Source organism: Zea mays, chromosome 2 (assembly GCF_902167145.1).
Source record: "Zea mays cultivar B73 chromosome 2, Zm-B73-REFERENCE-NAM-5.0, whole genome shotgun sequence".
Classification (NCBI taxonomy): domain Eukaryota; kingdom Viridiplantae; phylum Streptophyta; class Magnoliopsida; order Poales; family Poaceae; genus Zea; species Zea mays.
Window position 1 is genome coordinate 78,189,434 of NC_050097.1, and position 72,089 is coordinate 78,261,522.

Below are 72,089 nucleotides of genomic sequence, written 5' to 3' on the forward strand. Positions count from 1 at the left end.
GTTGCCTTGTTCTTAACTCGTAGCATTTGAGAACAAGTGACCAACAATAAGCTTTAGATTGAGTGTTAAATTTTGCTTCGACTTTTTTCACTTTATCCACCAAAGAAAGCAGGATTTTATCTTTTTCCACGGCTTCATTCCTCAGCTTAATAACTTATGACCGAAGGTTGCTGAGGGCTATCATGCAGCTTTCATCTTCAGCATTCTTTTGCACTCTCAAAGCGTTGTTAAGAATTAAGCCCTGCAAAAAGATAGAATCAGCACGAGTATACAAGACAAGATAATCTATTTTAAGTTCATCACTTTTGTACCTTTAGACTGTTGTATGCTAGGTTGTCTGCAATTTCATCTTTTGACAAAGCGGAGAGGCCAGCTTCGAGCTTCGGAAATCCCATATTTTTGGCCATCTCCCGGCAGAAGGATATTTTTTTATTGTCCGGGAGACATTATAGGAAATCATCTTCGTCAGTGCCGTTGAACACTAAGGTCCCCTTTGGGTATTTCAGTTCCCGGGCATAGTGTTTGGCTTCTGCAATTTCTCATTCAGATAGTCTTTTTCCCGAAGCATGTCGAATAATAAAGTCAAGATCTTCGGACGGTGCTTCAGGAGCAGAAGATTTAGCTTTTTCGACAACATCCTTCTCCATAGCCATGCCAACATCTGGAGATTCTTGCTCAGTCCTATCCTCAGTTGCGGCAGGCTCCATCTCAGTAGGCACTGAGGGCCCAGCTTCGGTTTCAGCGTGACTTATAGCAGCTTCGGCAATTTTCTTTGCAGGGGCAGGGGTTAATGCCCTTGTTGTCTCCATGACAGCGTCTAGCACGCTAGCCATTGTCCTCCTCTTGGGAGTTATTGCAGGAGCTCTTTTTATCTTCAGCAATCCTGACTCCGCTAGGGGGCTCAAGATTTTTGGCAGCTCTACCTTTTCCCCTAGCTTTGGCTCTTTGGCCGTCACTTCTTTGGCCTCGGCACCAAGTTTCAACGTTTTTGCTAGCCTGATTGCAGGAACCATCGGCAATTTAGATAGGTCTTCCCTGGGAATGGTAGGAGCAGGTTGTTCTGCTTCGGCAATGGAAGATGTCCCTTCACCCAGCTTCGGCAATGTGGCCGTCTCAATGTATCTCGGCCGGTGCGTCAAGACCTTGATATTTTTGCCCTTCGGCACAACATAGATGGCCGAAGCGGCGGTTTTCCTCTTCTTTCCCTGCTTTCGCGAGGGATAGCAATAATCAGGGTATATGAAACTAATCACGTCAAAAAGTCTGTTCAACCTTTTCTTGCCTCGACCTCCGAAGGCTGAGGTCAAAGCATCATCTCCGGCTCTAGTGTAAGCCCCAAGCAATTCATCGCTAGTTGCCTCAATACTGCTCAACCATTCATCATTTGGCTCATCAAACTCGCCTCTATATCTGAAGGTATACTTTAGATAGACAAGGCCACCCTGACTAGACCCGACAGCAGCTTCCTTCGGCATCTCCCACTCATTCACGAGCGGCCATACTCTGTAGGCGATGTGTTCTTGAACCAGGTCTCTTGTACCAATAAAAGTGCACACTATGTTGAAGCTTCTCTGGCATGCCTCTATATCATTCCCAAGAGCAGTGGCTGGCCTCCTGATGCCGAAGCGAGACTAGATGGGATGTTGAATAATTCCTCTTATATCTTCCCTGTCATTTAAATTATTCTCAACATAAAACCATTCTTCCATCTAGGCCCCGGGCCACCTTTTTGGATTGTTGGGACCGGATAACTTACATCGGCGTGGGGCACGAAGCCGTAATAACCAAAATTGTTGTGATATTGCTCCATGACAGTAGCCTTCGTCTCGTACAGCAGCTCATGCATATTGCAGAAGCATTTTGCGCTTGGTTCCATCCCTTGGCTTCTCAAGGCCCAAATAAAAACCCCCATCCTAATAATGGCTTCGGGAGTAATTTGATGCAGGAAAATCTCGAAGGTCTTCAGCACCTCAACCAGAAATTTGCTCAATGGGAACCGAAGCCCAGCCTTCATAAAACTCCTATAAACAACCACCTCATTCCCTTCGGGAGCAGGTGCAGCACTATCTCCTCCAGCTCTCACAATTGAAATATCTCGGAAATATTTCCCTTTCATAGAGTCAATTTGACTATGCTTAATGGATGATTTTCCGAAGATGGTGTGGCTTGGTCGCCAGGGCCGATTTTCCGCATCTTCGTCTTCACTTTCCACATCATACTCATCGCTATTGTTAGAATTTTCAGACAAATCAGCCATTATTTCGTTTGTAATCTTCTATGTGTTTGTTTTTTTCCATAGCTTCGTAAAACCCAGCAAGAGCAGGGTCCACAATCTTCTTCTCCTCAGACATCTTCTCTTTGGACGTATAGCGAACACTTGTGCAAATGCCGAAGCTCACAAAACAAGTGAAATCTGACAGCAAGAAATTTAAAACTCGAGAAAACAACACAAGCAATTGAAATGGCGCAACAGATGCTGTCACTGTGGGTTTATATTTATATGCCTCATGCATTGCAACTTGGCGGGGCCCATTTGTCATTGACTTTCGCTATTCTATCGAAGGGAAAATGTTTTTTCGGACCTTCGGCTAAAGGCCTTCGTTCACGTCGCAGTCTGAATTTGTTAAGATACAAGAACAAATTAATACTGCGAGGGGCTACTGTTGGGGGCCTTCGTCTTTCGAAGGTCCTCAAAAACACGACTAATATGTCTTCCAGTATAGTATACTGTCATAGGAGGCTTCGGCTTTAAAATGAAGGTGTACATAGTATGAAAGGTGCGACCTGGAAGAAGGATGTACCAGTTCCGGAGCTGTGGATGGAGAAGCTTCGGCTTAGCACAAAGACGACGATGGAGAATGAAATCGACTTAAAAGAGAAAAGACTGCTTAGTCCTCGACAACTTACCTTTTAGCTAATAGTAACTGTCAGGGACATGAATGTAATTTTACCTAGGCTGCGTCATGTGCCTATAAATAGATGAACAGTAACACCGTACTGTTCAGCTGACTTGTAATCACCCGCACGTCACCCTCGAACTTTTACCTTCTGTCAAGCCGAAGGTACAAATGTAATTTAATATCATCAATGTCTGTTCATGATTACATAATATTAATATACATGATTTAATGATTTAATATGATTATTCATGGTCTTCCTATGTTTTATACGTCCCTGTCTATATTTTTGTATATTGAAATGATGGTGTGTCCTTTATGACCTTCATGTGAAGATCATTATACCCTAAGAGAAATAATGCTTCGAAGGACGAAGGTCTTTAACCATTAACATTTGTGTTGCCTTGTTCTTAACTCATAGCATTTGAGAACAAGTTACCAACAACCCCAACCTCTCACAATAAGTGATCTAAACAATTCAAATATGGTTTTGGCCCATGTTCTCATTAAATCATAAGAAAGTCTAAAATTGTGCAACAGTAGGCAAATGAATTTTTACCCAACTATTGATGAAGTAGACCACCAGAGAAAAAAATACAAAACCTATTCAAAAATATAAGATAACACCCATTACTCCCTACCCCATGAAAAAGACCATATAATCTAAGAATTTCTACCCCCTCTTCCCTTAAGCAAAAAGTTTCCAAATTCTAGAATGATTGCTCTTGCACAAAGAAGAAGATAGGAAAAATTAGAAATCTGTTGTTTGACATTTTTCAAGTATGGTGGTAGTAGAAAGCACCCCTTTGGCCAAAAACTTTAGGAAATCACAGTAAAATAACCAATAAGTATTAGTGGCTAAAATTTGGTACAAAGTCATGCTATGACACCTAAATGCCAGAAAAATAAGCCTTAGGGAATAATCCATTGTTAGAGGAGAGTTGTAGTTCAAAGCACCCCCTCTGCCTTAAGATTTGATAATTTTGTACAGAGAGAACCCTTAACTTTTTAAGCCCTAATTTTTGAGACAGAGAGTTATACACTAGTGAGAAGCTACTGTAATTTTTACAGAATTGTTGGAAATGTATAAAACTAGATTGTAGTTCAAACCCACCTTAAAACATAAGAGAAAAGGGAAAGAAGAGAGAAATTGGGAAGAATAATGAATCTCACCCCCAATGAATTCAGCTAGTAATTATAATAAAATTTCACTAAAACATAAAAAGGAAATTAGTGGAACACTAAAATAATCTGATCATTTAACCTAACCAAACGTGACCTAAATGGCTAAGTGTACCACCAAAAATTTCCAGTAGTAAGGTTAAGCTTTACCTTATTAATTTAATCATTCACCATCCAATTATAATTGCTAAATTGCATATCATTCCATACATATATCTTACTCATTGCATTCATTAGATTGCAACCTCGCTGACAGAGAGTACATGCTCATTCCCGAGCAAGGAGCTGTCCATGAGGAAGATCAGGAGCCAGCTCCCGAGCCTGCCATAAAGGATCTCCCCACAGCCCCAGCATTTGAAGGCAAGCCCCGGTTTTATGCCTAACCAGTTTATATATGCTACTTTACTACACTTAATGTTTGTAGGCTTGTAATGTGCACTTAAGTGTAGGAGTTGCTTGAAACCCTTAGTTGCATGAACTCAGGATTCATTTCTGAGATGGATACTTGTATGCTAGGTCGAGTAGCTGCTTTGCTAATTAGGATCTCAGTAGAAGTCGAGTGATTTTTCTAGCACTCGCGCGAGGTCAGCAATTGATTGTATTCATCTTGATAACAGGATCTATGATGGTCTATGGACTTGGATCCATGATGGATGCCTTGTCCATGAGACGGGAAAAAGGAACTAATGATTAATGTGTGGATACCTGAGTCAAGCGTTTGAACGTACTAAACACATGTCGGGAAATATGGTAACTGCTAAACCTAGTACCTAAGTGAAGCCGGGCGCGGACTTTCTCCCTCACTTGTCCTGAGACTGGGTCTCCCATGCTAGCTATGGTGGGTACAAGTGCGGTCACTGCACGGCGGCAGCCGGGGTCTCCCATGTAGGAGCATTGTATGCCAAGGCAGTGAGCCCTGGTCGAGAACGAGGAATCGATGGGGACGGTTGATATGTGTGGGGACGGAGTGCCCCTACATGTTGTGTGTTTAGGTTTACCTTGCAAGGTTTAAAAACTCGATTCGAATCGTCTGCTTCTCGCAGCTAATGAGACTGCTTGACCCCTTGTACTGCATTGAGTAAAAAGTGAAATAAGGTTGATTTGAGACAACATGTTGATTGTACTAAATGATCGTTACCATGTGTGCTTTAGAAGGAGCAAACTTAGCTAAAATTTATGATACTAGAATTGGAAAAGCTAAAATTGATTTTAGACTCAGCTAGTGCTTTTGGCAAACCAAACCCCTCAGCCAAACAGCTGCATGGTTTAGAGGTAGAGGAGTAGATTCCTCACACCGGGTAAGTGTAGTTGAGTATTAGTATACTCAGCCTTGCTTGTGGCATAATTTTTGCAGGTACGCTTCAGGATATGGTTGATGGTGTGACTTGGCCTACCACCCTGCCACCGGGTTGGACGGTTGAGTGGGATGCTGCTCCAGCAGGAGAGGAGCAGGAGGAGTAGTGAGCTAGGCCTTGCCCTATTCCTCATCAATCGACGTTATCGACTATCCGCTGCAATTTAAATTATGAATTTGTTTCATTTACTTGAAAAACTTTGATTCATGTAATAACTCCAGTACTTTAACTTGAGGTTTCCTGTTTTATTGTATTTTCTCTATGACTCACCATCGAGTGAGTTAGTGGTATTTGATCCCGGGTAGTGGCTTTATCAGACTAGATCTGAAGGACTGACGGGTTATTCCAATTTAAGTGTGTTGCGGCCTCTAAGGCGTGACTTGGCCACTTAAGCTGAAATAATTTGGGCGATTCTGCCACAGCTGGTATCAGAGCAAATACGACCACAGAGAGAGCAATAAATCGTGAATACCAACTTTTAAAAAATCTAAAACTTGCTTAGAAACCAGTATTGGAATCGTTAGGACTAGAACGCTAGACCTAGGACGAAAGGCCTTAGGAATAGTGGGGAAAAACAGGTGGCTAGTTAAGTAGGCCCTATGGGCAGTCTTAGGATTTCAAGGATGCCCTAAAAAGCACCCTTCTGATTCGGTGAGGAGACGCTCTTTTCAGCATGCATGCATTTTAAAACACGAAAGGATTAGAAATTAAAGGAGTAAATTTTTTATCTAACCCACTTCTTTTTAATCAACCCGAGCACATGATTTTCCTTTCCACTACCATCACCTTTATATCTGCCCCTCTGTCACAGATGACTTCACCCACCCTCGCCAATGGAGGAGACACTCGTTTCAGTTCCGATTTCCTTTCTCATGAGGGTTTTCCTTCCATCTTGTGGGAGGTGCTTAACTCCGCCGATTACCCTATGCCCCCTTTGTACACAATGCAGCTGTACGAGGAGCATCGGGTGCCACGTTGCTGAGTCTGGCTGACTCTGGAGGCTCACCCACTTCAGCCAGGTTGGTGTTCCCTTGACTCCGAGACTATTGGATTCAGGATGGACGACACCACCGAGGCGGTAGCTTTGAAGACCCTGACGACTTTCTGCGGCTACCATCCCCTGGAGATGGTGATGCACCCACTGGGACTCTTCCCCGTTGAGAAGAGGGATGACCCCATGTGGTGCAACCGTGTGAGCCATGTGAAGGACGTGTGGGCTATGTATCCCGACTTAGTTGGGAGGATCACTGTTCAGTGCATGAGCGCATTGTACTGCCTATAGGCCCTGCAGAGCGACGCTATAGCACATCTTGCTAACCTCGCTCAGACCACTAAGCTCACCCTCGACAGTCGAGAGGACTTCGTGGTTGACCTGTCCTCAAAGTTGGTGGAAAAGGACCTACAGGTGGAACGGTTGAACCACCGCATCACCACCTTGGAGCAGCAGGTGGAGATCCGGGACAACACCATTGATGTCCTGGAAAACCAGCTCCACGATGTGTAGTAGGAGCTTGAGGAAGCTAACGACCACCTGGACATGCACCACCTAGAGATGGAGGCCAATGAGACCAGAAGCGAGGGAGAGGAGGCTCCCGAGGAGTTAGGACTAGCCCCTGGTACCAATGTGACTGCCTCCAAGATGCCCCCTTCGCCCGTATCCAGTGTCGCTTCCACTACTCAGGGTTGATGGGTTATTTTGACACATTAGGAGGATAGAAACCCACGTGAGCTTAGTTGGCATCCGATTTTGGACTAGGCTTATGGGTACCTTCCCCTAAATTGATGTAACCCATGGGAACTTTTGCGAACAATGAAGTGATTGTAATCATGTTATCCTCGTTCGAGTTAATGTTAGGTTATGACATTTTCTTTCCATATAATATAAAGCATATTGTTTGGAATTATGAATTGGGATAACAATGGCAAAAATCTTTGTTTCAGATGGGAGCTAGCCTGTGTCGCGGGCAGAACGAGCAAGTTCCCCCGCCACCTCCTTAAGCTCCCACAGTGCAGGAGCTGATGGCTCAGCAGAACGAAATTCTGCGATAGCTCTTGCAGCGCCAGCCCCACCCTCAGCAGCATGGTGGAGGCTAGCCGCAGCGACCTCCGGTCGCGACGACATATCAGGAGTTCCTAAGCATGCAATCACCCTTGTTCACCAAGGCAGAGGATCCACTGGACGCCGACGTGTGGCTACGCTTCGTGGAGTGCAAGTTTCCCCTCCTCACGGGAGACTGCCCCGATGACACGAAGGCTCGCTTCACCGCGCAGCAGCTTCGCGGACCCGCTCGGACATGGTGGGACCATTTCCGTGCCATGCTACCTTCTGGTCATGAAGTTCCATGGGAGGAGTTCAAGACTGCCTTCAGGGGACACCACATTCTAGCTGGGATTCTTGACCGCAAGTTGAATGAGTTCCTGGCACTCAATCAAGGGACCCGTACTATGTTGCAGTATGCTTAGGCCTTCAATGACCTGTGCCAGTACGCGGGGTATCATGCTGACTCTGATGAAAAGAAGAGAGACCGCTTTCACAGGGGTCTCAACACCAAGCTGCGTGAGCGTCTCAACACTGTCCGGGCTTATAGCTTCAATGAGTTGGTCAACCTGGCCATATCACAGGAGGACTGTATTGTAGCTCACCGGGCAGAGAAGAAGAGGAAGGCACCAATGTCAGGACCCTCCGCTCCACCCCAGAGGTTCATGGTTGTTTCCAACAATCAGAGTAGAGGATTCCAACATCAGGCAGGTAGATGGGTGATCAGGCTACCTCAGCAGCAGCAAGCACCCAACCGCTTTCCAGCTCCCGCTCCAAGGAACAATCAACCCCAGCAGCAGCAGTTCCGCCAGGGAAATGGGAACAAGTGCTTCACTTGTGGCAATGTGGGCCATTATGCCAAAAATTGCCCAAGGAATCAGTAGAGGCAGATGCCAGCACCAAATCAAGATAGAGGAAGAAAGCAGAAGGTGCAAGTCAGGCAAGGGAAGCTCAATTTCACTACTCTGGAGGAGTTACCTGAAGGAGCCCCCATCATGACTGGTATCTTTTCAGGTTTTAATCAACCTGCATTAATTCCGTTTGATTCTGGTGCATCTCATAGCTTCATTAGCTAGAAGTTCAGTGCTAAATGTCAACTGCCTTTCTATCATACAAAAGAGTCTTTCATGATAGCAACGCCTGGGGGCAAAATTGCAACAAACCAATTAAATCGAAGTGTGCCTATATCACTGGGAAGTAAGATCTTCAAAACCACACTCCTGATTTTGGGATTAGAGGGTATGGTCATCATTATCGGAGCTGACTGGATGACTCAACATCGAGTGGTGTTGGATGTAGCTGCCAGAGCTCTGGAAATCCGTTCTCCTACCTTTGGAGACCTTTCATTGTATCTACTTAGCCAAGACTCTACTCGATCATGTGCTTTTGCTATGATAGAGTTATCCTTGAAGAAGATTCTAGTGGTGTGTGAGTATGTAGATGTTTTTCCTGGTGAATTGCCAAGAAATGCCACCAGACCGGGATATTGAATTCGCCATCAAGTTGCAACTGGGAACGGCACCTATTTCCAAGAGGCCTTACCGGATGCCACCAGTTGAATTGGCAGAATTGAAGAAACAATTGCAAGAATTGTTGGACAAGGGTTTCATCCGCCCAAGTACTTCGCCTTGGGGATGTCCAGCCTTGTTTGTGAAGAAGAAAGACAAAAGCTTGAGGCTATGTATAGATTACCGCCCACTCAACGCGGTTACTATCAAGAACAAGTATCCTTTGCCTCGTATTGATGTTCTTTTCGATCAATTGGTCAGAGCCAAAGTGTTTTCCAAAATAGACCTTCGCTCCTGCTATCATCAGATCAAGATACAAGCAACTGATATTCCGAAGACTGCCTTCTCAACCAGATATGGGCTGTATGTGTGGCAGAACCGCCTGAATTATTCCAACTTAAGTGCCTAAGTCCCACCTTAAAGGCTAGACCACACTTAAATGGGAATAAAACGTCAGTCCCTTGGATCTAGTCCGATGAGGCCACTAACAGGATCAAGTACCACGTACTCACTCGATGGTGAGGCACAGAGCAAATACAATAAAACATAAAACCATACATTAAGGAGTATTAAATTTATTACAACATCATCGGAGTTTAGCAAAAGCAGTGATCATTGTTCAGAATGCAGCGGAATAAAACTAATGGAAAATAAACGGAGAGATGGGGAATCTTGTCCCATCACTCCTCATGCTCCTCCTCTGCCGAGGTAGGATCCCACTCGACTGTCCAACCCGGTGGCAAGATGGACGACCAAGTCACTCCAGCAACCATGTCCTCTAGAGAACCTGTAAAAAAAAATTATGCCACAAGCAAGGCTGAGTATACTAATACTCAGCTAGACTTACCCGGTGTGAGGAGTCTACTCCTCTACCTCTAGACATGCAGCTATTTAGCTGAGGGGTTTGGTTTGCCAAAAGCACTAGCTGAGTCTAAAATCAAGTTTTAGCTTTTTCAAGTTTTAGTGTGACTCTCTTAAGACTAAATGTGTACCTATCTAATCATACATGGTATCAAACATTTAGCAATCAACAACTTTTGCCAAGTCATCACATTTCCACTTGTTACTCAATGTAGCAGCATGGATCAAGCAGTCTCATTAGCTGCGAGAAGCAGATGATTCGAATTGAGTTTTTATCCTTGCAAGGTAAACCTAAACACACGACATATAGGGGCACTCCGTCCCCACACACATCAACCGTCCCCATCGATTCTCCGCCAGCTGATCAAGGCTCACCGCCTTGGCGTACAATGCCTCATTGACCCCGACTGCCGTCGTGCAGTGACCGCACTTGTACCCACCATAACCGGAATGGGAGACCACATCTCAGGTCACGTGAGGGGTAAAGTCTGCTGCTAGGTTCAATCAGGTACTAGGCTTACCGATTTACCATATTTCTCAGCATGTGCTTAGTACGTTCAAACGCTTGACACACGGTACCACACCTTAATCCTTATTCCAATTTCCGTCTTGTAGACAATGCATCCCCATGGACCGTTGTCCACAGACCATCATCATTCAGATATAAAATGGATACAATCAATCTCTGACCTCGCGCGAGTATCCATCTCAAAAAGGAATCCCTAATTAGTAAAGCAGCTATTCGACCTAACACACTAGTATCCATCTCAAAAAGGAATCCTGAGTCATGCAACTAAAGTTCCAAACAACTCCTACACTTAAGTGCACATTTCAAACCTACAAACAATAAGTGCAGTAAAATAGCATAATAAGTAGGTCATGCATAAAACTGGGGCTTGCCTTCCAAAGCTGGGGCAGGCAGATCCTCGATGCTAGACTCTGGTGCTGGATCCTGGGCTACCTCCTGAGCAACTCCTTGCTCCGGCACGAGGATGTACTCCCCGTCAGCGAGATTACAGTCTATCGAATGCAATGAATAAGATATATGCTTATTAATTACATGATAATTTGTAAAGTTTATGCATGGTAAAATAGTACTAAGTTGAGTGAGACTCTAGGGTTTCCTTTGGGTATACTTAAGGGTTTTAGACTTTCATCTTTGAGATTTTGAAGGAAGTCACACTTTTTAATTATAGTTTTATGCTCCATGAGATATTTAAAAGGGTTTGGTTATACATCATCTAATTCTCCCAACATTTTCTTTTTTTCTTTCCAATGTGCTTCTATTTAAGCATTTTTGAACTATCATGGTTAGTTAACATTTTTCAAAAATGTCATAAAAATTACAGTGGGTAAACCCTTACCTGTGTGGGTTATTCTAGAAGTTTGAAGTTGAAATAAATTTAGATGCTCTTTGTGTAAAATTATCAAAAGTAAGGGGAAAAGGGCACTTTACACTATAGTTCTAATTTAGGTGAGGTCTCTGCACTAAATTTTATTTTTGTCAAGATTCATAGGTGATATTAGGCCTCTGTGTTAAAAATCATAGAAAAGACCTACTGGATATTTAGTTGTGATTTTCTAAAGTTTAATGCCAAAAAGGTACTTATAACTAACTTGTTATTTGAAAAATATCAAACAATAGAACTCATATTTATCCTATATTCATAATAACAAAATATTAGTTATCCCAAGGTTTGGGTGTTTTCCCTTCAGGACTATTTTTCTAGGATTTTTCTAAGTTCTTCTTGTTTTCATAAAATAAAAGGAAATACATTTCTTTTGCACTAACAGAGGGTCTAACAAAATTTTCCAGTGAATTATACTAACTAAGTGAGCTAGCAAAAATGTGGTTGCCCCCTGGTTCTTATTTTAAACTACCTTTTCTATTTTCTTTAACTTTGGGCTAAACTGATTTTAAATGGTAAACCCTTCCTTACTTTTGTGTACTGAGGGGTTTACTATTTTTAAACAGATTAGAGAGGGATTAAGTACTTCTCCGATTTTTCTTAACCCCAGTCTAACAGTGTAACTATTTTTCCCTCTTTTATGTAGCTTTTGGCCAGAACACTATTTAATTCAAAACTTTAAATTCTTCTGCAACACTTAGGGGGTTTTGTATTTTTCCAAAGTATTTCACATTATTCAAAACCTAGCAAAATTGGGTTGACTCAATTTGGTTGAATAAAACTGAAGTTATGAATTTTACAAGCTCTGTTTGTATTTAAATGAGAAATGTTTAAAAGGTTTTCTAGAAGACCAGTTTTCACCGAGGACCCTGGGCTTTTCCTAAGCCAACTCTTTCACTTATACCCCTACGCAACTATTCATCTGAGTCTCTGACAATTCAAAAACCCCCCTGACTTCTTTTCCTTCTTCCCCGAGGTCCCTCCCTCCTTTTGAACAGTACCCGCGGAAGAAAACAGGGCGGCGTGGCTTACCGGCGGCGAGGGAGGTCCGACGAAGGACGGGGTTGGCTCCGGGAAGTCCTTGCGGTCACGGCGAGGTACGGCTTGACGACGGTGATGGCCGGAATCGGCCGGTCCACGTGCGCAGGCGGGCGAGCTCGTCGGCGGCGGGTGCTCCGGCCTATCCACGACGATATAGTTCAATCCAAGGGCATGGAAAGCTTCACGGGGTGCTGAGGAGTCTACCCGTGTAAGGAATTGAAGAAAAGCTCACCGTGGAGCTCGTTCTACGCTCACCGGCGGTCGGGTGAAGTCTGGTGACCTTGATCTGGTGTCTCCGGCGAGGCAGAGCCCGATTCCTCGCTCTAGGAGCTTCACCGAGGCACGCAGAGTCTCTCCCAAGGGTCGAACGGGGCTGGGAAGGGCTCAGTTGGCCGGTCTACAGTGGTGGGTGCTCGGGCGGCCGCTGGCACGCCGTGTGCAGGGCAAACGCCGGTGATCTTGCGCTCCAGCGAGGTCGAGAGCGAGCGGGGGCATACGGTTGAAGCCTTGGCTGGCTTTATAGGCGCGGGCGCGGGTGGGGGCACTGGCTTGGCTTGGCGCGGGGCACGCGGGGTCAGGCGCCGGGCATGCTCTGGCGAGGTCAGGGCGCGTCGAACACGTGGAGGTGTGTTTCTGCCCTTGTTCAAAAGCTTGCTGAGATTGCAAACATGCGAATCTTGGCAAAAATCCTGCGCAAACCTCTTCCTGGCACCTAGGGCTATCTCTTGTATGTGAGTTCCAATGGCAGATATGCCCTAGCTAGGGAGATATGCGGACGCCAAATCTGGGTTGTCTCACTGTTCACCCCGAGACAAAAGTGGTGTCAAATTGTGTCAAACGAATTTGGCTCGGGTTCAAATTTTTCCAGTGGGTTCCTTACGTAGTTTGGCTCCTTTTTGGTATTCAGACTAAGTGGTTTTGGCGCCATTTACTAAGTGAACACGCCTGATCTTTAAACTAGGGTTTATTTTGGACTTAGAGAAGATTAGAGAGCTCTAGTGTGCTTTCTACTTAGGGAATGGATTTGGGGTCTTTAAGGGGCCTTTTTGTAATGATTCCTTTACTGTTTTTGTAGATACATTAGTGTACTTAAATCTTGGTTGAGGATTAGAAACAAGAATTGGCCATTTGATTAGCTTGCCCACTAATCCCTTGCTTGGAAGTCTAGTGTTTTAAGTGTCTAGGGTTTAGCCACCTTTGCCCAAGGTGACAATTGCTCAAAATGTTTGGGTGAAGCTTTTGTCATCTACATTCTTAGCTAAACCATGGTTTCCAAGGTTTTGGGGCTCCCTCTCCTCCACTTAACCACATGAGATAACATGTCATGAGTACAAGTAGGGAGTTAGGGCCTTGGTGACACCTGGGGTGTTACAGCCCTCCCCCCTTAAAGGAATCTCGTCCCGAGATTTGGGTAGGGATCCTTCGGTGGGGCACCAAGAAGGTGTGCTTGGGTGTTGTAGATCCTTTTGTCCAAGTTGTTCTAATTAACTGCCCTTCGAATGTCATTCTCTTTGCAACTTCAGAAGGAAGCCCTTTTTGATTTCCTTCCACAACTTACTCTACTCTTAACAACTAGGTTTTTCTTATATTTAGATTCAAAGGGCAGGTGGGGTGGGGGTTTTGGATTACTGGAAGGGAAATGTGCCTTTGGGCCATTTCTAAGTATTTTGGTGATTGAGTGCCAACACAAGTGGTCATGTGTTAATCTATGCCAAATGATGGACAAAGTGAAAATCAACATAGAGGTATGTTTCTAAGACTTAGTACTTTGTTTTAAGGACTAATGTATTTTGTCTAAGTACTGGAAACAGGAGAAATCAATTTGGAAAAGAGATGGCTTTGTTCAGCCAAAGACAGTTTAGTCTGCGAGCACCGGACTGTCCGGTGGGGCACCGGACAGTGTCCGGTGCGCCAGGCTGGCTCTGGCGAACTGGCTGCTCTCGGGTTTCGTCGGCGGCGTACGGCTATAAATCACCGGACTGTCCAGTGAGCCAACGGTCGGCCGAGCCAACGGTCGGCCGCGCAATCCGCGCGTGACGCGTGGCCGGGCCAACGGTCTGAAGGGGGCACCGGACTGTCCGGTGCGCCAACGGCTCCAAATCGCCAACGGTCGGCTGCGCCAAAACAGGAAAGAAATCCGCACCGGACAGTGTCTGGTGGTGCACCGGACTGTCCGATGCGCCAGTCGACAGAAGGCAAGATTTGCCTTCCTGGAATGCTCTCAACGGCTCCTAGCTGCCTTGGGGCTATAAAAGGGACCCCTAGGCGCATGGAGGAGAACACCAAGCATTCTCTAAGCATTCTTAAGCACCAAGACTCCAATTCCGCGCATTTGATTCTTTGTGATAGCAACTAGAGCTCCATTTGAGTAGAGAACTCTTCGGGTTGTGTTGTGAGCTCGAGTTGTGACTTGTGTGCGTGTTTGTGCTCTGATTTTGTGTCTTGTGTGCGTTGCTCATCCCATCCTTACCTCCATGCTTCTTTGTGAACATCAAATTGTAAGGGCGAGAGGCTCCAAGTTGTGGAGATTCCTCGCAAGCGGGATATAGTGAAACAAGCAAAACACCATGGTATTCAAGTGGGTCTTTGGACCACTTGAGAGGGGTTGAGTGTAACCCTCGTCCGTTGGGACGCCACAACGTGGAGTAGGCAAGTGTTGGACTTGTCCGAACCACGGGATAAACCAATGTGCCTATCTGTGTTGATCTTCTTGTGGTTATTGTGTTTTGCAAGAACTCCTCTCTAGCCACTTGGCTTTATTGTGCTAACTCCTAATCAAGTTTTGTGGCATTAAGTTTCAAGTTTTTACAGGATCACCTATTCACCCCCCCTCTAGGTGCTCTCAATTGGTATCAGAGCCGTTCTCTTCAAGAAAGGGATTAATCGCCCGAAGAGATGGATCCTAAGGGAAAGGGGATAGTGATCAACAACAAGGAGAAGGAGTCCTTCATCAATGAGCGGAAAGACAACAAGCCTACTGACTCAGGCTCAAGTCATAAGAAGAAGGACAAGAAGAAGAAGAGGCGCATCAAGAAGATCGTCTACTACGACGACAACGACGAGTCCTCTTCTTCCCAAAAGGACAACGACGACAACGACTATGAGAAAAAGAAGACGGTTAACTCGAACTTTTCTTTTGATTACTCTCGTATGCCGCGTAGTTCAAATGCACATTTGCTTTCCATTCCTCTTGGCAAACCTCCACACTTTGATGGAGAGGACTACGGATTTTGGAGTCACAAAATGTGTAGTCACTTGTTCTCTCTCCATCCAAGTATATGGGAGATAGTAGAAAATGGAATGCAATTTGATAGCACGGATAGTCCCTTATTCATCAACGTGCAGATTCACAAAAATGCACAAGCTACTACTGTGTTGTTAGCCTCATTGTGCAGGGATGAATACCATAAGGTGAGCGGCTTGGATAACGCCAAGCAGATTTGGGACACCCTCAGGATCTCTCATGAGGGAAATGACGTCACCATGCTCACCAAGATGGAGTTGGTGGAGGCCGAACTTGGGAGATTCACAATGATCAGGGGAGAGGAGCCAACTCAAACGTACAACCGGCTCAAGACCCTCGTCAACAAAATAAGGAGCTATGGAAGCACACGATGGACTGACCACGACGTCGTCCGCCTAATGCTAAGGTCTTTCACTGTCCTTGATCCACATCTGGTAAACAATATTCGTGAGAATCCTAGGTACACCAAGATGTCGCCCGAAGAAATACTTGGAAAGTTCATAAGCGGGCGGATGATGATCAAGGAGGCAAGATACGTCGATGAGGCGTTGAATGGTCCAATTCATGAGCCTCAAGCCATTGCTCTCAAGGCAACAAATAGCAAGGAGGCGCTACCTAGCAAGGTGGCACAAGTTGAGGCGGCGGGGCTCAATGAGGAAGAAATGGCCCTCATCATCAAGCGATTCAAGACGGCACTCAAAGGTCGCAAGGAGCATCCCAACAAAAGCAAGACGAAGGGAAAGCGCTCCTGCTTCAAGTGTGGTAAGATTGGTCATTTTATCGCTAATTGTCCCGATAATGATAGTGATCAGGAACAAGAGAAGAAGAGGGAAAAGAAGAAGGCTTACAAGAAGGCTAAGGGCGAGGCACATCTCGGCAAAGAGTGGGACTCGGATTGTTCGTCGTCCGACTCCGACAACAAAGGACTCGCCGCCTCGGCCTTCAACAATTTGTCCCTCTTCCCCAACGAGTATCACACCTGCCTCATGGCAAAGGAGAAGAAGGTAAACACTCAAAAGTCTACTTATGCTTCTAGTGATGATGAATCTAGCGATGATGAAATAGACTACACTAGTTTGTTCAAGGGATTAGATAGAACTAAGATTGATAAGATCAATGAGTTGATTGATGCCTTGAATGATAAGAATAGATTATTAGAAAAGCAAGAGGATCTTTTGTATGAAGAACATGATAAATTTGTAGAGGCACAAAAATCTCTTGCTTTAGAGGTTAAAAGGAATGAAATGCTTTCTTGTGAACTATCTACTTGCCATGAGACCATTTCTAGTTTAAAAAGTGTTAATAATGATTTAAATGCTAAACTAGAAGTAGCAAATAGATCTAACTCTTGTGTAGAACATGTTGTGATTTGCAATAGGTGTAAAGATTTTAATGTTGATGCTTATAGTAAACACCTAGTTTCTATTGCAAAGTTAAATGATGAAGTGGCTAGTCTTAATGCCCAACTTAAGACTAGCAAAAATGAATTTGATAAACTAAAATTTGCAAGGGATGCCTACGCCATTGGTAGACACCCCTCAATTAAGGATGGGCTTGGCTTTAAGAGAGAAGCCAAGAACTTAACAAGTCATAAGGCTCCCATTCCCGCCAAGGAGAAAGGGAAGGCTCCTATGACTAATAGTAGTCAAAAGAATCATGCTTTCATTTATGGTGATAAGAGATATTCTAGAAATGTTCATTATGATAGGAGTTGTAATGCTTATGATTCAAATGCCATGTTTGCTTCAAGTTCTTCCATTATGCATGATAGAAATTTGGCTAAGAAAAATGTTATGTCTAGAAGAAATGTTATTCATGTTCCTAGGAAAATAGTTAATGAATCTTCTACAATTTATCATACTTGCAATGCTTCCTTTGCAATTTGTACAAAGGATAAGAAGGTGACTGCTAGGAAATTAGGGTCAAAATGCAAGGGAGATAAAACTTGCATTTGGGTCCCTAAGACCATTGTTACTAACCTTGTAGGACCCAACAAGAGTTGGGTACCTAGACCCAAGCCTAAATTGACTTGCAGGTTTATGCATCCGGGGGCTCAAGCTAGATTATCGACAACGGATGCACAAACCACATGACGGGGGAGAAGAAGATGTTCTCTTCCTATGTCAAGAACAAAGACTCCCAAGACTCAATCATATTTGGTGACAGGAATCAAGGCAAGGTTAAAGGGTTAGGAAAGATTGCTATTTCATCCAAGCATTCTATCTCTAATGTGTTTTTAGTTGAATCGCTCGGGTATAATTTGTTGTCCATTAGTCAATTATGTAATATGGGATATAATTGCTTATTCACAAATGTAGATGTGTCTATCTTTAGAAGAAGTGATGGTTCATTAGCTTTTAAGGGTGTACTAGACGACAAACTTTATTTAGTTGATTTTGCAAAAGAAGAGGCCGGTCTAGATGCATGCTTAATTGCTAAGACTAGCATGGGCTGGCTGTGGCATCGCCGTTTAGCACATGTGGGGATGAAGAACCTTCACAAACTTCTAAAGGGAGAACATGTGATAGGTCTATCAAATGTAACTTTCGAAAAAGATAGACCTTGTGCAGCTTGTCAAGCAGGTAAACAGGTGGGAAGCTCTCATCATATCAAAAATGTGATGACCACGTCAAGACCTTTGGAGTTACTTCATATGGACCTCTTTGGACCCGTCGCCTACCTAAGTATAGGAGGAAGTAAGTATGGTCTTGTTATAGTTGATGATTTTTCCCGCTTCACTTGGGTATTCTTTTTGCAAGATAAATCTGAAACCCAAGGGACCCTCAAGCGCTTCTTAAGGAGAGCTCAAAATGAGTTTGAGCTCAAAGTGAAGAAGATAAGGAGCGACAACGGGTCCGAGTTCAAGAATCTTCAAGTGGAGGAGTATCTTGAGGAGGAAGGAATCAAGCACGAGTTCTCCGCTCCCTACACACCACAGCAAAACGGTGTGGTAGAGAGGAAGAATAGGACGCTCATCGACATGGCGAGGACGATGCTTGGAGAGTTCAAGACGCCTGAGAGGTTTTGGTCGGAAGCCGTGAACACGGCTTGCCACGCCATAAACCGGGTCTATCTTCATTGCCTCCTCAAGAAGACGTCGTATGAGCTTCTAACCGGTAACAAACCCAATGTTTCATACTTTCGTGTATTTGGGAGTAAATGCTACATTCTAGTGAAGAAAGGTAGGAATTCTAAATTTGCTCCCAAAGCTGTAGAAGGGTTTTTATTAGGTTATGACTCAAATACAAAGGCGTATAGGGTCTTCAACAAATCATCGGGTTTGGTTGAAGTCTCTAGCGACGTTGTATTTGATGAGACTAATGGCTCTCCAAGAGAGCAAGTTGTTGATCTTGATGACGTAGATGAAGAAGACGTTCCAACGGCCGCAATTCTCACCATGGAGATTGGAGATGTGCGACCACAGGAACACCAAGAGCAAGATCAACCTTCTTCTTCAACAATGGTGCAACCCCCAACTCAAGGTGATGAACAGGTTCATCAAGAAGAGGCATGTGATCAAGGGGGAGCACAAGATGATCATGTTATGGAAGAAGAAGCACCTCAAGCCCCTCCGACTCAAGTTCGAGCGACGATTCAAAGGAATCATCCCGTCGATCAAATATTGGGTGATATAAGCAAGGGAGTAACTACTCGCTCTAGACTAGTTAATTTTTGTGAGCATTACTCTTTTGTCTCTTCTATTGAGCCTTTCAGGGTAGAAGAGGCCTTGCTAGATCCGTACTGGGTGTTGGCCATGCAGGAAGAGCTCAACAATTTCAAGAGAAATGAAGTTTGGACACTGGTGCCATGTCCCAAGCAAAACGTTGTGGGAACCAAGTGGGTGTTCCGCAACAAACAAGACGAGCACGGAGTGGTGACAAGGAACAAGGCTAGACTTGTGGCAAAATGTTATGCCCGAGTCGCAGGTTTGGAATTTGAGGAGACTTTTGCTCCTATGGCTAGGCTAGAGTCAATTCGCATATTGTTAGCCTATGCTGCTCACCATTCTTTCAGGTTGTTCCAAATGGATGTGAAGAGCACTTTCCTCAACGGGCCAATCAAGGAGGAGGTGTACGTAGAGCAACCCCCTGGCTTTGAGGATGAACGGTACCCCGACCAGGTGTGTAAGCTCTGTAAGGCGCTCTATGGACTTAAGCAAGCCTCAAGAGCATGGTATGAATGCCTTAGAGACTTTCTAATTGCTAATTCCTTCAAGGTTGGGAAAGCCGATCCAACTTTATTCACTAAGACTTGTGACGGTGACTTATTCGTGTGCCAAATTTATGTCGATGACATAATATTTGACTCTACTAACCAAAAGTCTTGTGAAGAGTTTAGCAAGGTGATGACTCAAAAATTTGAGATGTCGATGATGGGCGAGTTGAACTACTTCCTCGGGTTCCAAGTGAAGCAACTCAAGGACGGCACCTTCATCTCCCAAACAAAGTACACACAAGACTTGCTAAAGCAGTTTGGGATGAAGGACGCCAAGCCCGCAAAGACTCCAATGGGAACCGACAGACATGTCGACCTCAACAAAGGAGGTAAGTCCGTTGATCAAAAAGCATACCGGTCTATGATAGGGTCTTTATTTTATTTATGTGCTAGTAGACCGGATATAATGCTAAGCGTATGCATGTGTGCTAGATTTCAATCCGATCCAAGGGAGTGCCACTTAGTGGCCGTTAAGCGAATTCTGAGATATTTAGTCGCTACGCCTTGCTTCGGGATCTGGTATCCAAAGGGGTCTACCTTTGACTTGATTGGATATTCAGACTCCGACTATGCTGGATGTAAGGTCGATAGGAAGAGTACATCGGGGACGTGCCAATTCTTAGGAAGGTCCCTGGTGTCGTGGAGTTCTAAGAAACAAACTTTCGTTGCCCTATCCACCGCTGAGGCCGAGTATGTTGCCGCAGGACAGTGTTGCGCACAACTACTTTGGATGAGGCAAACCCTCCGGGACTTTGGCTACAATCTGAGCAAGGTCCCACTCCTATGTGATAATGAGAGTGCTATCCGCATGGCGGATAATCCTATTGAACACAGACGCACAAAGCACATAGACATCCGGCATCACTTTTTGAGAGATCACCAGCAAAAGGGAGATATCGAAGTGTTTTATATTAGCACCGAGAATCAGCTAGCCGATATCTTTACCAAGCCTCTAGATGAGAAGACCTTTTGCAGGTTACGTAGTGAGCTAAATCTCTTAGATTCGCGGAACTTGGATTGATTTATAACATACATGTGTTTTATGCTTTGATCATGTTCCTTATGCATATTGTTGTTTATTTATGGTGTTCAAGTTGTACAAACACTCCCCAGACCTCAAAAGTCCATGTGTGAGTGATGCACATATTTTGGGGGAGATGTGCTACAACTTGACCCTTTGAGACTAACCATGTGCTTGAGTTTTCTTAATTTAGTCTCAAAGGAGGTTTGAAAGGGAAAAGATGGACTTGGACCATGCAAGACTTCCACTGCACTCCGATGAGAGGGTAACTTATTCCAAGTTCATCTCCATGCTCTTATTGTCGTTTTTTTTCTTAATTGAAGATTTTGGTGAGGCAATGGGGTTCCAGGGCCAAAAATGATCTCGTTTTGGTGCTTGATGCCAAAGGGGGAGAAATTAAGGCCAAAGCAATAAATGGATCAGCTACCACTTGAGAATTTTGAAAATAGTAGAGTAGAGCTTTTGGTTTGACAAAATTCTCTTATTGTCTCTCTTGTCAAAAGTTGGCCTCTTGTGGGGAGAATGGTTGATTATGGGAAAAGGGGGAGTTTTTGAAATCTTTGATCAATTTCTCTTGGAACAATTCTCTTTATGTCTCAACAAGTGTGTTTGACTTAGAGATAGGAAATTGAGGTTGATTTGCAAAAACAAAACCAAGTGGTGGCAAAGAATGATCCAAATATGCCAAATTTGATTCAAAACAAATCTGTGTTCTTATTTGCATTGATGTTGCACATCTTTGTATTGCTTTTGTTGTGTTGGCATAAATCACCAAAAATGGGGAGATTGAAAGGGAAATGTGCCTTTGGGCCATTTCTAAGTATTTTGGTGATTGAGTGCCAACACAAGTGGTCATGTGTTAATCTATGCCAAATGATGGACAAAGTGAAAATCAACATAAAGGTATGTTTCTAAGACTTAGTACTTTGTTTTAAGGACTAATGTATTGTGTCTAAGTACTAGAAACAGGAGAAATCAATTTGGAAAAGAGATGACTTTGTTCAGCCAAAGACAGTTCAGTCTGGGAGCACCGGACTGTCCGGTGGTGCACCGGACAGTGTCCGGTGCGCCAGGCTGGCTCTGGCGAACTGGCTGCTCTCGGGTTTCATTGGCGGCGTACGGCTATAAATCACCGGACTGTCCGGTGGTGCACCGGACTGTCCGGTGAGCCAACGGTCGGCCGAGCCAACAGTCGGCCGCGCAATCCGCGCGTGACGCGTGGCTGGGCCAATGGTTTGAAGGGGGCACCGGACTGTCCGGTGTGCACCGTACAGTGTCCGGTGCGCCAACGGCTCCAAATCACCAACGGTCGGCTGCGCCAACACAGGAAAGAAATCCGCACCGGACAGTGTCCGGTGCGCCAGTCGACAGAAGGCAAGATTTGCCTTCCTGGAATGCTCTCAACGGCTCCTAGCTGCCTTGGGGCTATAAAAGGCACCCTAGGCGCATGGAGGAGAACACCAAGCATTCTCTAAGCATTCCTAAGCACCAAGACTCCAATTCCGCGCATTTGATTCTTTGTGATAGCAACTAGAGCTCCATTTGAGTAGAGAACTCTTCGGGTTGTGTTGTGAGCTCGAGTTGTGACTTGTGTGTGTGTTTGTGCTCTGATTTTGTGTCTTGTGTGCGTTGCTCATCCCATCCTTACCTCCGTGCTTCTTTGTGAACATCAAATTGTAAGGGCGAGAGGCTCCAAGTTGTGGAGATTCCTAGCAAGCGGGATATAGTGAAACAAAGCAAAACACCGTGGTATTCAAGTGGGTCTTTGGACCACTTGAGAGGGGTTGAGTGTAACCCTCGTCCGTTGGGACGCCACAACGTGGAGTAGGCAAGTGTTGGACTTGGCCGAACCACGGGATAAACCACTGTGCCTATATGTGTTGATCTTCTTGTGGTTATTGTGTTTTGCAAGAACTCCTCTCTAGCCACTTGGCTTTATTGTGCTAACTCCTAATCAAGTTTTGTGGCATTAAGTTTCAAGTTTTTACAGGATCACCTATTCACCCCCCTCTAGGTGCTCTCAATTATGTACCAACTCCTTTGGGTAGAAAATCGGGGAAGCAAGAACGTAGAAAATCCTCAGTCTCCCACGTAGCCTCTTCTACTGAATGGTGGCTCCACTGAACCTTATACATCCTGATCGACCTTGCCCGAGTTGGTCTTTCCTTTTGGTCCAATATCCTGACGGGGTGCTCTGGATAAGACAAGTCTGGTTCTATCTCCAATTCTGGTTCCGGTAGCACTTCCGTGGGTAAACGGACACACTTTCGTAGCTGAGATACATGGAACACATCATGAACTGCTGACATATGGGGTGGCAACTTCAATTGATATGCTACAGGTCCACAAGTCTCTTTGATCTCATAGGTCCCAATGTAGCGAGGAGCTAACTTGCCCTTGATTCCAAATCTTTGAACACCTTTGCTGGGTGACACCTTAAGATAAACATGATCTCCCATTTCAAACTGTAGAGGCTTCCTCCTCTTGTCATGATAACTCCTCTGCCTGGCCTGAGCAGCCTCTAAATTCTTCTTAATGACTCTGACTTTCTCCTCTGCTTCAAGTACTAGGTCAGGTCCAAATATTTCCCTTTCTCCAGCTTGTGACCAATTTAGCGGTGTCCTACACCTTCTCCCATACAAGGCCTCGAAAGGTGCCATGTTTAGGCTGGACTGGTAGCTGTTGTTATACGAGAACTCCGCCAAGGAAAGGCACTTGTCCCAATCCTTACCATAGTGTAGCACACATGCCCTCAACATGTCTTCCAAAATATGATTTACCCTTTCTGTCTGACCATCTGTTTGAGGATGGTATGCTGAGCTTCTTATTACATGGGTCCCAAGTGATTCTTGCAACTGCTCCTAGAAACGTGCTACAAACGGTGCTCCTCTGTCTGACACAATAGTCCTTGGCATTCCATGTAAACAAACTATCTAGTCAATATAAATTTCTGCAAACTTTTTTGCCCTGTGGGTGGTATGTACTGGCAAGAAATGAGTTGTCTTGGTCAATCTATCCACGATGACCCAAATAGAATCGTGGTGCCGGGAGGTATTGGGCAATCCCACAATAAAGTCCATGCAAATATCCTCCCATTTCCAAGATGGTATGGGAAGAGGCTGTAAGGTGCCTGCTACCTTCAAATGACTGGCCTTGACCCTTTGGCAAGTGTCGCATTCAGATATATACTTAGCAATTTCCCTCTTCATTCTGGTCCACCAGTACAAAGATCTGAGATCATGATACATCTTGTTAATGCCGGGGTGCATGGAGAATTTTGAAAGGTGAGCTTCATCCAATATTTTCTTTCTGAGCTCAGGGTTCTTAGGAACAACCAATCATTCTCCAAACCATAAAACTCCCTTGCTGTCCTAACGAAACCATTTGTATTTGTCCACCTTCTGTTCGATCATTTCCTTAATGACTTGGACACCCTTGTCACCAATATGTGCCATGACTATCTGCTCATGTAACGTGGGCTCCATTGAAATATAACTCAAGGCACTTGAGGAAACAACTTCTATGTTTAGCTTGCACAACTCATCACACAGGGTGGAAATCTTGGAATCTATACTCACACAGTTGCACTGGGCCTTCCGACTTAAGGCATCTGCCACAACATTGGCCTTGCCAGGATGGTAATGCACTTCCAAATCATAGTCCTTGATTAATTCCAACCATCTTCTCTGCCTCATATTCAGATCTGCCTGAGTAAAAATATACTTGAGACTCTTGTGATCAGTATAGATATTACAATGAGCTCCCATCAAATAATGTCTCCAGATCTTCAGAGCATGAACCACGGCTGCTAACTCCAGATCATGAGTGGGGTAGTTCTGCTCGTGAGGCCTAAGTGATCTGGATGCATAGGCAATAACTCGGTTGTCTTGCATCAAAACACATCCCAATCCAGTACCTAAAGCATCACAATAAACCTTAAAGGGTTTGGTATTGTCAGGCTGGGCTAACACGGGTGCTGTTGTCAGATGCTGTCTCAATGCATGAAAAGCATCTTCACATTTCTGACTCCATTCGTACTTTACTCCTTTCTTCAACAATTCAGTCATTGGCTTGGCAATCCTGGAGAAATCCGAAATAAATCGTCGATAATACCCTGCCAATCCCAGAAAACTCTGGATCTACCGTACTGTGGTAGGAGGTTTCCAATTCATCACTTCTTGCACTTTCTCAGGGTCAACTGATACCCCATCCTGAGAAATAGTGTGACCCAAAAATTTTATCTCCAGCCAGAAATCACATTTGGACAGCTTAGCATATAGACGATGATCGCGCAGTCGCGGAAGTACGATGTGTAGATGCTCAATATGCTCAGCTTCATTTTTGGAATAAACCAGAATGTCATCAATGAAGACCACCACAAACTTGTCCAGCTCTGGCATGAACACTGAGTTCATCAAATACATGAAATATGCCGGGGCATTGGTCAGTCCGAAAGACATCACTAAGTACTCATAAAGCCCATATCTGGTAGAGAAAGCCGTCTTCGGAATATCATTAGCCCTGATTTTAATCTGATGATAGCCAGAGCGGAGGTCTATCTTGGAGAATACCTTGGCTCCCACCAACTGATCAAACAATACATCAATGCGGGGCAACAGATACTTATTTTTGATTGTTACCGAATTGAGAGGGCGGTAATCAACACACAACCTCAAACTCTCATCCTTCTTCTTTACGAACAAGGCTGGACATCCCCATGGTGAAGTACTTGGGCGAATGAATCCTTTGTCCAACAACTCTTGTAATTGCTTTTTCAATTCTGCCAATTCTGCTGAAGGCATCCTATAAGGTCTCTTGGATATAGGGGCAGTTCTGGGTTGCAACTCAATTGCGAACTCTATGTCCCTGTCGGGTGGCATCCCTGGTAATTCATCCGAAAAAACATCTGGGTAGTCATAGAGCACTGGGATTCTCGCAACAGGTGATTCTATCATGGTGAAGGCACAAGAACGGGTATAACCCTGGTTAGGCACATATAATGTAGTTTCACCACAAGTAGGTGAGTGTATCTCAATGGCCCTTGCTGCAATATCAATTACTACCTGATGTCTTGTTAACCAGTCAGTTCCTAAAATGATATCCACACTATCCAATCCCAAAATGAGGAGGGTGGTTTTAATTATCAGACTACCAAAATTATAGGCACATGACTGTTGATTTGATAGGTGGCAACCCTTCCTCCTGGTGTTGAAATGGTGATACCCCAATTGGTGTGGTGAAAAGGTAACTGGCATTTGGCCCTAAAATTTGCACTGATAAAACTGTGTGATGCACCAGAATCGAAAAGAATGATTGCAGGATAATTCAAAACGGAAAAGATACCAGTCATGACGGGTGCTCCCTCTGGAATGTCAGCCATGGTGGTGAAGTTCAGTCTGCCTTGTCTCACTTGCACCTTCTGTCGCTTGCGTTGGTTCTGATTGGAATTCTGCCCCTGCCTCTGCTGGTTCTTGGGGCAATTCTTGGCATAGTGTCCAGTGCTACCACAAGTGAAGCATCTGTTGTCATTGGCCTGACAGTATTGCTGTTGTGGCTGATTGTTCCTCTGAACTGGGGGCTGAGAGCGGTTGGGTGCCTGCTGCTGCTGTTGTGGTCGGATCACCCAACGTCCTTGCTGTTGCTGAGGTCCCCTGTTCTGAGTGTCAGATACAATCCTGAAGCGCTGAGGCTGAGCGGAAGGTCCTTCCACAGGGGTCTTCCTTTTGTTTTCTGCCTGGCAGGCTGTGATGCAGTCTTCCTGGGAAATGGCCATGTTGACTAAATCATTGTAACTGTCGGCCCTAACTGTATTGAGACAGTCGCGGAGCTTAGTACTGAGGCCCCTTCTGAACCTGTCCCTCTTCTTCTCATTAGTGTCTACATGATAGCCTGCATACTGACACAGGTCATTAAAGACATGGGCGTACTGCAACACAGTACGATTCCCCTGAGTGAGTGCTAGAAACTCATTAAGCTTGCGGTCCATAATGCCTGCCGGTATGTGATGCCCTCTTAAAGCTGCCTTGAACTCTCTCCATTCCGCCATGTGGTCAACTAGCTGCATAGCGAGGAAGTGGTCCCACCATGTCCGCGCGGGTCCGTGAAGCTGCTGGGTGGTGAACCTGACCTTAGCCACATCTGAACAAACTCCGTTTAGTAGTGGGAATTTGGATTCCACTACCCTGAGCCATACATCAGCAACAAGTGGATCCTCTGCCCAAGTGAACAGCGGCGGCTGGGTGCTGAGGAACTCCTGATACGTGGCCGCTGCTGGGGGACGCTGATGGTGATCACAACCACCATAGTGCCGATGCTGGGGGATGCTGATGGTGATCACCACCACCATAGTGCTGAGGTGGCGGCTGACGCTGAGCCAACTAACACAGAATCTCATTTTGCTGAGCCATCAACTCTTGCATGGTAGGAGGCGGAGGCGGGGGTGGAGGAATGCGCTCATTCTATCCATGGCGTGCTCTTCCTGCCATCTGAAAATTTAGGATGCTCTTAATATCATACTTCTGATGTCAGGGTTCATACGTGGTGAAAAATTCAAAAGGACAAGATTTGCAAAATGCTAGCATTTCCTTGCATATTTCATAGAAGATACCACATGACATAAAACTTCCCTCATAATTAAAAGTTGACATCATCCACCCACCATAATTCCAAAAAGAGTTTGTTACGATTACATCAGTGATCAAAAGACTCAACTCTGTCTAGCCTAGTACCCCAAGGGTGCAAAAGCTAAGCTAGCTTCGAGGAGTTCTACCGCCACACACTTCTAACCCTATCCCTGTAACTTAATGGACAAACGAGGCAATGCTTGACTCGGGGGAAGGGGGTCTCCCTGAGCCCGCAGTGTCCAGGCTAGATGCGGGCTCCGGCTCCACTCCTCCCTCGATGTCAACATCCTCGTTGGCCTCCATGTCCTAAATCTCCTGATGGTGCATATCCAAATGCTGGTTAGCCTCCTCGAGTTGTTGTTGAGTGTTTATCAGCTGATCCTCAAGAACCTCGATGGTGTTCTCCCTAGCTCCCTCTAGCTCCTCAAGCTCTTGGATCTGGTTGGCCATATGTTCCACCTGCAGGTCCTTTTCCACCATCTCCATGGACAGGTCTACCACGAGTTCCTCTCTGTTATCTAGGGTGATCTTGGTATCTTCCACCAATGCCATTAGCTGAGACATTGCCTCGCCTCGCACCGCTTGCAGGCGGTACAGGGCATTCATGCATCGCACCGTCAAGTGAGCAGTCTGCCCTTGGTAAAGAGCCCATATATCCTTGGCATGTTCCACTCTGTCTTTCCACATTGGGTCGTCCTCCTTCTCTGCGGGGAACAAGCCAATGGGACGAGTAGACAACTCCAAGGGGTGAAAACCATAGAAGGTCGTCAGCCCATGGAGAGCAATGGCCTCGATGGTGTCTTCAGCCCGGTATCCGAAAGACTCAGAGTCCAACGAACGCCAGCCTGGCTGTAAGGGATGAGGCTCCAGGGTCATCCTCACCCTACAGCAGGGCACCCGGTGCTCCTCGAACAGCTGTACCGCGTACTAGAGAGGCGTCGTATAACCGGCTCCCTGCAGTACCTCCGACAAAATGCGGGGAAAACCCTCTCGTGCCAGTCCATCCGTGTGGGAATGTGTGTTCCCTCCTTCCGAGGATTCGTGAGAAGTCATCTATGTATGGGTAAGCGTGAGCGAAAAAGAAAAAGAATTACAAAAAATAAAAGGGGATCAAAGCTTGGCCTATCGAAGGTTATGATAAGGTCAATGAGTGTACTTAATCTTTCATTATCATGTATTTAAAGTTTTTACCCGATTATCAAGTAGTTTAAGTAAAGGATGCATGCATGCTCGTACTAAACGACCTCATTTCAACTTAGAGGGAATAGGGAAATTTTTTTCCCATTCCTTATAGTAGCCGGTAGGGCTTACTCAAATAGCCACCTAGCTACCCCTCCATTATCCTAAGGCTTCACGTCCTAGGTTTATCCTTATCGTCCTTACGACCTATCCAACATTTGTTTCTAACCAGATTTACTTTTGAAAAGGATGGTATTTACAGTTTATTGATTCCTCTGTGGTGGTACAAGCTCTGATACCTGCTGTGGCGGAACCGCCCAAATTATTCCAACTTAAGTGCCTAAGTCCCACCTTAAAGGCTAGACCACACTTAAATGGGAATAAAACGTAAGTCCCTCGGATCTAGTCCGACAAGGCCACTAACAGGATCAAGTACCACGTACTCACTCGATGGTGAGGCACAGAGCAAATACAATAAAACATAAAACCATACATTAAGGAGTATTAAATTTATTACAACATCATCGGAGTTTAGCAAAAGTAGTGATCATTGTTCGGAATGCAGCGGAATAAAACTAACGGAAAATAAACGGAGAGATGGGGAAGCTTGTCCCATCACTCCTCATGCTCCTCCTCTGCCGAGGTAGGATCCCACTCGACTGTCCAACCCGGTGGCAAGATGGACGGCCAAGTCACTCCAGCATCCATGTCATCCAGAGAACCTGTAAAAAAAATTATGTCACAAGCAAGGCTAAGTATACTAATACTCAGCTAGACTTACCCGGTGTGAGGAGTCTACTCCTCTACCTCTAGACATTAAGTTGTTTGGCTGAGGGGTTTGGTTTGCCAAAAGCACTAGCTGAGTCTAAAATCAAGTTTTAGCTTTTTCCAGTTTTAGTGTGACTCTCTTAAGACTAAATGTGTACCTATCTAATCATACATGGTATCAAACATTTAGCAATCAATAACTTTTGCCAAGTCATCACATTTCCACTTGTTACTCAATGTAGCAGCATGGATCAAGCAGTCTCATTAGCTGCGAGAAGCAGACAATTTGAATCGAGTTTTTATCCTTGCAAGGTAATCCTAAACACACGACATATAGGGGCACTCCGTCCCCACACACATCAACCGTCCCCATTGATTCCCCGCCAGCAGATCAGGGCTCACCGCCTTGGCATACAATGCCTCACTGACCCCGACTGCAGACGTACAGTGACCGCACTTTACCATAACCGGAATGGGAGACCACGTCTCAGGTCGCGTGAGGGGTAAAGTCTGCTGCCAGGTTCAATCAGGTAGTAGGCTTACCGATTTACCATATTTCCTGGCATGTGCTTAGTACGTTCAAACGCTTGACACACGGTACCACACCTTAATCCTTATTCCAATTTCCGTCTTGTAGACAACACATCCCCATGGACCGTTGTCCACAGACCATCATCATTCCGATATAAAATGGATAAAATCAATCCCTGACTCGCACAAGTGCTAGAAAAAACACTCGACTTTTACCGAGATCCCTAATTAGTAAAGCAGCTATTCGACCTAGCACACTAGTATCCATCTCAAAAAGGAATCCTGAGTCATGCAACTAAAGTTCCAAACAACTCCTACACTTAAGTGCACATTTCAAACCTACAAACAATAAGTGTAGTAAAATAGCATAATAAGTGGGTTATGCATAAAAACGGGGCTTGCCTTCCAAAGCTGGGGCAGGCAGATCCTCGATGGTAGGCTCTGGTGCTGGATCCTGGGCTACCTCCTGAGCAACTCCTTGCTCCAGCACGAGGATGTACTCCCCGTCAGCGAGATTACAGTCTATGGAATGCAATGAATAAGATATATGCTTATTAATGACATGATAATTTGTAAAGGTTATGCATGGTAAAATAGTACTAAGTTGAGTGAGACTCTAGGGTTTCCTTTGGGTATACTTAAGGGTTTTAGACTTTCATCTTTGAGATTTTGAAGGAAGTCACACTTTTTAATTATAGTTTTATGCTCCATGAGATATTTAAAAGGGTTTGGTTATACATCATCTAATTCTCCCAACATTTTCTTTTTTTTTCTTTCCAATGTGCATCTATTTAAGCATTTTTGAACTATCATGGTTAGTTAACATTTTTCAAAAATGTCATAAAAATTACAGTGGGTAAACCCTTACCTCTGTGGGTTATTCTAGAAGTTTGAAGTTGAAATAAATTTAGATGCTCTTTGTGTAAAATTATCAAAAGTTAGGGGAAAAGGCACTTTACACTATAGTTCTAATTTAGGTGAGGTCTTTGCACTAAATTTTATTTTTGTCAAGATTCATAGGTGATATTAGGCCTCTGTGTTAAAAATCGCAGAAAAAGACCTACTGGATATTTAGTTGTGATTTTCTAAAGTTTAATGCCAAAAAGGTACTTATAACTAACTTGTTATTTGAAAAATATCAAACAACAGAACTCATATTTTTCCTATATTCAAAATAACAAAATATTAGTTATCCCAAGGTTTGGGGTGCTTTCCCGTTTAGGACTATTATTTAGGATTTTTCTAAGTTCTTGTTTTCATGAAATAAAAGGAAATACATTTCTTTTGCACTAACAGAGGGTCTAACAAAATTTTTCAGTGAATTATACTAACTAAGTGAGCTATCAAAAATGTGGTTGCCCCCTGGTTCTTATTTTAAACTACCTTTTCTATTTTCTTTAACTTTGGGCTAAAATGATTTTAAATGGTAAACCCTTCCTTACTTTGGTGTACTGAGGGGTTTACTATTTTTAAACAGATTAGGGAGGGATTAAGTACTTCTCCGATTTTTCTTAACCCCAGTCTAACAGTGTAACTATTTTTCCCTCTTTTATTTAGCTTTTGGCCAGAACACTATTTAATTCAAAACTTTAAATTCTTCTGCAACACTTAGGGGGTTTTGTATTTTTCCTAAGTATTTCACATTATTCAAAACCTAGAAAAATTGGTTTGACTCAATTTGGTTGAATAAAACTGAAGTTATGAATTTTACAAGCTCTGTTTGTATTTAAATGAGAAATGTTTAAAAGGTTTTCTAGAAAACCAGTTTTCACCGAGGACCCTGGGCTTTTCCTAAACCAACTCTTTCACTTATACCCCTACGCAACTATTCATCTGAGTCTGACAATTCAAAAACCCCCCTGACTTCTTTTCCTTCTTCCCCGAGGTTCCTCCCCCCTTTTGAACAGTACCCACAGAAGAAAACAGGGTGGCGCGGCTTACCGGCGGCGAGGGAGGTCCGGCGAAGGACGGGGTTGGCTCCGGGAAGTCCTTGCGGTCACGGCGAGGTACGACTTGACGACGGTGATGGCCGGAATCGGCCGGTCCACGTGCGCAGGCGGGCGAGCTCGTCGGCGGCGGGTGCTTCGGCCTATCCACGGTGAAATAGTTCAATCCAAGGGCATGGAAAGCTTCACGGGGTGCTGAGGAGTCTACCCGTGCAAGGAATTGAAGAAAAGCTCACCGTGGAGCTCGGTCTACGCTCGCCGGCGGTCGGGTGAAGTCCGGTGACCTTGATCTGGTGTCTCCGGCGAGGCAGAGCCCGATTCCTCGCTCTGGGAGCTTCATCGAGGCACGTAGAGTCTCTCCCGAGGGTCGGACGGGGCTGGGAAGGGCTCAGTTGGCCGATCTACGGTGGTGGGTGCTCGGGCGGCCGCTGGCACGCCGTGTGCAGGGCAAACACTGGTGATCTTGCGCTCCGGCGAGGTCGAGAGCGAGCGGGGGCATACGGTTGAAGCCTTGGCTGGCTTTATAGGCGCGGGCGCGGGGTGGGGCACTGGCTTGGCTTGGCGCAGCACGGGGCACGCGGGGTCGGGCGCCGGGCGTGCTCTGGCGAGGTTAGGGCGCGTCGAACATGTGGAGGTGTGTTTCTGCCCTTGTTCAAAAGCTTGCTGAGATTGCAAACGTGCGAATCTTGGCAAAATCCTGCGCAGACCTCTTCCTGGCACCTAGGGCTATCTCTTGTATGTGAGTTCCAATGGAAGATATGCCCTAGCTAGGGAGATATGCGGACGCCAAATCTGGGTTGTCTCACTGTTCACCCCGAGACAAAAGTGGTGTCAAATCGTGTCAAACGAATTTGGCTCGGGTTCAAATTTTTCCAGTGGGTTCCTTACGTAGTTTGGCTCCTTTTTGGTATTCAGACTAAGTGGTTTTGGCGCCATTTACTAAGTGAACACGCCTGATCTTTAAACTAGGGTTTATTTTGGACTTAGAGAAGATTAGAGAGCTCTAGTGTGCTTTCTACTTAGGGAATGGATTTGGGGTCTTTAAGGGGCCTTTTTGTAATGATTCCTTTACTGTTTTTGTAGATACATTAGTGTACTTAAATCTTGGTTGAGGATTAGAAACAAGAATTGGCCATTTGATTAGCTTGCCCACTAATCCCTTGCTTGGAAGTCTAGTGTTTTAAGGGTCTAGGGTTTAGCCACCTTTGCCCAAGGTGACAATTGCTCAAAATGTTTGGGTGAAGCTTTTGTCATCTACATTCTTAGCTAAACCATGGTTTCCAAGGTTTTGGGGCTCCCTCTCCTCCACTTAACCACATGAGATAACATGTCATGAGTACAAGTAGGGAGTTAGGGCCTTGGTGACACCTGGGGTGTTACAGTATGAGTATTTGGTGATGTCGTTTGGGCTGACTAATGCGCCAACATACTTCATGTATCTGATGAATTCTATCTTCATGCCTAAACTAGACAAGTTTGTGGTGGTTTTCATCGACGATATATTGGTGTACTCAAAGAACGAAGAAGAGCATGCCGGTCATCTACATGTAGTGCTCCAACGTCTGCGAGAGCACCGTCTTTATGCCAAACTGTCCAAATGTGATTTTTGGCTAAAGGAAATCAAATTCTTTGGTCACACTATCTCTCAAGCTGGCATAGCTGTTGATCCAGACAAAGTGCAAGAAGTGATGAACTGGAAGCCGCCAACAACTGTCCGTTAGATTCGAAGTTTTCTGGGATTGGCTGGTTATTATCGAAGATTCATTCCAGACTTCTCTCGAATTGCGAAGCCCATGACTGAATTTGTAATACCCACTTTGTAAGAAACATCTAAAAGGAGAAATTACACTCCTTTATATATATGTGTGTGAGATCTCTATTTATCATTTCATGTGGACACCTCACTTGAACAAATAAATGATTAATAAAAGATATATCACTAAACCATGGCATCATGCTGGAGTTTTTGTTGCTTGTGCATTTAAATGTTCATAACAATAGCAACACTACAAATCAAAACAAAATGAGAAAGAAATAGAATTGAAACCCAAATGGTAATTATGATTTAGAAATGAAAATGGGAAGAAGGAAAAAGAATATAAATATGAAGGAAATGTATATATTCCCAAAAGTAGTATTTCAAAAGTCACTATATAAGTTGAGGATAAAGTTTGCACAAAGGTTTAAATTAAATCTGAACATAAATTGAATTTGAAAAGGGAGAAAAGGAAATAGAAAATAAAAGGGAAATTTGGATCCATACCATTAAAAGATCACCACTTTAGATCCATACCATTACTATCTCACTTACATGTGGGTCCACATGAGTCAATGACATGTGGGGTCCATGATATATATCTAAAGTTTGGATCTTTTAATGGTATAGATCCAATTGTTCCAAAATAAAAAAGGGGGGAAACCTCACCTGGGCCGCAGATCAGCATTTCGGCCCAAACCGAATACCACCCGCGCGGCCCAGGCTTCACTTACCGCGCGCGCCGACTGCCATGCAGGCCCCACCCATCAGATTCTCTCGCGTTCACTTCCTTCACCACTCGCTGGCGTGTGGATACTACGATGCGGGGTCGGGTCGTCAGTGGTCGTGGGTGCTCGCGATCGTGTTACGCTGCCTTGTGGGACCCCTGTGTCAGCTCCATCTCCGTCAACGCACGTCCGAGCATGGCGGGCGCGCGGACTTCGCGCAGTCCGTTGTGGCATCCCGGACATGTCCGCGCCCTTATAGGTAGCAGGACCGGGCTTGCCTCTCCCTCTTGTCTTCCTACTCTCGCGACCGCCACCGTAGTAGAGATAGAGTCGGGAGCGAAACAGAGAGTGTGGGAGATTGCCCCTCGCGGCCGCCGGCGACGGAATCCTTACCTCGCCCACGCTGCGTCCCTGGTTTGCTTCCTGAGTGCATCGCCGAGACATTGGGAAGACGCTCGTGCCCCCAGGAAAGAGAAGGAGGTCGTGGTGTGTGGGGAATTGCTCACCGGAGTCTGCGGGGTACCGCCGAGCCGCCTCAACGCGTGGGCAGGGCCGTCACCGCTTCATACCGAGGTAATGCGCCCACCAACGGATTCGCCTTGACCTCCTCTACGTGTAGCTCGGTCCAATTTAGGTTTGGCGCTCGGGAACGAGCGATTGGCAGCCTCGCCGGTGTGCTCCGCTGAGCGTGCGGGGCGGCGCCACCGTGTTTTTTTTGTGAGGTGGGAAGACACGTGAGGACCATTGGATGTGTTAGTGACGATCCAGATTAGATCGGGCGTACCGTTTTGACACGTTAGATCCAAACCGTAGAGCTATAATCTAATGGGTGAGAATCGACCTCGGCTATTTAGAATTTGGACCGTAGATCTCTGATCCAGTGGCCTGCGCGGCATACCGCTTCGCCCATTTGGTGATCTAATCTGTACCATCCATCGTGGATCGGACGGTGCAGATCCACTGAAACCCGTCAGCCGCGTCAGTTTTGCACATGAGTCCTTCAGTTATTTAAGAATCAACCCGCCATCCACAGGAACTATTCACTGTGTCTGGGGAATTCTTACCCGAGACCCCCTGCACTTCCCAGAAATCTGCGCCCAGTCCAGATAATTAATAAAACCAGAAAAATAGTTTAGAAAATAGTTTTAGTACATATTTAAATGCAGAAACTTGTTTAATTTGTAGGAAATGCATATGAACTCCAAATTGGACCATTCCAGTTCCTATAATATTGTAATATTATTCTCTATCAAATAGTACCACTGTTTTCACATGAAATACACATTAAAATTTATTTCTCACTTAACCCTATATTAAATGCATAAAATCTTTGGAAATTCATAACTTAAAATATATAACTTCAAATTTAATGATTCCAGTTCCTGTGATCATATTTTAATGTCTAGTTTATTACTGTATATTCCATTTGCATGTTTGATGTGATGTTAATTTATGCTATGATATGTATGTATTGTGTTGATACGAGTAGACGAGCAAGCCACTGTGGAATCTGAGGTTCAACAAGTAGAGACTGCTGAGCAGGAGCTCATTGAAGGCAAGTTGTGCCCTTGATCACTTCTTTTACCTATTCATGTTCTTATTAATCATAATGATCTGCATAGGTTAATTTTGCTGGGACCCAATAGGTTACCCTAGATTTTGACTATGTTTATACCTTGTTTCACCACTGGTTTTACTACTAATTTTTTTGGGTAGTATATGCTATCGCTTTATGTGGCTTTGGGTATAAAGATATTTATCACTCGTTGTTATACCTTTTTATTATCTGTTTATTATTATTATTCATGATAAGATCATTATGTTAATGGGAACATGGAGAACCACCCGGGAAAACAGTGCTACCACAAGGGTTTAATGGGACGCCCTTGGCTGATTAACTAGGAAAGCTAGTGGATGACTACCTTACCCGAAAGGGGCAAGGGCAGTAGGGGAGTGGTCAGTGTAGGGAGGTCCTTGGGTTGATTTTGCTGCGATGGCGGTCGGGCGAGGGATTCCTGCACTGGAGCTTCCTATAAACTGTAGCGGGTTTTCTGAAGCTAGTGGAACTTTGTAAAGGCCTCGTAGTGGTACCCTGCCTCGCTTCCTTGGTAGAGGTGTATGGAGTCTGATCAACTCTGTGGCAAATGGGTAACACAACTTGTGGGTAAAGATGCGCAACCTCTGCAGAGTGTAAAACTGGTATACTAGCCGTGCTCACGGTCATGAGCGGCTCGGACACTCACATGATTAATTTATGGAACTTAAACTTAACTTGTCATCTCATTGCATTTGGGATTATTTTATTATTACTTTTAATTTATTATTTCTAAGGTTCGGTATTTACTTACACTTAGTAATTGCTAATAAAATTTTGACCAACTTATAAAAGCAATGCTCAGCTTCAACCTTTATTTCATTGATCGGCCTTACACTTCATGAACTCCCACCTTTGGTGAGTTCATGCCACATTATTCCCCACAACTTGTTGAGCGATGAACATGTGTGAGCTCACTCTTGCTGTCTCACACCCCCCCACAGGAGAAGACCAGGTGGTTCAGGAGGAGCCACAAGGCGAGGAGTATGATCTGATCTAGGTGGCGTTTCTCAGTTGACATTGGCACCGATGATCCTTAGTTCGTTTTATATTTATTATTTTATTTTGTAATAAGTCTTCCGCTATGTAATAAATACTCTGATGTTTTATGACATTTATCTCTATACACTCTGTTATTATATATGTTGTCTTCTTGGCGCATGTATGAGATGCACCCGGCTTTGTTCCTTAAAACCGGGTGTGACAGAAGTGGTATCAGAGCAAATGTTGACTGTAGGACGAAACCTAGATAGAAATGGACAAAACCCTTACGTACTTACCTTACTCTGATTCATTCTATACTTATCTCACGCTGATTCTTTCTATACTTATCTTGATCCTGTCTCACCTTCTACTATTCTACTCTGATTATTCTTACCTTCTCTACTCTGAGACAAGATGGATTTCACACCTTGGAATCCTACAATTATGATCTTTTAAGAGATAGGAGGCCTAAGACAAAATTAAAACTATTTTCTCTATTTAAAAAAATGTTGGTTGATTGTTCTGATGATCAATGCCTGATTTGCTTCTTTGATTGATTGAAATAGTATAGTTGGGCATCTTAGCATGTACCACCATAAGGTAATGAATTAGCTTTAGTAGGTGACACGCTAATCTACTTAGCTAATAAATCCCCCGCAATAACATTCCTCGTAATTACTCGCCTTGTCTACAATTCTTCCTTTCTTATCATGTGTTTCTAACCCAGATGGGCTACCCCTATATTGTTAGAAGAGAGCAGTATAGGTGTGATCCTTGGTATGTCATGGTTAAGAAAGGCAAAGGTAGTTTATACACTATGCTAAAGGAACCACTTAACTCACCAGTTCCAAAGGAGAAAGATTTGAAGTTAGAATTGCAGTAACTACCGCCACCAGACTAGCGACATTCTTAGTAGATGGGAAGTTTGTTGGTGTCAACATCCGTATGTTTAGAGATTTTCCGGATGTCTTCCCAGAAGAGTTACCAGAGATGCCACCATATAGGGAAGTTGAGTTTGTCACTGATCCCTTACCTGGGCTGCCCCTACTTTCAAACGGCCATACAGGATGTCTGTAGAAGAGTTAAAGGGACTAAAGAAGCAGTTAACTGAGTTACAAGAGGCTAGGTACATTCGTCCGAGTTCTTCACCTTCGGGAGCAACGGTTCTGTTTGTACAGAAGAAGGATGGATCACAAAGAATGTGTGTGGATTATAGATCTCTTAATGAAGTTACTGTTAAGAACAAGTATTCATTACCCCGCACCGAGGATTTATTTGATCAGATGAGAGGTGCAAGGGTATTCTCGAAGATTGAACTCTGATCGGGTTACCATCGAATGAAGATTAGGCCATCAGATATTCCCAAGACAGATTTCTCAACCCAATATGGTTTATATGAGTTCACAGTTATGTCATTTGAACTAACCAATGCACCAGCCTATTTTATGGATCAGAAGAATAAGGTGTTCGTGATCTGGATAGATTCGTCGTGGTTTTCATCGACGATATTTTTTTATTCCAAGAGTGACAGTGATCATGAGGAACATCTGAGATTGGTGCTACAGAAGCTATGAGATAATCAACTGTACGCCAAGTACAGTAAATACGAGATTCTGGAATGACGAGGTGTCATTCCTTGGACATATCATTTCTAATGGAGGGATATCAGTGGATCCTGCTAAAATCGAAGAGATAGTGGCGTGGAGCATACCCACTATAGTTACGGGGATCCGGAGTTTCTTGGGACTTGCAGGATATTATCGGAGATTTATTGAAGGATTCTCTAAGATTACCAAGCCTATGACCTCGCTTCTGGAGAAGGGCAGAGAATTTAAGTGGGATGAGAAATGTCAAGAAAGCTTTGATCAATTAAAGAAGAGATTGATGTCTCCACCAGTGTTGGTTATGCTAGATCTGCAGAAGGGATTTGACATTTATTATGATGCATGTGGACAAGGCTTGGAAGGTGTGCTCATGCAAGAAGGACATGTGATCGCCTATGCGTCTTGTCAGTTGCGGAAACATGAATTGAACTACCCCACTCATGACTTAGAACTGGCAGCTGTTGTGCATGCGTTTAAGATTTGGATACATTATATTATGGGAACCAAGTGTCAAGTATACACGGATCATAAGAGTTTGAAGTATATATTCACTTAGAAGGATCTCAACCTTAGGCAACGCGTTGGTTTGAGCTCATTAAGGATTATAATTTGGAGATTCACTATCACCCGGGCAAGGCGAATTTGGTTGCAGATGCCTTGAGTCGAAAGGAGCATGTTCATTCAGCTGTTGTTGCCCAGCTACCCGATGAGATTGTTGAGGATTTCAGGAGACTTAACCCGGGGATAGTTGCTCACACTGAAGGAGTTACCATTGATCTGAAACCTACTTTGGAGCAAGAAATCCGCAAAGGACAAATTGGTGATGCTAAAATACAAGAGATTAAGGATCTAATTACTGAAGGTCGAGGTCCGGAATTTACGGAAGATGAGCAAGGCACCATATGGTTCAAGGACAAGATATGTGTTCCTGATATTGAAAGCCTTCGTGAGACTATTTTAAAAGAGGCCCATGACTCGGATTATTCTATTCATCCTAGTAGTACCCAGATGTATCAAGATTTGAAGCAAAAGTATTGGTGGTATGGACTGAAAAGAGATGTTGCTGCCCATGTGGCTAAGTGTGATGTGTGTCAAAGAGTTAAGGCCGAACATCAAAGACCAGCTGGACTATTGCACCCGCTTAAGATTCCCGAGTGGAAATGGGAAGAAATTGGTATGGATTTCATTGTTGGACTACCCCGCACTCCAGCAGGATATGACTCTATTTGGGTAATTGTGGACAGATTGACAAAAGTGGCTCATTTCATACCTGTGAGGACTAATTACATGGGAGCCAAGCTAGCAGAATTGTATATGACTCGGATAGTTTGTCTACATGGAGTTCCTAAGAAGATCGTGTCTGATCGAGGATCACAGTTTACTTCTCGGTTCTGGAAGAAGTTGCATGAGAGCTTGGATACAAAGTTGAATTTCAGTTCGGCCTACCATCCCCAGATCGATGGGCAGACAGAAAGGACTAACCAAGTACTGGAGGATATGTTAAGAGCTTGTGCTCTTAAGCATGGTGGAAGTTGGGAGACGAGCTTACCCTATGCTGAGTTTTCTTATAATAACAGTTATCAAGCCAGTTTGAAGATGTCACCGTTTGAGGCTCTATACGGCAGAAAGTGCAGGACTCCTCTATATTGGGATCAAACTGGAGAAAGTCAATTCTTTGGGCCTGAGCTAATTCAAGAGACAGAAGAACAAGTTCGAATGATAAGAGAAAATTTGAGGATTGCACAATCCAGGCAAAAGAGCTATGCTGATAATAAGAGAAGACTACTGGAGTTTAAGGAGGGTGATCACGTGTATCTGAAGGTGTCACCCATCCGAGGTATGAGGAGATTTAAAGTTAAAGGAAAGATGTCCCCTCGCTTCATTGGACCTTTCTTGATCTTAAAGCGAGTGGGAGAAGTTGCATATCAACTGGAGTTACCCGATCATCTGTCAGATGTACATGATGTATTTCATGTGTCTCAGCTAAAGAAGTGCCTCAGGGTACCTGAGGAGCAGCTACCAATGGAGGACCTTAGTGTTCAAGATGACCTGACTTATGCGGAGTACCCTATCAAGATTCTGGACACCCTGACTCGGGTTACAAGAAATAAGGTGACAAAGATGTGCAAGGTACAATGGAGTCACCATGGAGAGGATGAAGCAACGTGGGAAAGAGAAGAAGAGCTTCGCATAGATTTTCCCCATCTTTTCCCTAGATCTTCTTAAATCTCGAGGACGAGATTCTTTTTAAGGGGGGTAGGATTTGTAATACCCACTTTGTAAGAAACATCTAAAAGGAGAAATTACACTCCTTTATATATATGTGTGTGAGATCTCTATTTATCATTTCATGTGGACACCTCACTTGAACAAATAAATGATTAATAAAAGATATATCACTAAACCATGGCATCATGCTGGAGTTTTTGTTGCTTGTGCATTTAAATGTTCATAACAATAGCAACACTACAAATCAAAACAAAATGAGAAAGAAATAGAATTGAAACCCAAATGGTAATTATGATTTAGAAATGAAAATGGGAAGAAGGAAAAAAAATATAAATATGAAGGAAATGTATATATTCCCAAAAGTAGTATTTCAAAAGTCACTATATAAGTTGAGGATAAAGTTTGCACAAAGGTTTAAATTAAATCTGAACTTAAATTGAATTTGAAAAGGGAGAAAAGGAAATAGAAAATAAAAAAGGGGGGAAACCTCACATGGGCCGCAGATCAGCATTTCGGCCCAAACCGAATACCACCCACGCGGCCCAGGCTTCACTTACCGCGCACGCCGACTGCCATGCGGGCCCCACCCATCAGATTCTCTCGCGTTCGCTTCCTTCACCACTCGCGGGCGCGTGGATACTGCGATGCGGGGTCGGGTCGTCAGTGGCCGTGGGTGCTCGCGATCGTGTTACGCTGCCTTGTGGGACCCCTGTGTTAGCTCCATCTCCGTCAACGCACGTCCGAGCATGGCGGGCGCGCGGACTTCGCGCAGTCCGTTGTGGCATCCCGGCCACGTCCGCGCCCTTATAGGTAGCAGGACCGGGCTTGCCTCTCCCTCTTGTCTTCCTACTCTCGCGACCGCCACCGTAGTAGAGATAGAGTTGGGAGCGAAACAGAGAGTGGGGGAGATTGCCCCTCGCGGCCGCCGGCGGTGGAATCCTTACCTCGCCCACGCCGCGTCCCTGGTTTGCTTCCTGAGTGCATCGCCGAGACATTGGGAAGACGCTCGTGCCCCCAGGAAAGAGGAGGAGGCCGTGGTGTGTGGGGGAATTGCTCACCGGAGTCTGCGGGGTACCGCCGAGCCGCCTCAACGCGTGGGCAGGGCCGTCACCGCTTCATACCGAGGTAATGCGCCCACCAACGGATTCGCCTTGACCTCCTCTACGCGTAGCTCGGTCCAATTTAGGTTTGGCGCTCGGGAACGGGCGATTGGCAGCCTCGCCGGCGTGCTCCGCCGAGCGTGCGGGGCGGCGCCGCCGTGTTTTTTCTGTGAGGTGGGAAGACACGTGAGGACTGTTGGATGTGTTAGTGACGATCCAGATTAGATCGGGCGTACCGTTTCCACACGTTAGATCCAAACCGTAGAGCTATAATCTAATGGGTGAGAATCGACCTCGGCTATTTAGAATTTGGACCGTAGATCTCTAATCCAGTGGCCTGCGCGGCATACCGCTTCGCCCATTTGGCGATCTAATCTGTACCATCCATCGTGGATCGGACGGTGCAGATCCACTGAAACCCGTCAGCCGCGTCAGTTTTGCACATGAGTCCTTCAGTTATTTAAGAATCAACCCGCCATCCACAGGAACTATTCACTGTGTCTGGGGAATTCTTACCCGAGACCCCCTGCACTTCCCAGAAATCTGCGCCCAGTCCAGATAATTAATAAAACCAGAAAAATAGTTTAGAAAATAGTTTTAGTACATATTTAAATGCAGAAACTTGTTTAATTTGTAGGAAATGCATATGAACTCCAAATTGGACCATTCCAGTTCCTATAATATTGTAATATTATTCTCTATCAAATAGTACCACTGTTTTCACATGAAATACACATTAAAATTTATTTCTCACTTAACCCTATATTAAATGCATAAAATCTTTGGAAATTCATAACTTAAAATATATAACTTCAAATTTAATGATTCCAGTTCCTGTGATCATATTTTAATGTCTAGTTTATTACTGTATATTCCATTTGCATGTTTGATGTGATGTTAATTTATGCTATGCTATGTATGTATTGTGTTGATACGAGTAGACGAGCAAGCCACTGTGGAATCTGAGGTTCAGCAAGTAGAGGCTGCTGAGCAGGAGCTCATTGAAGGCAAGTTGTGCCCTTGATCACTTCTTTTACCTATTCATGTTCTTATTAATCATAATGATCTGCATAGGTTAATTTTGCTGGGACCCAATAGGTTACCCTAGATTTTGACTATCTTTATACCTTGTTTCACCACTGGTTTTACTACTAATTTTTTTGGGTAGTATATGCTATCGCTTTATGTGGCTTTGGGTATAAAGATATTTATCACTCGTTGTTATACCTTTTTATTATCTGTTTATTATTATTATTCATGATAAGATCATTATGTTAATGGGAACATGGAGAACCACCCGGGAAAACAGTGCTACCACAAGGGTATAATGGGACGCCCTTGGCTGATTAACTAGGAAAGCTAGTGGATGACTACCTTACCTCAAAAGGGGCAAGGGCAGTAGGGGAGTGGTCAGTGTAGGGAGGTCCTTAGGTTGATTTTGCTGCGATGGCGGTCAGGCGAGGGATTCCTGCACTGGAGCTTCCTATAAACTGTAGCGGGTTTTCTGAAGCTAGTGGAACTTTGTAAAGGCCTCGTAGTGGTACCCTGCCTCGCTTCCTTGGTAGAGGTGTATGGAGTCTGATCAACTCTGTGGCAAATGGGTAACACAACTTGTGGGTAAAGATGCGCAACCTCTGCAGAGTGTAAAACTGGTATACTAGCCGTGCTCACGGTCATGAGCGGCTCGGACACTCACATGATTAATTTATGGAACTTAAACTTAACTTGTCATCTCATTGCATTTGGGATTATTTTATTATTACTTTTATTTATTATTTCTAAGGTTCGGTATTTACTTACACTTAGTAAATGCTAATAAAATTTTGAAATCACATCACCGATGCACCCGGCTTTGTTCCTTAAAACCGGGCGTGACAGAATTGTTGAAGAAGGGAGCCAAGTTTGACTGGGGTCAGAAGTGCGAAAGTGCTTTCCACACCTTGTGGCAGCATCTGACCACATCACCGGTGTTAGCGCAACCCGACAACAGCAAGCCATTTGATGTATACTGTGATGCCTCTGGCACTGGACTGGGTTGTGTTTTGATGCAAGACAATCGGGTCATTGCCTACGCATCAAGGGAACTCAGGCCTCATGAGAAAAATTATCCCACTCATGACTTGGAGTTAGCAGTCGTGGTTCATGCATTGATGATGTGGAGACACTATTTGATGGGAACCCACTGCAACATCTTCACAGATCATAAGAGCCTCAAGTATATCTTTACTCAGGCTGATCTTAACATGAGGCAGAGAAGGTGGCTAGAGCTGATCAAGGACTACGACCTGGAGGTACACTACCACCCAGGGAAAGCCAATGTGGTAGCTGATGCCTTGAGTCGGAAGTCGCAATGCAACTGTGTTATGATGGATTCTCGCATCAACACCCTGTGTGATGCGTTGAGAAAAATGAAGATTGAAGTGATTCCTTTTGGTGCTTGGTCTCACATTTCCGTTGAGCCAACTTTGCGAGACCAGATAATCATGGTCCAACTCAGTGACAAGGGAGTGCAAATCATTAAGGAGAACCTCCATCAGAAGACAAAGAAGTATAAGTGTTTCTGCCAAGATGGGAAGGGTATATTGTGGTTTGGAAGCAGATTGGTGGTTCCTAAAAATAAGGATCTCAAGAAGAGAATCTTGGATGAAGCTCATCTCTCCAAATTCTCCCTGCATCCAGGAAGCACCAAGATGTACCATGATCTGAAGCCCTTGTATTGGTGGACCAGAATGAAGAGGGAAATAGCTCGATATGTATCGGAATGTGACAACTGTCAGAGGATAAAGGCAAGCCACTTGAAATCAGCTGGTCCCTTGTAGCCCCTATCAATACCTTCATGGAAATGGGATGACATCAACATGGATTTTATTGTGGGTCTGCCCAACACCTCTCGGCATCATGATTCAATTTGGGTCATCGTGGACCGATTGAGAAAAGTGGCACATTTTCTTCTAGTGCACACCACCGATAAGGCTCAGAAGTATGCAGAGCTGTATATTGACCGAATCGTGTGTTTGCATGGATTACCCCGGACCATTGTCTCTGACCGAGGAGCCCAATTCGTTGCCAGATTTTGGGAACAATTGCAAGAGTCTTTGGGAACCAAGCTATTAAGGAGTTCAGCTTACCACCCACAGATTGATGGTTAGATTGAAAGAGTAAATCAAATTCTCGAAGATATGCTAAGGGCTTGTGCGATCGATTGTGCAAGAACTGGGATAAGTACCTCTCTTTGGCAGAGTTTGCTTATAACAACAGTTATCAATCCAGCCTAAGGATGGCACCTTTCAAAGCCCTATATGGAAGGTGTCAAACACCCCTCAATTGGTGTTAGCCTGGAGAAAGAGAAATTTTTGGACCTGACTACAGCCGAAAGGAAAGTCAAACTAATTAGGAAAAATCTAGAAGCTACTCAAGCCAGGCACAAGAGTTATCATGATAAGAGAAGAAAACCCCTCCAGTTTGAAGTGTGACACCCCAGTGTCACCTAGGGTTTCTTCCTTGAGCTAACCCAAATTATTATCACATGTAAACCTAATGAAGGGATGAACATCAAAGATTAAGAACAAATATTTTTAATGAGTCTTCTCAAACTCTCCTTAATCTTGTCATGAACCTTAAGGAAGGAAAAATCTCAAACCCTAATTAATCCTAAGTAAAACAATTAAGCATAAAGGGTAATTGGGAGAAATCTTGGGGGGGAAAATACAAATTTTGGTGAAGACCAAATTACAAAGTTTTAGTTCACCAAATAACCAACAAATCATAGTAAGAAAGTTTGGCCATTTAGTTTTTCCGAAATCCCCAAATCAGCCCTTGAACCATGGTCCCATGAACAAATTCAGAATTCTGAATTCTGAATTTTAGAAACCTTTTCCAAAGATCAATTGCATTCTCTATTTTTCAAAACTCAAAGCCAGGAAGTCCCAATATCAAAGTTGTGCCAAATTCCCTTGAACACGCTCTAGAAAAATTTGAACTCAAACCAAATTCATTTGGCACGGTTTTGGCACAGTTTGACCTCGGGACCAGGCATTCTGACACTGGCACCTTGGTGACGCTACAACTCTCTGTCCCTAGCCTAAAACCGCACAATGTCCATACACAAAAGACAAAGCAATGTCAGGGGAACAAATCCTTCACAACGATCTTGCCCAAATTCGCGAAGATTTGCGCCCGATTGGCGTTAGAACTCAGGCAGAAGCAACGGTTCCACGTGTTCGACCGTGGCTGACACCCCCGGTTCACGCCTGTTTACGCACCCACGCTCCCTAGTGCACGCCCGCGCGCGCTCGCCAGTCCACGGCCGCCCGTGCACCGCGCTGTGCCTATAAAGCAGCCTCGAGCCTTGGCCATACCTCCCCGTGCGCTCACAAGTCCTGCTCGAGCCAAAGATCACCGGAATTTGCCCCGAGCACGCCGCGCCACCGCCCGCCAAGCTTTCTAAGCCTCGGCCGCGGTGGCCAGCTCCCTCCAGTCGCGTCCAAGCCGCGCCAACCACTCAGTTAGCTTCACCATTAGCCCGTGAAGCTTTCCAAGTCCTCGGACTCGGCAGAACTTCACCGAAGGCTCGAGATCGCCCTCGCCGGACTTCGGTCGCCCGCCGCCGCGCGTGGACCGAGCATTCCGGTAAGCCATTTTCAAATTCCTTGCACCCACATCTTCCCTAGCACCCAGTGAAGCTCTCTAACCCATTCAATTGACCTATTGCGCCGTGAGTAGGCGGATTCCTCGCTGCCGACGAGCATCTCCGCCTGCGCACACGGACCGACCGACTCCGACCATCCCCGACGGCGACCCGCACATCGTCGTGATCCCCGAGACCTCCTCTACGTCCTCGACCACCTCACCGGAGCAGCCTCGCCGCCGGTAAGCCCCTCCGCCCTTTTCTCCGCCGCGGGTACTGTTTAATTGGGGACAGAACCGCGGGTTCGATTTCCAGAAACCCTAGGGGGTTTTCTGCAGAGCCGTAGACTCAAATGAGTAGTGCCCCGGGGACCTGTCTGTAATTCCTTTAAGAACATTCGCCAGGACCCCAGCGCAAAACTGCTTTTCTTTAAACCATTTCTAATTAATCTTTTATTATTCAACAGAAGACTTAGGAAATTCATAACTTGAGAAATACTTAGCCAAATTTTGTCAAACCAATTTTGCTGGATTCTAAATATTATGGACTATCAATTAAAAATACTGAACCTCATGCTTTCTGTTCTAATTTTTAGAGTTTGGAATTAAATATAGAAACTGACCAAACCCTATTTAATTAAAGAAAATTGGTTATGCTTCTGTGCTAGGCTTGAGAAAATTTGTAGATGTTCAAACCCCAATTAGACACTGTTTAAAAATAGTGGGAACCCCAGTATTGAAAATTTAAGTAGGGATATCTATTAAAAACCATTTTTGCCCAAAACTTAGGAAAATCAGAAAGGCATTAGAAAATAATGAATAGTGAGTGCAATTATTTTTCCTAGCCTACTTAAGTAACAGAGAATCTAGGAAAAATAAAAAGACCACTAGTCCAGAACAGAATTAAAGTAAAATGTTTTATTTAGCATTATTACAACTAGAAAACAATTATTGGAATTATAAAAACAGACCCAAATTTGTTAATAAAAACTCAGTGGACTTGTAACCACTAGAAGCTCACTACAAAAATGATAACCACCCCAGCCCATCATTTTAAGTAGGGTAAACAAATAAAACTTGATATTGGGTCCTATTCCAAATAAATCATGAGCAACCCAAAAAAATGCAATATTGGGCAAATAAAATGATACTAGATCAATGATGAGATAAGCCACCAGAGAAAAATGCAAAACCCAATTAAAGGTTGCAAATTAATACCATTGCCAATACTTCATGAAAAAGGTCATTTAATCCAAATAATTCCTACCACCTTTCCCTTAAGCAAAAAGATGCCAAACTTCAAAATGATTGCTCCTGCACAAAGAAGAAGCTAGGAAAAATCAGAAATTTGTTGTTTGATATTTTTCAAATATAGTGGTAGTAGAAAGCAACCCTTTGCTAGAAACTTTAGAAAATCATAGCGAAATAACTAATAAGTATAAATGGCTAGAAATTTGTACAAGGTCATGTTATAAAACCTAAATGCCAGCCAAAATATGTATTAGAAAATAACCCTCTGTTAAAAAGGAGCCATAGCTCAAAACACCCCTCCTGCCCTAATATTTGATAATTTTATCCAGAAAGAACTACTTACTTTTTAAGCCCCAAATTTTAGGACAAAGAATTAGACACCAGTAAAAAGCCACTGTAATTTTTACAGAATTTTTGAAAATTTATTAATATAACTTGTAGTTCAAACCCACCTTAAAAGCATAAAGGAAATAAGAAGAAGAAATGAAAATAATAAACCTCGCTCCAATATGTTCAACTGGAAATCTTATCAAGTTCTCACTAAGACATTAAAAAAATTAGAGGATCACCAAAATAGACTTACCACTTCATTTAACTGAGTGTGATCTAAATTATTGAGTATACCACCAAAAATCCTTAGTAGCAAGATTTAACTCTACCTGATTTAAGTAGATTAGTCACCATCAAGTTAATTGCTAAATTACCTATCATATCATGCATGTATCTTACTCAGTGCATTCATTAGACTGCAATCTAGCTGACGGAGAGTACGTGCTCATCCCCGAGCAAGGATTTGTCCACGAGGAAGACCAGGAGCAAGCTCCCGAGACTGCCACTGAAGATCTCCCCGCAGCCCCAGATATTGAAGGCAAGCCCCGGTTTTATGCATAACCGTATTTATATACGCTACTTTACTACACTTAATGCTTGTAAGATTGTAATGTGCACTTAAGTGTAGGAGTTGCTTGAAACCTCTAGTTGCATGAACTTAGGATTCCTTTTTGAGATGAATACTAGTATGCTAGGTCGAGTAGCTGCTTGCTAAACAGGATCTCGGTAGAAGTCGAGTGATTTTTCTAGCACTCGCGCGAGGTCAGGAATTGATTGTATTCATCTTGATAACGGGATCTATGATGGTCTATGGACTTGGATCCAGGAAGGATGCCTTGTCCATGAGACGGGAAAAAGGAATTAAGGATTAATGTGTGGATACCTGAGTCAAGCTTTTGAACGTACTAAGCACATGTCGAGAAATATGGTAACCGGTAAACCTAGTACCAGAGTGAAGCCGGGCGCAGACTTTATCCCTCACTCGTCCTGAGACTGGGTCTCCCATGCTAGCTATGGTGGGTACAAGTGCGGTCACTGCACGGCGGCAGCCGGGGTTAGTGGAGCATTGTATGCCAAGGCGGTGAGCCCTGGCCACGAACGGGGAATCGATGTGGACGGTTGACGTGTGTGGGGACGGAGTTCCCTGACATGTCGTGTGTTTAGGTTTACCTTGCAAGGATAAAAACTCGATTCGAATCGTGTCGGGGACCATAATTAGGGGTACCCCCAAGACTCCTAATCTCAGCTGGTAACCCCCATCAGCACAAAGCTGCAAAGGCCTGATGGGTGCGGTTAAGTCAAGGCTCGGTCCACTCAAGGGACACGATCTCGCCTCGCCCAAGCACAGTCTCGGGCAAGGGCAGCCGACCCCGGAGGATTTACGTCTCGCCCGAGGTCCCCCTCAAGCAACGAACACACCTTCGACTCGCCCGAGGCCCGGTCTTCGCCAAGAAGCAACCTTGGCCAAATCGCCACGACGACCGACCGTATCGCAGGAGCATTTAAGGTAAAGATGGCCTGACGCCTTATCCTGATGCGCGCCCTTCAGTAGATAGAGCCGAAGTGACCGCATTCACTTCGCCGCCCCACTGACCGGCCTGACAAGAGGACAACGCCGCCTGCGGCGCTCCAACTGCTGTGGCACTCGATAGAGTGAGGCTGACAGCAGCCAAGTCCGGCCTCGGGTGCCATAGGAAGCTCCGCCTCGCTCGCCCCCAGGGCTCGGACTCGGCCCTGGCCCCGGAAGACGACGAACTCCGCCTCGCCCGACCCTATGGCTCGGACTCGGCCTCGGCCCCGGAAGACGACGAACTCCGCCTCGCCCGACCCCAGGGCTCGGACTCGGCCTCGGCCCTGGAAGACGACGAACTCCGCCTCGCCCGACCCGAGGGCTCGGACTCGGCCTCGGCCCCGGAAGACGACGAACTCCCCCCGCCCGACCCCAGGGCTCGGACTCGGCCTCGGCCCCGGAAGACGACAAACTCCGCCTCGCCCGACCCCAGGGCTCGGACTCAGCCCTGGCCTCAGCCGACGGTCTCCGCCTCGCCCGACCCAGGGGCTCGGACTCGACCTCGACCTCGGAAGACAGACTCGACCTCGACCTCGGAGGAGCCTCCGCCTCGCCCAACCTAGGGCTCGGACCGACCACGCCACAGGAGGGGCCATCATTACCCTACCCCTAGCTAGCTCTGGCTACGGGGGACAAGACCGGCGTCCTATCTGGCTCGCCCCGGTAAAACAAGTAATGATGGCGCCCCGCGTGCTCCATGACGACGGCGGCTCTCAGCCCCCTTACGGAAGCAAGGAGACATCAGCAAGGACTCGACAGCCCTGACAGCTGTCCTTCCACAAGGCTCCAGCGCTCCTCCGACGACCACGACATTACACGAACAGGGTGCCAAAACCTCTCTGGCTGCCACGACGGCATGTACTTAGGGCACTAGCTCCTCTCTGCTAGACACGTTAGCACGCTGCTACATCTCCCATTGTACACCTGGACCCTCTCCTTACGCCTATAAAAGGAAGATCCAGGGCCCTCTTATAGAGGGTTGGCCGTGTGGGGAGGACGGGACGGCACGCGCGTAAGCCTCTCGCTCCCTCCCACGCGGACGCTTGTAACCCCCTACTGCAAGCGCACTCGACCTGGGCGCGGGACAAACACGAAGGCCGCGAGTTTCCCCTTTTACGCCTGTCTCCCTCTGGCTTTCCCCCTTCGCGCTCCGTTTCGCGCCGACCCATCTGGGCTGGGGCACGCGGCGACAATTTACTCGTCGATCCAGGGACCCCCTGGGGTCGAAACGCCGACAGTTGGCGCGCCAGGTAGGGGCCTGCTGAGTGTTGACGAACAGCTTCCCGTCAAGCTCCAGATGGGTAGTCTCCAGCAACCTTTCCAGCGCGGGACGGTGCTCCGTTTCGGGAGTCTTGAGTTCATGTCCCTCGACGGCAGCTACGACATGATACTCCTTCCCTCGCCGCGCGACAGCGACAATGGCGGCCGACAACCCGCCCGCCGGCGGCGGAATCGACGATGTCTTCCCCACGTGGCGGAAGAACAACATTCAGGTTTGTCCCGTCGCCTCCCCCGCCGATGGAGGAGGCGGGGCAACCAAAGCCAAGCAGGAGGCGGCACCTCATCGGCTGTCGAGCGAGTCGACGGCGACGGCGCCCCAACGGGGGACACGTCGGGCATCGACTTCGCGTTTGAGACGAAGACGAGCGCCGTTTCCCCGCAACACGCCAACTCCAAGCGAACGAACGATGCCAGCACGCTCGCAAAGGACTTGCTGGGCGTCACCCTCGTACCTGAGACGACGGTGCAGTCTACCCCTGACGTGACTTCGTCACCGCCCGTCGACCAAGAGGTACCGACCGATTCCCATCTCGTGCCTTTTGGATTCAGCCTCGACCCACCAAGTGACTTCGCTTCGGTGGACGCTTCCATAGAGGCGAGTCCAAACCCTCCGGGGTACGGTATCCGGTCACCCTGGGACCGGCTGACAGCTGTCTCGACCTACGGGCCCTTGGGTTCCGAGGAAGATGATGAGCCCGAACTTTGTTGGGACTTCTCTGGACTTGGTAACCCCAGTGCCATGCGGGACTTCATGACCGCATGCGACTACTGCCTCTCCGATTGTTCCGACGGTAGCCGCAGCTTCGGCGACGAGGACTGCGGCCCAAGTCGTGAATGTTTCCACGTCGATCTAGGGGTTCCCGGCGAAGGAAACCATCTTAGTATACCGGAGAACGGTGATCCCCCTAGGCCTGTGCCTCGCGTTGACATCCTTCGGGAGCTAGCTGTGGTCCCAGTCCCTGCGGGGGGTCAGGACTCACAGCTCGAGCAAATCCGCGAGATGCAGGCCAAGCTCGACGAGGGAGCAGGAACACTCGAGCCGTTCCGCCGGGACATCGGGCTGGAATGGGCAGGCAAACCTCCGGCCGGAGAAGCGCGTCATCTACCCCAGGGCATCCAGCACCGCATCGCCGACGATGTCAGGGCAAGGCCGCCACCGGTTTCCAGTGGGGTCGGCCAGAACCTGGCTGCAGCGGCAATACTTCTCCGCGCGATGCCGGAGCCATCAACCACCGAGGGGCGGCGTATCCAGGGAGAGCTCAAGAATCTCCTAGAGGATGCTGCGGTCTGACGGGCCGAAAGCTCTGCCTCCTGAAGGCAGGGGTACCCCTCAGAACATCGCGCCGCGACTTCCCGATTCATGCGGGAAGCCTCGGTCCACACCGGGCGCACGCGCAACACAGCGCCTGCGGCCCCGGGTCGCCTTGGCAACGAACACCATCACCGCAACCGTCGAGCCCACCTCGACGAGAAGGTGCGCCGAGGTTACCACCCTAGGCATGGGGGACGCTACAACAGCGGGGAAGATCGGAGTCCCTCGCCCGAACCACCCGGTCCACAAGCTTTCAGCCGGGCTATACGACGAGCGTCGTTCCCGACCCGGTTCCGAACCCCGACTACTATCACAAAGTACTCGGGGGAGACGAGGCCGGAACTGTGGCTCGCGGACTACCGGCTAGCCTGCCACCTGGGTGGAACGGACGATGACAACCTCTTCATCTGCAACCTCCCCCTGTTCCTCTCCGACACCGCTCGAGCCTGGCTGGAGCACCTGCCTCCGGGGCAGATCTCCAACTGGGATGACCTGGTCCAAGCCTTCGCCGGCAACTTCCAGGGCATGTATGTGCGCCCTGGGAACTCCTGGGATCTCCGAAGCTGCCGCCAGCAGCCGGGAGAGTCTCTCCGGGACTACATCCGGCGATTCTCGAAGCAGCGCACCGAGCTGCCCAACGTCACCGACTCGGATGTCATCGGCGCGTTCCTCACCGGCACCACCTGCCGCGACCTGGTGAGCAAGTTGGGTCGCAAGACCCCCACCCGGGCGAGCGAGCTGATGGACATCGCCACCAAGTTCGCCTCTGGCCAGGAGGCGGTTGAGGCCATCTTCCGGAAGGATAAGCAGCCCCAGGGCCGCCAGCCGGAAGATGTCCCCGAGGCGTCCACTCAGCGCGGCACCAAGAAGAAAGGCAAGAAGAAGTCGCACGCGAAACACGACGCCGCCGACGCGGACCTTGTCGCCGCTGTTGAGTACAAGAACTCTCGGAAACCTCCCGGGGGCGCCAATCTCTTCTACAAGATGCTCAAGGAGCCGTGCCCCTATCATCAGGGGCCCGTTAAGCGCACCCTTGAGGAGTGCGCCATGCTTCGGCGCCACTTTCACAAGGCCGGGCCACCTGCGGAGGGTGGCAGGGACCGCGACGACGATAAGAAGGAAGATCACAAGGCAGGGGAGTTCCCTGAGGTCCACGACTGCTTCATGATCTATGGTGGGCAAGTGGCGAACGCCTCGGCTCGGCACCGCAAGCAAGAGCGTCGGGAGGTCTGCTCGGTAAAGGTGGCGGCGCCAGTCTACCTAGACTGGTCCGACAAGCCCATCACCTTCAACCAGGGCGACCACCCTGACCGCATGCCGAGCCCGGGGAAATACCCGCTCGTTGTCGACCCCGTCATCGGCAACGTCAGGCTCACCAAGGTCCTCATGGACGGAGGCAGTAGCCTCAACATCATCTACGCCGAGGCCCTCGGGCTCCTGCGGATCGATCTGTCCTCGGTCCGGGCGTGTGTGGTGCCTTTCCACGGGATCATCCCCGGGAAACGCGTCCAGCCCCTCGGACAACTTGATCTACCCGTCTGCTTCGGGACTCCCTCTAACTTCCGAAGGGAAACCCTCACGTTCGAGGTGGTCGGGTTCCGAGGAACCTACCACGCAGTGTTGGGGAGGCCATGCTACGCCAAGTTCATGGCCGTCCCCAACTACACCTACCTCAAGCTCAAGATGCCGGGCCCCAACGGGGTCATCACCGTCAGCCCCACGTACCGACACGCATACGAATGCGACGTGGAGTGCGTGGAGTACGCCGAGGCCCTCGCTGAATCTGAGGCCCTCATCGCCGACCTGGAGAGCCTCTCCAAGGAGGCACCAGACGTGAAGCGCCATGCCGGCAACTTCGAGCCAGCGGAGACGGTTAAGTCCGTCCCTCTCGACCCCAGCAACGACACCTCCAAGCAGATTCGGATCGGCTCCGAGCTCGATCCCAAATAGGAAGCAGTGCTCGTCGACTTTCTCCGCGCAAACGCCGACGTTTTCGCGTGGAGTCCCTCGGACATGCCCGGCATACCGAGGGATGTCGCCGAGCACTCGCTGGATATCTGAGCTGGAGCCCGACCCGTGAAGCAGCCTCTGCGCCGATTCGATGAAGAAAAGCGCAGAGCCATAGGCGAGGAGATCCACAAGCTAATGGCAGCAGGGTTCATCAAAGAGGTATTCCATCCCGAATGGCTTGCCAACCCTGTGCTTGTGAGAAAGAAAGGAGGGAAATGGCGGATGTGTGTAGACTACACTGGTCTAAACAAAGCATGTCCAAAAGTTCCCTACCCTCTGCCTCGCATCGATCAAATCGTGGATTCCACTGCTGGGTGCGAAACCCTGTCTTTCCTCGATGCCTACTCAGGGTATCACCAAATCAGGATGAAAGAGTCCGACCAGCTCGCGACTTCTTTCATCACACCTTTCGGCATGTACTGCTATGTTACCATGCCGTTCGGTTTGAGGAATGCGGGTGCCACATACCAAAGGTGCATGAACCACGTGTTCGGCGAACACATTGGTCGAACGGTCGAGGCCTACGTCGATGACATCGTAGTCAAGACGAGGAAAACCTCCGACCTCCTTTCCGACCTTGAAACAACATTCTGATGTCTCAAGGCGAAAGGCGTAAAGCTCAATCCCGAGAAGTGCGTCTTCGGGGTCCCTCGAGGCATGCTCTTGGGGTTCATCGTCTCCGAGCGGGGCATCGAGGCCAACCCGGAAAAAATCACGGTCATCACCAATAGGGGGCCCATCAAGGACTTGAAAGGCGTACAGAGGGTCACGGGATGCCTTGCGGCTCTGAGTCGTTTCATCTCGCGCCTCGGCGAAAGAGGCCTGCCACTGTACCGCCTCTTAAGAAAGGCCGAGTGCTTCACTTGGACCCCTGAGGCCGAGGAAGCCCTCGGGAACCTGAAGGCGCTCCTCACGAACGCGCCCATCTTGGTGCCCCCCGCGGCCGGAGAAGCCCTCTTGATCTACGTCGCCACTACCACTTAGGTGGTCAGGGCCGCGATCGTGGTTGAGAGATGAGAAGAGGGGCATGTATTGCCCGTCCAGAGGCCGGTCTACTTCATCAGTGAGGTACTGTCCGCAACCAAGATCCGCTACCCACAAATTCAGAAGCTGCTGTACGCGGTGATCTTGACGCGGCGGAAGTTGCGACACTACTTCGAGTCTCATCCGGTGACTGTGGTGTCATCCTTCCCCGTGGGGGAGATCATCCAGTGCCAAGAGGCCTCGGGTAGGATTGCAAAGTGGGCGGTGGAAATCATGGGCGAGACAATCTTGTTCGCCCCTCGGAAGGCCATCAAGTCTGAATGGGTCGATACCCAGCTCCCAACAGCTCCGATCCAACCGGAACTCTGGACCATGTTTTTCGATGGGTCGCTGACGAAGACAGGGGCAGGCGCGGGCCTGCTCTTCATCTCGCCCCTCAGGAAGCACCTACGCTACGTGCTACGCCTCCAGCTAGGGGTCCGACGCCTCGACGCTCACGGTGACTCGCAGCTCGTCATCGACCAAGTCATGAAGAACTCCCACTGCCGCGACCCGAAGATGGAAGCCTACTGCGATGAGGTTCGGCGCCTGGAAGACAAGTTCTACGGGCTCGAGCTCAACCACATCGCCCGACGATACAACGAGACTGCGGACGAGCTGGCTAAGATAGCCTCAGGGCGGACAACGGTTCCCCCGGACGTCTTCTCCCGAGACCTGCATCAACCCTCCGTCAAGACCGACGACGCGCCCGAGCCCGAGAAGGCCTCAGCTCAGCCTGAGGCACCCTCGGCCCAGCCCGAGGCACCCTCGGCCCCCGAGGGTGAGGCACTGCACGTCGAGGAGGAGCGGAGCGGGGTCACGCCTAATCGAAACTGGCAGACCCCGTACCTGCAATATCTCCACCGAGGAGAGCTACCCCTCGACCGAGCCGAAGCTCGGCGGTTGGTGCGGCACGCCAAGTCGTTCGTCTTGCTGGGGGACGGGAAGGAGCTCTACCACCGCAGCCCCTCGGGCATCCTCCAGCGATGCATATCCATCGCCGAAGGCCAGGAGCTCTTACAAGAAATACACTCGGGGGTTGCGGTCATCACGCAGCGCCTCGAGCCCTTGTTGGAAACGCCTTTCGACAAGGTTTCTACTGGCCGACCGCGGTGGCCGACGCCACTAGAATTGTCCGCACCTGCCAAGGGTGTCAGTTCTATGCGAGGCAGACACACTTGCCCGCTCAGGCCCTGCAGACGATACCCATCACCTGGCCGTTTGCTGTGTGGGGGCTGGACCTCGTCGGCCCCTTGCAGAAGGCACCCGGGGGCTACACGCACCTGCTGGTCGCCATCGACAAATTCTCCAAGTGGATCGAGGTCCGACCCCTAAACAGCATCAGGTCCGACCAGGCGGTGGCGTTCTTCACCAAGAACATCCATCGTTTTGGGGTCCCGAACTCCATCATCACCGACAACGGCACCCAGTTCGCCGGCAGAAAGTTCCAGGACTTCTGCGAGGATCACCATATCCGGGTGGACTAGGCCGCCGTGGCTCACCCCATGACGAATGGGCAAGTAGAGCGTGCCAACGGCATGATTCTGCAAGGGCTCAAGCCGCGGATCTACAACGACCTCAACAAGTTCGGCAAGCGATGGATGAAGGAGCTCCCCTCGGTGGTCTGGAGTCTGAGGACAACGCCGAGCCGAGCCACGGGTTTCGCACCGTTCTTTCTAGTCTACGGGGCCGAGGCCATCTTGCCCACAGACTTAGAATACGGTTCCCCGAGGACGAGGGCCTACGACGACCAAAGCAATCAAGCTAACCGAGAAGACTCACTGGACCAGCTGGAAGAGGCTCGGGACATGGCCTTACTACACTCGGCACGGTATCAGCAGCCCCTGCGACGCTACCACGCCCGAGGGGTTCAGTCCCGAGACCTCGTTCAAGACGCCCGAGGGCGGCACAAGCTCACGCCTCCCTGGGAAGGGCCGTTCGTCATCGCCAAGGTTCTGAAGCCCGGGACGTACAAGCTGGCCAACAGTCTAGGCGAGGTCTACAGCAGCGCTTGGAACATCCGACAGTTACGTCGCTTCTACCCTTAAGATGCTTTCAAGTCGTTTGTACACCTCGTTCACACACAAAGTCTAATCATCAAGGAAGGGTCAGCCTTGCCTCGGCAAAGCCCGACCCTCCCTCGGGGGCTAGAAGGGGGGAACCCCCTCCGCGTCAAAATTTTCCTCGGAAAAGATCTTTTCTGCTAGAATGTCTTTCGTGCTTTTCGACTACTTCGAAAGTGGGATCCTGAAAACCGACGGAGTACACGTAAGCAGCCAAGGCTGACCGAGCCGAGGGATTCCTACGCCTCCGGGATACGGATACCTCACTCATCACCTTCTGCGATAAGTAACTCACGCTCGGATAAGTGATTCCGCGGACCGAACAAGTCTTCACGCTCGAAAACTCTTCTGCCGAAACGATTTTTCGGGCCTTCTCGACTGTATCGATAGCAGAATCCTACGGACGAGTAAGAGTACACATAAGCGGCAAGGCCGACCGAGCCGAGGGACTCCTACGCCTCCAGGATATGGATACCTCACTCATCACCTTCTGTGAAAAGTAACTCTCGCTCGGACAAACAATTCTGTTACCGACAAATAAGTCCAGACACTCGAAACAAGAGGAAAAGAAACGCAACTTTACAACACGACGACAGTATGTTTGGGCCTCGGCGGCCGCAGAAAACATACACACACTACAAGATAAACCGATCCTGCAGGCTCGAACCTTGACAGTTGAAGGGAGCAGCGGCACCCTTGGCGTCAACTACACCTTCGGCAAAGTCTGACCGAGCCTCGGACGGCAACGCGGTCGGAGGATCTCTACTCCGAAGGACGACATCAGCACCGCGCCCGGGCCATCGCCGCCAGGGTCTTCTCCAGGAATCTGGCCCGAGCAGACAGCTCAGCCAGCCACCCCGAAGCCTCAACAAGCTGTCCCCCGAGGACATCAGACCGGCTCGTGGCCTCGGCAACTCGACTCCGGCGTCGGTCCCGCCAGTGGACGGCCCGGCCAGGCTCCGGCCGACCAAATCTTCTTTTCGAGCCAACTCTGCCTCTGTCCATGCTGACACCGCTGCCTCCGGCTTCGGCTCATCGAAGAGCGGCCGAGGATTTCCTTTAACTAAGCAAGAGAAGCCTCGGGCGGCAAGGCTGACCGAGCCGAGGGACTCCTACGCCTCCGGGATACGGATACCTCACTCGTCACTTTCGCACGAGGCAACTCACACTTGGTTAAGCGGTCCAGTTAGCCGACAGGCGAGTCCTAGTGCTCGAAATGGGGAAAAAACACGGCTCCATGCCGAAAATACATACATGTTCAGGCCCCGACAGCCACGATGAACAAGACACCGGCACTCAAGGTGCCATTACAAACGGAACTCCGGTTCCACCTCCGCGGGTACGAACAACCCCCCACATTGGAGGGCCCGCGTGGCGATAAGGTTCCAGGTCGCCCACCGCCGCCCGCTCGAGCAGCAGCGACAACGACCTCCGCTCCGGGTGGCCGAACTGCAGCAGCGATGGCCTCAGGGCGGATGCCGCTGCAACAATGCCCTCGCCCACGTCTCCGCTCGAGGGGCGAGGACAACCTATCAAAGCCAAAGAGCCGGAGGCCCGGAGCGCGGGTGGTGGCGGTGATCCCGTCGGCGACGAGGACTTCTTCAGCCGCCACCACCTCAGCACCGACGACGGAAGCCGTCTGCCCACCGGCAGATCCCCACTCGGATCCTCTCGGACGAGCGGAGCACCAACCTCCGCGCAGAGGCGCCGTACCGGGGCAAAGGCACGACAGCCCCAAAACATGAACGCCGCCCTAGCAGCACGCGACGTCTTGGGCGGTCCTCCAGTGCGCGCGGCGCGACGACCGCTCTTGCGGCAGGAGGGGGCACCGGGAGCCAAGCCAGAGCCAACTGAGCCAGCGAGCCCAACGCGCTAAAGCTGACGACGCTCGCCGCCGACCAGCCCCGTGTTGCCGAAGTCCGACCCTCCCGCTAGGCCGGTGAGCGCCCTCTCCCTTGAATGCTGAGGGAGAAGGTGACCCACGAACCCGCGCGAGAGGTAGAGCTCCGGCTCAGCCCGGCCTCCGCCCTAGCCAGGATGATGAAGATCCTCGAAGCTAAGGGCGGGACCAAGATCGCAGCCCGACTTGCTTCTCCCCACCCATGGGCTGGTGGTCACCGTCTTGGGTGACCGCCGGCGAGGGGATGCGGCCGGGTTGCCTGATGAAAATCCTTGAAGTCGAACGATGGCTGAAAGTTACCAACTTCCGCGAAGTTGCGTTCCTCCGACGACGAGGCAGAAGAACTGCGAGTGTTCCCCATCTGGGAGCTCAGAAGGTGGAAGGATGCGACGCATGAGGGGAGCGCAAACACATGGTTGCCTTTCAAGGGGGTCACCCTCCTTTTAAAGGCAACTCTCTCCACTTGCGTCCTCAGCCATCACGGGCTGAGTCTTCTCCAACACGCTCCAAGGTCCTCCCCCTACGACACGGGGGCTGGGTCCCACGCGTCATGCAAGCTGGCCCAGGGCAGAAGAAGCCAAACCGCCGCGCGCAACTGCCCAGCGGTTACGAGCATTCCTCCACTTTCGCCCAGACCAGCGGGTGAAAGGGCGGACCGCATGCAGGCGGCATGCAACTGCACCAAGTGAGCGCACCCTTTCGACTCCAACGCGTCCAGCATGGGGGCCCAGGCCCACACGTCATGTAACCGGCGCGCCGGTTGCTACGTGCAAGAAACCGCACCGCCACTCGCGCCACTACCGTGCCTCCTCGACTGCGGAACCAGTACCGTGACTCGAGGCAACCCTGCGTATGACCTAACGGTGCCAACCAGGCACGTCGGTCACGGGTCAGTCAGCCACGGGAGAAGGCGCGACGGTTGATACGGCCGGAAATGGGCTGGCACTAATGGCGGTGGCAGGCGGGCGGAAGCAGCGGTCAAGTCGTCAGCCAAGCTCACGTCCCCTCCAGGGACAGCGAGAGAACCCTCTCCCACGGCGCGAAGACAGCGCGCCCGTGTTCCGTTCCTCGGAAGGCTCACGCACGCGCAACGGCCGCCCCGTGAACCACTCGTACCGTCGCATTAACTCTGCAGCAGGCCGGGCGGCACCTTTGGCGGGCGAAGCAGGCGACGCTTCGTTTCCGCCATAATGACCGCGTCAAAAAAGGTGCGCCACGTCATTCGATTTCGTATCCTTTTCCTCTTCCTCTTTATCTCTCTTACAACAGGGACCGGGAAAGGGGATACCCCGAAAGGGATCCTTCTCCGTGAAGGAAACGGGCCCCGAGCCCCCTACTGATCAGAGGTTCGAAGGCTGGCCCCTCGGAGGGGTTCAACAGCCGACTCAGAGCGCTCGGGCTCCGCGCCCCCTACTGGTCAGTGGTTCGAAGGCCGGCCCCTCAGAAGGGTTCAACAGCCGCCTCAGGCCACTCGGGTTCCGCGCCCACTACTAATCAGGGGTTCGTAGGCTGGCCCTCGAAAGGGTTCGACAGCCGCCTCAGACACAGAACGAGGGATGACCCTGGGTACGTTCGATACATAACCAAGGCTCGGGCTACGGTCCCGAGGTACCCTAGGACATTTCCGAGACCAACGGGAGCGATTTTTGTAACGGAATCCCATCAGAGGGAGGCATCGAGCCCTCGGACCCCGTCAAAAGGGGACCGAGTCCGGCAAATCACCCGTAGGTACTTTTGGAGCGCGCCTCCGGGCCACTAGCCGACCCCTAACAAATGGGGCACGGGCGTCCACTCGGATTACCCGTTAGCAGCTCACTAGAGACACCATGTTCGGCGCCCTCCGAGGGCAACATGGCGCTTCCCCCCCCTCCTCCTTGCGGAAAGGCGACGCAGGGGCGTATGTAAAAAAGTCGAGCCTGTCCTTGACCGTCCTCTCGCTCCGTGCGGAGGCTCGGGGGCTGCTCTCGCAAAACCGGCTCCAGCCAAACCGTTGACAGCGTCAACATACCAGCCCGAGAACTTGGGACCCGACCGTGCACCCGGGCTACGGCCAGCTCGCATGAGGGAACAATCAGACCGGCCAAAGCATCACGAAAAGCATTAAGACCTCGAAGGAGTCAAACCACTCCTCCGAGGCCTCGGGGACTACACCCGGCGGGTGCGCTCGCGCGCACCCACCGTAACAAAACGCAACCGAGAAAGGCCGGTCCCCTTGCAAAAAAGTGCGACAAAAGCCTCTAAGCGAGTATTAACACTCCCTTTGAGGCTCGGGGGCTACTGTCGGGGACCATAATTAGGGGTACCCCCAAGACTCCTAATCTCAGCTGGTAACCCCCATCAGCACAAAGCTGCAAAGGTCTGATGGGTGCGGTTAAGTCAAGGCTCGGTCCACTCAAGGGACACGATCTCGCCTCGCCCAAGCCCAGTCTCGGGCAAGGGCAGCCAACCCCGGAGGATTTACGTCTCGCCCGAGGTCCCCCTCAAGCAACGGACACACCTTCGGCTCACCCGAGGCTCGGTCTTCGCCAAGAAGCAACCTTGGCCAAATCACCACGACGACCAACCGTATCGCAGGAGCATTTAATGCAAAGATGGTCGGACGCCTTATCCTGATGCGCGCCCTTCAGTCGATAGAGCCGAAATGACCACAGTCACATCGTCGCCCCACTGACCGGCCTGACAAGAGGACAGCGCCGCCTGCGCCGCTCCAACTGTTGTGCCACTCGACAGAGTGAGGCTGACAGCAGCCAAGTCCGGCCTCGGGCGCCATAGGAAGCTCCGCCTCGCCCGCCCCCAGGGCTCGGACTCGGCCCCAGAAGACGACGAACTCCGCCTCGCCCGACACCAGGGCTCGGACTCGGCCTCGGCCCCGAAAGACAACGAACTCCGCCTCGCCCGACCCCAAGGCTCGGACTCGGCCTCGGCCCCGGAAGACGACGAACTCCGCCCCGCCTGACCCCAGGGCTCGGACTCGGCCTCGGCCCCGGAAGACGACGAACTCCGCCTCGCCCGACCCTAGGGCTCGGACTCAGCCCTGGCCTCAGCCGACGGTCTCCGCCTCGCCCGACCCAGGGGCTCGGACTCGACCTCGACCTCGGAAGACAGACTCGACCTCAGAGGAGCCTCCGCCTCGCCCAACCTAGAGCTCGGACCGACCACGCCACAGGAGGGGCCATCATTACCCTACCCCTAGCTAGCTCTGGCTCGCCCCGGTAAAACAATAATGATGGCACCCCGCGTGCTCCATGACAACGGCGGCTCTCAGCCCCCTTACGGAAGCAAGGAGACATCAGCAAGTACTCGACAGCCCCAACAGCTGTCCTTCCGCAAGGCTCCAGCGCTCCTTCGACGGCCACGACATTACACGAACAGAGTGCCAAAACCTCTCCGGCTGCCACGACGGCATGTACTTAGGGAACTAGCTCCTCTCTGCTAGACACGTTAGCACGCTGCTACATCTCCCATTGTACACCTGGACCCTCTCCTTACGCCTATAAAAGGAAGATCCAGGGCCCTCTTACAGAGGGTTGGCCGCGCGGGGAGGACAAGACGGCGCGCGCGTAAGCCTCTCGCTCCCTCCCACGCAGACGCTTGTAACCCCCTACTGCAAGCGCACCCGACCTGGGCGCGGGACAAACACGAAGGCCGCGGGTTTCCCCTTTTACGCCTGTCTCCCTCTGGCTTTCCCCCCTTCGCGCTCCGTCTCGCGCCGACCCATCTGGGCTGGGGCACGCGGCGACAATTTACTCGTCGGTCCAGGGACCCCCCGGGGTCAAAACGTCGACAAATCGTCTGCTACATTGAGTAAGAAGTGAAATGAGGTTTACATGAGATAACTTGTTGATTGTACTAAATGCTTGTTACCATGTATGTTTAGAAAGAGCCAACTTAGCTAATCTAATGAGGCTAGAAATTGAAAAGCTAAAACTTGATTTTAGATACAGCTAGTGCTTTTGGCAAACCAAACCCCTCAGCCAAACAGCTGCATGGTCTAGAGGTACGGGAGTAGTTTCCTCACACCGGGTAAGTCTAGCTGAGTATTAGTATACTCAGCCTTGCTTGTGGCATAATTTTGCAGGTACGCTGCAGGATATGGTTGACGGTGTGACTTGGCCTACCACCCTGCCACCGGGTTGGACGGTCGAGTGGGATGCTGCTCCAGCAGGAGAGGAGCAAGAGGAGTAGTGGGCTAGGCCTCATCCGATTTCTCGCTACCGATGATATCGATTATCCGTTGCATTTTATTTTGTGAACTTTTATTCGCTACTTGAAAAACTCTGATCTATGTAATAATTCAGTACTTTAATTTGAGGTTCCCTGTTTTATTGTATTTCTTCTGTGACTCACCTTCGAGTGAGTATGTGGTATTTGATCCTGGTTAAGTGCCTTTATCAGACTAGATCTGAGGGACTGACGGGTTATTCCGATTTAAGTGTGTTACGGCCCTCGAGGCGTGACTTAGGCACTTAAGCTAGAATAATTCGGGCGGTTCTGCCACATGAAGTGGGAGATTTCGTATATCTAAAAGTGTCACCCACCAAAGGAGTGCAAAGGTTTGGGATCAAAGGCAAGTTAGCCCCTCGCGACATTGGACCTTATGAGAACGTGGAAGCATGTGGACCCGTGGCATACAAATTGAAGTTGCCTCCAAAAATGTTTGCCATCCACAACGTATTCCATGTATCCCAACTGAAGAAATGTGTTCGATTGCCGACCGAGATCATAGCAAAACTAGAAGTGGAGATAGAGCCAGATCTATCATACCAAGTGATGAGGACATCACTTCTATACATACAATGAATGGAGTGATAACACGATCACGTGCACGACAGCTAAATCTCGAGGTACATTCTACCCTAGTCAATTGTGTTTTAGAGCTTACGCTTGGGGCCATGGATGGTTTGATGATTAGGAACCTTGGAGAGGACCAGCAAGGACTTGGTAAAAGCCAAGGTGTTGAGGAGGAGCAGCAAGGGCACCCACAACAGGAAGGAAATCAAGTCCGACTCGGCTGCGACTCCATCTCGGGTTACAGGACCAGTCTGCACTAAAATAGATGCCCAGTATGCATCCGGACTTCGATTGCGACAGACCTGATATGGTTGGAAAGATAAGGAGATTATCTAACCAACCCAACTGGTTCCACCTTAAAATTCATCCAGAGTCAACGGGCATCGTCGAAATAATTTAGCGTTCAGATTCTGTTTTGGTGCTACAACACCGTCTGTTGGGCCGTTGGGCCGTGTATCGCGTCAGAGCCCAATAGGGGCGAGACCAGGGGTCACGCACGCCCTAATACTCTATTTATTCAGCAACCACCGCCACATTAGGTTTTGGGTTTTGCTTGGATCATTCTGTCATCGAACAGTGTTGCCATCATCGGTTTGTGAGACCCCATCCCATAATCAATACAATTTTGGTTGCGTTTCTTTCCTATTCTTGCTTGTGTTCTTGATTGCGCTTGCTGGGATAAGCCTTCGTTGCGAGGTCACTTGTATGTCACGGGTGATAACCAACGGAGCCGTGGTGTAGTGATTGTGAGGAACCGTTCGCTCGGAGCCTTGGATCATCAACGTCAAGGTCTCCACTCAATCAAGTTATCGTATCTCACGGAAGATCGGGTTGCGTCTTCTATCAAGTGGTATCAGATTTCTAGGTTGCCCATGAGGTATAATCCTACCTTTATATTAGTTTTCTTTCGTCCCATAGTCCATAAAAAGCCAAAAAATTAATTATGATCAGTTTATCCCGACCTAAAACCATCGCCTTAGCCTTTGCACAGTTCAGTTTTAGAGTCTGCAGTTCTGAGTTCGTGTTCTAGGTTGAGTTTGGTTGCTGGTTTAGATTTGTTTTGGGTCAGTTTGATTCTTTCCATCCGCTTCCATCCTACAAAATCAACCTTCAAAACAGATCCTATCTTTAAAATCAACCCTATCCACAAAACCGAACCCCCCACCATTCCAACACCTCGCCAGAAACCCTGATTCGGAGTCCAAACTTAAAACAGCCATAACTTTCGCCTCGAAACTTGAATCTGGCCCATTTTTTTTCAAATCGCACAGAATTAAATTTCGCATCCTATTCTTTCCGGCTTTGTCGTTGTGGCAGAACTGTCCGAATTATTCCAACTTAAGTGCCTAAGTCCCGCCTTAGAGGCTAGACCACACTTAAATGGGAATAACACGTCAATCCCTCGGATCTAGTCCGACTAGGCCACTGACAGGACCAAGTACCACATTCTCACTCGATGGTGAGTCATAGAGCAAATACAATAAAGCATAAAACCATACATTAAGGAGTATTAAACTTATTACATCATCATCGCAGTGTTAGCAAAAGTAGTCATCATTGTTCGAAATGCAGCGGAATAAAACTAACGATAAATAAACAAAGAGATGGGGAAGCCTGTCCCATCACTCCTCATGCTTCTCCTCAGCCGAGGCAGGGTCCCACTCGACTGTCCAACCCGGTGGCAAGATGGACGGCCAAGTCACTCCAGCAACCATGTCCTCCAGAGAACCTGTAAAATTATGCCACAAGCAAGGCTGAGTATACTAATACTCAGCTAGACTTACCCAGTGTGAGGAGTCTACTCCTCTACCTCTAGACATGCAGCTGTTTGGCTGAGGGGTTTGGTTGCCAAAAGCACTAGCTGAGTCTAAAAATTAAGTTTTAGCTTTGTCAAGTTTTAGTTTGACCCTCTTAAGACTAAATGTGTACTATCTACTCATTCATGGTATCAAGCAATTTAGCAATCAACATCTTTTGCCACATCATCACATTTCCACTTCTTACTCAATGCAGTACAATGGATCAAGCAGTCTCATTAGCTGCGAGAAGGAGACGATTCGAATCGAGTTTTTATCCTTGCAAGGTAAACCTAAACACACGACGTGGCGAGGCACTCTGTCCCCACACACATCAACCGTCCCCATCGTTTCCCTGGCAACAGAAAGGGGCTCACCGTCTTGGCGTACAATGCCTCACTGACCCCGACTACCGTCGTGCAGTGACCGCACTTGTACCCACCATAACCGGAATGGGAGACCACGTCTCAGGTCGTGTGAGGAGGGCAATCTGCGGGCAGGTTCACTCAGGTACTAGGCTTACCGATTTACCATATTTCTCGGCAAGTGCTTAGTACATTCAAACGCTTGACACAGGTATCCACACGCTAATCCTTATTCCATTTTCATCTTGTAGACCACGCATCCCCATGGATCCGTGTCCACAGACCATCATCATTCTGTTATCAAAGTGGATAACCAATTCCTGACCCCGCGCGAGTGCTAAAAAAATCACTCGACTTCTACCGAGATCCCTAATTAGCAAAGCAGCTACTCGACCTAGCATACTAGTATCCATCACAACAAGGATTCCTGAGTTCATGCAACTAGGGTTTCAATCAACTCCTACACTTAAGTGCACAATACAAGCCTACAAACATTAAGTGCAGTAAAATAGCATATATAACGGTTATGCATAAAACCGGGGCTTGCCTTCCAAAGCTAGGGCAGGTAGATCCTCTGGGGCAGGCTCTGGTGCTAGATCCGGGGCTACCTCCTGAGCAACTCCTTGCTCTGGCACGAGGACGTACTCTCCGTCAGTGAGGTTGCAATCTATCGAATGCAATGAATAAGAATATGTATGCTATGATTATGCAGGATTTAGTAATCATTATGCTAAGTGAAGAAAAATTAAGTTAGTTAGCAACTTAGGGTTTCCTGTTCATACGTGGCTCTTAGTGGTTTATGCTTATCAATTTAGGTTTGGGTTTTGTCTAAGGATAAGCATAGTGGATTGAAACTTGGATTTCCCTTAGATGTTTTAGTAGGTATTTAAGGGGTTTTGCTGGTTAGGTTAGGGTAACATTAGTCTCCACTATTAATTCCCCCTTTTCATTTTCTATTTATGAATTCAAGTGTGGATTTGAACTACAACAGTGATTTAATTTTTTCCAAAAATTCTGTAAAAATTACAGTGGGTTACTAGTTTTCACTGTAATCTGTCCTATAAATGTGAGGTCCAGGATAAATAGAATATGCCCTGGGCAAAAATAACAAAAGTTGGGGCAAAGGGGTCACTTTGCACTACAACCCTTAACTAGGGGTGGGTTCTGTCCTAAGGGTCATTTTTGCTGGTATCTAAAGGTAATAACATGCTTCTGTGCCAAAAATCACAGAAGGTTATTTGCTGGTTATTTAGTTGTGATTTTCTAAAGTTTAATGTTAAAAAGGCACTTACTACTAACTTGTTATTTGAAAAATTTCAAACAACAGAACTTATAATTTTTCTAGGTTTATAAATAGAAAACATTTGTTATCCCAAGGTTTGGGGTGTTTCTCCTTAGGGTTATTTTTCTAGGGGTTTTCTAAGTTTTCCTAAAATAAAAGGTATCTCATTTCTTTTGTACTAAACAAGGGTACAATAAATTTTTCTAGTGAACTATACTGAATAAGAAAACTAACAAAAATGTGGGTACTCCCTGGTTCTTTATTTAAACCACCTTTTATATTTTCTTCAACTTTAAGCAAAAAGTGATTTAAATGAAAAACTCTACCTTAATGGGGTGTACAGATGGGTCTATTATTTTTAAACAGGTTAGGAAGTGATTAAGTACCACTCTAAATTTTCTTAACCCCAGTCTAATAGTGTAGCTATTTTTCCTTATTTCTTTTAGCTTTTGACCAGTTAATCATTTAAATCAAAACTTTAAAGTTCTCTGTAACACTTAGGGGTTTTATATTTTTCCTAAGTAGTTTACATTATTTAGGATCTGGCAAAATTGGTTTGACTCGATTTGGGTAAACCAAACTGAAGTTATGAATTTTTCAAGTTCTGTTTGGATTTAATCAGAATATTTAAAAAGGTTTCCTGGAAATCTACTTTGCACCGAAGACCCTGGGTTCTTTCTAATTCAATCCCTTTATTTATACCACTGCACTACTATTCCCCCGAGTCGCTGACAGCGCACAAAACCCCCTGGCCTTTTCTTCTTCTCCCTCGAGGTCCCTCCCCTTATGTAAACAGTAATCGCAGAAAGGAAAAGGGCGGCGCAACTTATCGGCGGCGAGAGAGGTCCGGTGAGGGGCGGGGTTGGCTTCGGGAGGTTCTGGCGGTCACAGCGAGGTACGACTCGATGGCAGGGGTGGCCGGAATCGATCGGTCCACGTGCGCAGGCGGGTGAACTCGCCGGCGGCGAGTGCTCTGGCCTAACCACGGCGGCATAGGTCAGTCCAAGGGCACGGGAAGCTTTACGGGGTGTTGACGAGTCGACCCATGCAAGGAATTGAAGAACAACTCACCGTGGAGCCCGGTCTACGTTCACCGGCGGTCGGGCGAAGTCCGGCGACCGTGGACTGGCTTCTCCGGTGAGGCAAAGTCCGATTCCTTGCTCGCGGAGCTTCACCGAGGCATGCACGGTCTACTCCGAGGGTCGGACACGGCTGGGGGAGACTCTGCTGGCCGGTCTACGGTGGCGGGGGATCGGGTGGCCGCGGGCACGCCGTGCGCGGGGCAATGCCGGTGATCTGGTGCTCCGGTGAGGTCGAGCACGTGCGGAGGAGTACGGTCGACGTCTCTGGGGGCTTTATAGGCGCGGGCGCGGGCAACGGTGCCGGCTCGGCTTTGGCGCGACGCGGGGCACGCGGGGGCGCGCGTCGGGCGTGCTCTGGCGAGCTCAGAGCGCGTCGAACACGTGGCTCTTTGCTTCTGTTCTTGTTCTACCCTCTGCTGAGCGGCCAAAACGTGCGAATCTTGCCCTAAGACCTGTGAGAGATCTCTTCCCTGTACCTAGGGCTACCTAGTTCATGTGAGTTCCAAGGGGAGATGTGGTCGGGTTAGAGAGATCTGGGGGTGGGAAGTTGTCTTTGTCCTAGCTGTCCAAACCGAGACAAATCTTGTGCCAAGTCGTGTCAAACGACTTAGGGTTGGGTTCAAACTTTTCCAGGGTGTTCTAGAAGTATTTTGGTGCCACTTTGTCAATTGGGCCAAATGGTTTTAAGTTTGGGATCAAGGTGAACATGTTTGATCTTTGGAAAGGGGGTGGTTTTGGACTTAGAAAAATTCTGATTTTTCTTTTGTGCTCACCCCTTTTGTGAATCTTTTGGGGATTTTCTGAAATCTTTTTGGGGTTACTTTCTTACTATTATTTGTAGGGTATTAAGTGCACTACATCTTTTATAATTGGCCCAAGACATGATCAAGTGGTTTTCATAACTTTTTGGTCATACTTACCTATAGTACTCCAATTGTCCAAAGGGGTTTGAATTAGGGTTTGGGCAATTCTCCCCCTAATATGTGCATGGTAAGTTAAGGCATGACATCTAAGATGGGTTGCACTTACTTAGGGTCTTGAGTTCAAATTTTTGGTTTACTTTTCCCAACTTAGGTCACATGTGATGATGGGCTTACTGGTGTGGCCTTGAGTGAAAACTCTAAATAACACCTGGGGTGTTACAACCTTCCCCTTAAAGGAATCTCGTCCCGAGATTTTAGGTAGAGCCCTTTGGAGGGGTGCCATGATGGTGTGTTGGTGTGTTGCTCCTTCCTTTATCCAAGTTTCTCTAGTTAACTGCTCTTCGAATGTCATTCTCTTTGCGACTTCAGAAGGAAGTCCTTTTTGAGTCATTTCTAAAGCTTACAATACCTTTATCATCTAAGTTTTTCTTATATTTGAATTCAAAGGAAAGGTGGGGTGGGGTTTTGGACTACGTACCGACTCCTTTGGGCAGAAAGTCGGGGAAGCGAGAACGTAGAAAATCCTCAGTCTCCCACGTAGCTTCTTCTACTGAATGGTGACTCCACTGAACCTTATACATTCTGATCGACTTTGCCCGCGTTGATCTCTCTTTTTGATCCAATACCTTAACGGGGTGTTCCTGATAAGACATGTCTGGTTCTATCTCAATTTCTGGTTTAGGTAATACTTCAGTGGGTAAGCGGACACACTTCCGTAGCTGAGATACATGGAACACATTGTGAACTTCTGACATGTGGGGTGGCAACTCCAATTGATAGGCTACGGGTCCACAATTTGCTTTGATCTCATGGGGTCCAATGTAGCGAGGAGCTAACTTGCCCTTGATTCCAAATCTCTCGACACCCTTGGTGGGTGACACCTTAAGATAAACATGATCTCCCACATCAAACTGCAGAGGCTTCCTTCTCTTGTCATGATAGCTCTTTTGTTTGGCCTGGGCAGCTTCTAGGTTCTTCTTAATAATTCTGACTTTTTCCTCTGCTTCAAGTACCAAGTCCGGTCCAAATATTTCCCTCTATCCAGCTTGTGACCAATTCAACGGGGTCCTACATCTTCTCCCATACAAGGCTTCAAAAGGTGCCATCTTTAGACTGGACTGGTAGCTGTTATTATAGGAGAACTCTGCCAAGGAAAGACACTTGTCCCAATTTTTACCATAATGTAGCACACATGCTCGCAACATGTCTTCGAGGATTTGATTCACTCTTTCTGTCTAGCCATCTGTCTGCGGATGGTATGCTGAGCTTCTTATTGCATGGGTCCCAAGTGATTGTTGGAGCTGCTCCCAAAAGCGTGCCACAAACACTGCTCCTCTGTCAGATACAATGGTCTTCGGAATGCCATGCAAACACACTATTTGATCAACATAGATTTCTGCATATTTCTCTGTCTTGTGGGTGGTATGCACTGGCAAGAAATGAGCGGTCTTGGTCAACCTATCCACAATGACCCAAATAGAATCATGGTGCCGGGAGGCATTGGGCAATCCTACAATAAAATCCATGCAAATATCCTCCCATTTCCAAGATGGTATGGGAAGGGGTTGCAAAGTGCCTGGTACCTTCAGATGGCTGGCCTTGACTCTCTGGCAGGTGTCGCATTCAGATATATACTTAGCAATTTCCCTTTTCATTCTGGTCCACCAGTATAAAGATCTGAGATCATGATACATCTTGTTACTGCCGGGGTGCATGCAAAATTTTGAAAGGTGAGCTTCATCCAATATCTTCTTTCGGAGCTCAGGGTTCTTGGGGACAACCAGTCGGTCTCCAAACCATAGAATTCCTTTGCTGTCCCGACGGAAGCATTTGTATTTTTCTGCTTTATGTTCGATCATTTCCTTGATAACCTGAACAACCTTGTCACCCATCTGCGCCATGACTATTTGTTCTTGTAAGGTGGGCTCCACTGAAATATAACTTAAAGCACCGGAGGAAATAACCTCTAGGTTTAGCTTGCACAACTCATCACATAGGGTGGTGACTCTTGCGTCCATGTTCATACAATTGCACTGGGCCTTCCTGCTTAAAGCATCTGCCACAACATTGGCTTTACCAGGGTGGTAATGCACCTCCAAATCGTAGTCCTTGATTAGCTCTAACCATCTTCTTTGCCTCATATTAAGATCAGCCTTGGTGAAGATATATTTGAGACTCTTATGATCAGTGTAAATGTTACAGTGAGCTCCCATCAAGTAATGTCTGCATATCTTGAGAGCATGAACCACTGCTGCTAACTCCAGATCATGTGTGGGGTAGTTCTGCTCATGGGGTCTGAGTGCTCGGGAGGCATAAGAAATGACTATATTGTCCTGCATTAAGACACATCCCAATCCAGTACCGGAAGCATCGCAATAAACTTCAAAGGGCTTGGTGTTGTCTGGTTGAGCTAGCACTGGTGCTGTTGTCAAATGCTGCCTTAGTGTATGAAAGGCATCCTCACACTTCTGGCTCCAATCATACTTGACTCCTTTCTTCAACAATTCAGTCATTGGCTTGGCAATCCTGGAGAAATCCGGAATAAATCGTCGATAATACCCTGCCAATCCCAGAAAACTACGGATCTGCCGTACTGTGGTAGGAGGTTTCCAATCCATTACTTCTTATACCTTCTCAGGATCAACTGATATCCCGTCCTGAGAAATTGTGT